Source organism: Orbicella faveolata, unplaced genomic scaffold (assembly GCF_042242905.1).
Source record: "Orbicella faveolata isolate gen_17 unplaced genomic scaffold, um_ofav_v1 contig_34, whole genome shotgun sequence".
Taxonomy (NCBI): Eukaryota; Metazoa; Cnidaria; class Anthozoa; order Scleractinia; family Merulinidae; genus Orbicella; species Orbicella faveolata.
The window spans coordinates 23193071-23265159 of record NW_028301563.1 but is presented as its reverse complement, the minus strand read 5'-3'; the positions used below and the strand labels follow the sequence as shown (position 1 = coordinate 23265159).

Here is a 72089-nt window from a genome sequence, read left to right as displayed (position 1 = left end):
AGGCGTTCCAGACTCACGACGATTCGAGGAATCAATCAAATAGTAATGACTTATGTAAGCGTATCGAGTGAGACGTGACTGCCTAAAGTGTGCGGTGTTGTATTACACTTTGGGCCGTTAAGAATTTGAGCGCTCTGCAAGGCATTGTATGGAGTTTAAAATAACGAAGGATAAAATCACACGGTGAAATAAAATGTTACTTTTTTGTAATAAAATAAAGAAAATATACTCACCTTTCCTGGTTTCTGTTGTCCATTGGGCCTATTTCATCATTTTGGGACGGTTTTGAGGCGTTTGACAAAAGCCTCAAAATTGGGTACGATTAACTATGCCGAGACGTTCTCATTGTAGATTCTAAATTCGCGGTCTGATTAACACATTTCAGATTTCTTGCCCTTGCAAATGTGACCCGAGTTGCGTTTCTATTTCATTCCTGGCCCTGAAAAACTTCAAATGCTCTGAAATTGACCCAAAACTCGATATTTATTTGCTCTTCATGATGATCTTAAAAGCAATGTGATCGTTTCTGAAAACAACTCAAGTGTATTCGGCGCAAAAATTTAACTGCAAATTAATCTTGAAACTTCAGACCCGAGCAGAGCGTTAGTTCTCAGAGAGCTGGAATGAGGTCTAGGTGTAATTGATATAGCTGAGAATTGGTCAAGATTTGAACTGTTAGCTGACAAATGACGCTTTTTTAAACTTACATACATAGCTCAGATCTGAAACCCGCAAAGTTTATTGGTAGTTGAGAAATGGGCTGAAATTTTGAGGATACCTAATCTTCGAGTCAGAATCCGAGCCAGGATTCGAGCCAGGATTCGAGCCAGGATTCGAGCCAGTAGTCGAGCCAGGATCCGAGCCAGGATCTGAGCCAGGGTTCGAGCCAGGATTCGAGCCGGGATCTGAGCCAGGATTCGAGCTAGGATTTGAGTTAAGATCCGAGCGGGATTAGTTAGGATGAACTTTCTACGACATGTCACGTGACCTGGTTTCCTTGTTTGCGTTACCCCTTTTGTCTCGGCAAAAGTCGTGCAGAGTAACGTGTAGGAAGTGTCATATTCTGGAATGCTGTTTGTGCAAGTGTTTTGCCCCATACATTACACATATACTGAAATCTGAAAATTTGAACATTTGAACTTATATTCCAGAAAGTTTGATAGCTAGTGCAGGGCTCAAAGAAACCCCCGTCCGCACGTCCGGGAAGAGTACATTTTACTCTCGGGCAAGTAACTTTGCCCCATGGACAAGAGACGGCCGGCAAGCCATCCACCGACTAAATTTTTGATAACGATTTGTAAACAAGGAGTAAGTTTTTAGGCAAATGGGTATAATCAAGTGTTTGGACGAAGCGTGCCAAAAATAACAAATTATAGCGTTGTTTTGTTGATTGCGTTGCGTGCAGTGGTTACCTAGCAAGTGATCAAAATCTGCCCCGAACAAATTTCTTTCCACGACTAAATATAGTCGTGTTCGGCACGAAAACGAATTGTTTATTTCTTAAAATTTCAACAATTTTTGTACTGTATAAAATCAAACTCGACATCAATGTATCAAAGCTGTAGAAACTATACGCAAAAAAAAAAAAAACGTATATATTCCTACAGCAAAAACGATCGAAGCCCTTGCCAGCATTTTTAATGAACAAATCCAACTATTAGAATCCCTGTAGCAAGTCAAGTTTTCTGGTAGAAATACACTTGGGCGCCGCCAAAATGAAATGTATTAGTATTATTATAAAGAAATTCACTAGTATATCTACTAAGTTGTCAAAAAACTTTCAGTGTTCCTGGATATTCACATAAAATAGTCTTTCATTCAAAGGAAGATTTTCTCTCGCCTGAAACTATTTTTCATTTACGTAGTAAATAAAAAATGTATATTCACTCGCCGGCTTTACAAATTCGACACGGTGCCTGCGCCCAGTGTCAAAATTGACGTGTATGAGCAGAATTGGTTTTGATTCTACCTGCAAGTCAGTAGCGAACACGCTGGTTCTATATTTTGGGTTCTGATCACGTGATCAGAGTAGCAGGAAAAGCTAAAGGCGCGGAAAGGGTGAATCCTGGCTCGGATCCTAGCCCAAATCCTAGCTCGGATACTGGCTCGGATCCTAGCTCAAATCCTAGCTCGGATCCTGGCTCGGATCCTGGCTCAAATCCTAACTCGGATCCTAGCTCGAATCCTGGCTCGAACCCTGGCTCGAATCCTATCTCGGATCCTAGTTCGGATCCTGGCTCGGATCCCGTCTTTATTCTTAGTTTATCTCTGAAATTTTAACTGGTAGATGAGAAATCGCCGAAAATTTAACAGATAACTGAGATCCCAACAGAATGATGCATCCAAGGCTACATTGTAATCAGTCAAAATGGAACCGGCACAGGAAAGTCAGACGTTTTACATTTACATATGTGATGATGTGAGCTCATTCGGGGGAATCTCTCAGTTCTTGTTGATTACTGGATTATTACCTAATCACCAAAAACGAAACTTTACTTGCTAATTAAAATGGATACGGGGAAACCCCTTCTGTATGAAACAGACGAAATAATGTTTTTCAGATTTTATACAATGTGTCATATATATATGTAAAGCATATGAGCAAATCAAACTTGTTCCTAAACCGAGTAATTGTCATATGAATTACCAATGAAAACTGAAACACGAAGAAAAAGTGAAACGTGTCGACTATGCACGGAAATTGTGCACGTCATTGTAAATGTCAGTATAGCTGCTATCAGGGCTGAGAATGTTGAACAACTACTCGGTCTATCTCTTTAATTTGATACATTTTCTGTACATAATACTAAAAAAAAAATATTCTGCGGCCTGTCGAAATCGAACGCGTATCCCACGGCTCGAAAGTCTGATAACTCAGTGCGTCATTGTTATTAGCTATACCATTACATGAACACAGAAATTCTTGGCATTTGTAAATTGCAATTGCTCACTGAGAGATTCAAACTCGTCGAATTAGCAGGTTTATATGCATGTAGATATTAGGCGTGGTAAACCGTGCTTTATATTACATAGGTAAAATATGTTTATAACTGCAATACACAAGTGTTAACCTCGGTAAATTAATTGCTATAGTTTTGGGCTGAACGGAAACCTTTGTATCTGACTCTCTGTGGTAATAAAGTATAAATAAGAAACTTGGACTTCTCTCTTATCAGAAAGCTATCCGTTTTATAGTTCAGTGTCTTGCTGTTAGTCAAAACGTAGAAAACAATACATGAATTGAGTTAAGATGATTCTCCTGTTATCCTACAGACAAAGTCACTGTTGTGATTTGACAAGGTTATACATGTTACAGGCTTTTGTAGTTTTTCAGTTTCTTCACGCATCGAAAGGGAATTAGTGGTGAGTACACTTTAATTTGATTCAGGCCGCCCTCTAACATCATTCACCTCAAAGAACATGCTTTATGAGCCATTTAGATAAAGATTTTGGTCATATCTCTGATAATGGTTCCTACATTCCAGTCATCAATAAGGTATGACTCTTATTAGAAACTATCTTTATTGTTTATGCTCATCTTTTTCATTGTCGTTTTTAAAGGAAGATCTCTTTTGCTGATCGATCCAAGCTAAATTGGATGCATCATTGTCCGTTTTAGGGGAAGAGCCTTGTTGCTCATGCACAAGGGGAAGTTGGATTTCGTCCCGATGCTCACTTCTCAAGTAACAGTTAGAATAGTAAGTTTAAGCATTGCTTCTATGACTATTAATACACATTAAGTTTAAATTTATAGACTGCAGTGTAACTATGTAGGGATGATTTTAACGTTCATTGTAGAAAGTTATGCTTTAGAAAGTAATCCTGGTTACTTTCAGTTTTATGGGCGCTAATATTCGTCTGTGGTTTTTCTTTCTTTTGTTGATTTTGTTTGTGACTGTGAGTCCTACATGTCTGCTTTTTGATAGGCAGCTACATGTGTCTATCTTTGTGTGTGACCTATTGTTTTAGGCGTTTTTATAAGTGATCTTCAGATTTCCTTGTTTAATTTAGTTTTTGAATTTGACATTTTACACCTTTCTTTTCGAAGCCTTTTGTGAACTTAACTTCGAAGACAAGTTCCAGTTTTCTTGTTCGTGTTTGTCTATTAATCTGAATGAATAGTAAGCATGTTTGTCTATCTTGGTCTGTAACTTTTACGGGTTTACCTTCGTCTGTATATTTTAATTTTGTACACTTGCCGTCCCTTATATTAAATTTTAAAGTTTGTGCTTCAATGTAGTTACATGGATTAGAAGCAAAAACATAAACGTCTTGAATAAATTTGTAGTAGTGTTTTATTTTATTTTATTTTGCTTTATTTTATTTATTTATTTATTTATTTTGTTATCTCATAGACAAACAAGTCCTATTGTAAAACATAGACTGCCGTCGCTTTTGTATTCTTTCGAAATTCCAACGCGTGAAAAACGGGAAAAGGTAAGTTTACTATGCTATTTATGGTGTAATACGTTATTGGCTGTTTTTAAAACAAAAACACCGCACACTATAGGCAGTCACGTCTCACCCGATACGCCTACATAAATCATTTGATCGATTCCTGGAATCGTGAGTTTGGGACGCCTGTGGAGCAAGTGAAACGTTTTATAATGTTTACATCAAAAATCAGGTCAGTCGTCAACCAGTTACTGCCCACCAACAAATCACAGAAAACTCGGATCGCTAGCTAAGTAGGTAACGCCAAAACCTGATAAAGATCTAGAAGAAGTAAAAACTAAAACGTGGTTCTTAGCTTACTTCGTGAACATGATTTCCTTTACAAATAACAACGTCCTAGTTCGGATGTAGCTGAATTCTGTTGAACGGGAAACGTACCCTACCCAAGCACTCAAAAATTAATATATAGATTTAGCCAGGCCTAAAAGCGGAGCTCCTCAGTTATTTAATTGGATGTTGTTAATAGTTAAAATCATTATACATTGTAGTCACCATCTGTCTTCTCATTGGCTAAAAAAAAAAACTACAGTTAATTCTGGGAAACAGCACAACCTACAGATTATTCACTAATCTGCTAGCAGATTAGTGAATAATCTGTAGGTTGCGCGCGCCATGCATGATTTTCAAGAGTAACGTCAAGTTCACGGACAGCGAAGTAAGAACATCGCTTGTAGAAAATAAACTGTGTTCGGTGCGATAATGCGTTTGTCGTTATTTTCTTTAAATCAATGTATAAGAAAACAATTATTAGATTCGGTTTTTGTGATATCCGAAATAATCAAGGGCTCGGTTAGTGTTATCAGCTTCACTTACCTCCACCTTGATTATTCCGGATATCACAAAAACCTCAGCCAATAAATTGTTTATAATCCAACTTGCATGGCATCCGCGTTGGATTACATTGTAATGCAAATAAAAAAAAGCTAAGCATTAAACTTAAAGGGCTATTGGGCTGAATTGTATGCACCAAATAAATCAACGTTTGGGAAGAACAGAGAAAGGGTTTTTCTGTATTGAACACATTCCTCGTGTGTGTGGCCCCACGCATGCTATACCGAAAACCGTGGTAAAAAACGCAAAACAAGTAAGCGTGCGAGCGTGACTGTGAGCGTGACGTGCGAGCGTGACTGTGAGCGTGACGTGGGAGCGACGAATGGCAATGCCGCGAGCCGCTAGCAGCCGTCTTCCGATGTCCGCGCTACTAGCGGCTCGCGGCATCGTTGCTCGCGCGTCACGCTCACAGTCATGAGTCACGCTCGCGCGCTTACTTGTTTTGCGTTCTTCCCCATGGATTTTCGAGGAAGAGAGAGACTGCTCGCAGTCTAGGTGATGTGATAATGAAAACGCAAATTGAGCCTTAATTCATGGGCAGATTTCAGGGGAACTTAAGAGGCCACCCCTTCCCCCTCCCCCACGACTTTTTCTATCTAGATCTCTTCGAACGTTCGTTACACAAATCGTCCCATGGTAGCCGTTCCCGTAGCCCTGCGCCTGCACTCAGCGGATTTTCCCCTTTCGAGAGGGGCCGAGGAACACTGGGAACAAGACATTAATTCGCCGCTCGTGGCAAATATAACCCTGCAAAACACGTTGGATTTAACCATTTTGATCAGAGTTTTTAGGTTTCAAGTGATTTTTCCTCTTTATTAGTTATCGGAAAAATTAATGCTCAGTTATAAACATGTCAGATCATGAGCAACGTGTTCACGAAAGGTCTAACAAGATCCGCAACAGAAAAATTCGAAGTTGAACGCCATGAAATGTTGACACAAGAATAGGTACTTTCTTGAAAAGATTAAGAGGTAAGCCATCTGACATTTTTCATTGTTGATAGTGGTAGGCTTTAGGGTTGATTACAGTGTTACAGTGTAAGTAAGCTTATTTTACACTAGATTTTTGATTCGGTCAGAGTAAAACGCAGACTGCGGACCGCAAACTACAGACTAAAATGTAGACTGACCATTGAGTCCTAAGCGAAAACAGGCTAACTGGAGGCTAACCTAAGTGATATCCAGGCCAACTGGAGTGATATTCAGTCTAACCGGAGCGCGACTCAGCTGACCGGAGTACAGTCTTTCACTGCAATTAGCCTGAATAATCATGTTTAAGACCAGCGCCTGATACTATTATTATAAAACGATATGTACTTATGAAGTCTGTAGTCTGCAGTCTGCATTTTACTCTCAGTCTGCATTTTACCCCGGTTTGTAGTCCGCAGTCTGCGTTTTACACTGACCATTTTCAATTTGATTGCCAGCAAAGTGGAAGTGAAATCGGAACATCTTTGTACATTACTAAACCAGGGTATCTAAAAGATAATAATGCTGCGGCACACTCTATTGATAGTGACATATTTTACGCAGTGATTCATCTACAACTTCATGCATGATGACACATGGATGGCGAGGTGTGACAAGGGATCGTGACAAAAAAGCGCATAGTGATCTGACCCATGTTTGAACATAAAAAGATACACATCAATCTCCCCTTTACCAGATCGCGGAAATCGAAAGATGTGGAAGTTGTAGGAGCAGAAATCTAACTTATAAATTCTGTATTGATACGTATTAAATGTCTCAAGAATGTTGACAGACTGTGTCGAGGACGCGTCCATCGCGATGTGTGAAAATGCTAAAGCTTCAGCTTAAATTCATGTTTGAATGAAAAGGAATAGATCGCAGCATATGTGAAATTAGCGTGTTCTACGGTTTTCGTTTGTTTCACTTATTCTGCAAGCTTTAGGAGCGACGATTTCTCTTCATTTAAGAATTCGGCCAAGTAGGCGAGACTGCTAAGAAATGACATACTAAGTTTAAAGTTAAGATGTCACAATTAATCGTCCAGATTTACAAACTGTCACATACTGCATGCATTAAGAACAAAAGCAAGAGTTGTGAAAGCAGGCACAATCTCCTTCACATCGTTTTACAGGTAAATCAGAGCAAAACACAACCACTTATCTTTCTCACTGGAATCCACGCAAAAAGGCATCCTCCTGTAGTTCGTGGCGCAACGCACTCTGGTAAAAAGTGGCGCAGTGCTTCCTGGTTAAATGCGATGCATTCTGGTAAAAAGTGGTGAATTCGAGAATGTGGATCCCCTTTTATATATTCTTCTTAAATCCTGTTTATGTTGCTGCTCGCTCGCTACGCTTGCTCCACAGCAATTACATAGGCCATCAAAGAATATTTTACAGTACAGACCCTTTCAAAATAACCACAGAATCGTTTTAATATATAGAACAGCTAAACTGTTGGAATTTTGTAAGCAGTATCATCTGTACAGAGTAAATGATGCAGTGCATAAATTAGTATCTTTAGAACGTAAAGGAAAAAGAGTCTACTCCCATATACAATGTACTTAATTGTTGGGAGTTAAAGTTCAAAATACCATAGGTAATCAAATTTCTGTAGGTCCCGGGTTAGAATCTAGTTGTAGTTTATAACAAATTAGGTGGCTATCATGTTAGTTACAGTAATTTAATGAAATAATTTTGAATAATTAATTTGTTTATTTATTTATGTCCACTCTTATTCTGTTTGCAGAATGCTAAAATGGATACAATTTATTGGCTCTATTTGATAAACAAATCATACAAGAGGCATGCAGGTTGTGGTTTCACTAGATAGTACAATGGTAACCAGAGTTGTGGGAATATCGTTCCAGATTCGTACTATCCTTGTCAGCAAAAGCTTATGCTAAGTATGTGTTGCTTGAATAAAACAATAACAAGGCTTAATCATTCTGTAATCATTGCAGGCTTTGTTAAATTTACTTTCTAGACTGTTCTTCGTTTTTGGACTATTTGTATTTTGGCCAATGTACTATAATGTGTAGTCCCTAAAATGGCCAATCACTGTTATAAGACTGTACAATTGAAGTGCATGGTACCTATGCAGTTATTGGAGAGCCTTACAGTCAAACTCACAAGACCGTGAACACCTAAAATATGTCTGGAATGTTTATTGTGTTATAACCAATCATGAGCGAGATCTACAACCACAGAAACCACAGAAACAGATAAGTTTCTGTCGGTCATGGAACAAATTTGTTTTGTGACCGGTCTCAAAATAAATCCTCTATTTCGGTTATACAAGAAATTAGATAATTGCTCTTACAGGCTATTTAAACACTAGCGAAGAGGGTTTGGGATATTTTTAACGTGAGAAAACTTTTTACAAACCAATGTGCTGGGCTGACACGACTAGTTGCCGTTGAATCACTCAAGCACAAACGATCCAAATCAGTACTTTCATTATTTTGTTTCATTACAATAATTTTGACAATGACGAAAAGCGACGAATGATATTGATGAAAATAGAAGTCTTCCATTATATTTTGTAATATGTGAATCAAGTGCAAATTTATTTGAGAAGGAACAGCGGAAAATTTGAGGTGTTTACTGTTTGCCACAACTAATTGCAAAATTAGCTAGCAAACATTTGCATTTATTATGGTCAATCTTTCCAAGGTGTTTTGATCATTGAACCACTGGGCCCAAGGGATTGTAACTGTTTGCTAAAATAAATTGAGTTGCTAGTTCAACCAAAGATGATACCAAGGTTAGCAAAACCACCAAAATTCGATCTAGGACTCAAATCTTACCCAATCTGACCTCAAGGATAATCTTCATTTGCACATGACATGATCATTTTCTAAAATCCAACACTAAAGAGCCACCAATTAAAGTTTTTACCCTCATCAGGCATAAGAGGGGTATAAATTTATTCCTTAGCTTGTTTTGTCTGGAAACAAGCACATTTTGCTTCTTTATTTATCTCCTATAACATCACAATGTCTTGAATTTATCCACTGAATGGTCAATTCGAATTAATTTTTGTGTGACAATGCAAACCAAAAATACCAGCTCTAGAACTCTATGTCTACTTTTTTCCTAATTCAATTAATTAAAAGTCATTTGCTTTTTTGTTTATTTAAAGTTTTCATCAGCAATGCATATGCTTTCATGAAAGGTCAGTGCAGGCATCATGTTTGTCAGTACCATAGTTGCATCTTGTGTTATTAATTGTTGAGTACTGTTTGAGAAGGATCAAGAACCATTCATTTGATGTATTTCATGTGATCTGAAGAGTTTATGCAAGTCTTCTGAGTTGTCTTGCAGGTAGGATTGTCAAAGTTTAATTAGCAGGTCTGGGGAATGTAAATTTGGTATCTTTCTTACTTAATTTGTATAATTGCAATCAACAAATGACACTGGAAAATCTTCCTGTCTTTGCTGAGGCGATGTCGTCCACTACTGCAATAGGCTTATTAGGAAAATTATTTCAAATATGATCCTTGTAACCTTTTCATGAAATATATGATCTTGAACATGATGACACTTCAGTCTGGACTGAAAAGAAAAGAGTAACACTTTTGCAGTGTCTATAAATTGTTTGCATTCCATCTAGTGGCTTCAACTTTCTTCTCAGTTAATGTTTATTGTCCTGGTCCAAATAATAAAAGAAATCTTGATCTTCCATTTAGGTCTTAAAACTGTTTGCATTCCAGTTAGTGGCTTCTCTTTTGTTGTCCTTAATCTGTATTGAATGTGCTGGTTAAAAAAAATAAAATAAACAAATTGGGATGTCAAGTCATCTTAGCAAACATGCATATCTGGGGTTATGCAATCCCAAGCTTCCTCTTTTTGAAAACATCAGTAGATCTGATCTTGTCCTTGCCTTTAGATCATGAAGGTTATGCAGTCTTGAGTGACAGTGATATAATTGTGTAGTCTAGATCTAGAATAAGGATATAGTTTAGAATCACTCTGTCGTAAATGCTGTGTCTTTAGGGTTACCATATGCCTTTTGAAGTTTCATGCATCTACGTGATATAGCTAATTTGACATGTAAACAACAAAAACATGTCAGGGGATATTTTATTTTGAATTTTTTTTTCCCAAAAGTGATTTTTGTACAATCACTTCGTATATTTTTTTTAATCCTATTTCAAAATTGTTCTGTAACTTTTATTTTCACTGAAATTGAATATGGCAAAATGCAGACAAATTGTTTAAGCACTTTGGGTCTAGAACCTGAGTAACATAGTAAATTAGCAAAAAAATTGCACTGACCTGTAGCTTTCTAAAGGTGATTTGGACACTCCCATTAGGGGGCCTGGATAATTGGATAATTTATTTTATTTCAAAATTCTTGGGCTCATTTGATAACCAGCTCTATAAGCTTTAATTTGATATAGGGGTTTAGGTATCTACAGTACAGTGCAAAAGGGGAGCATTACTTCTCTTGGATGCAAAACACCTCTCAAAGGTATACAGTAACCTTTAACCATGAACTAATTGCTTCCTTCCATTTTTTGTGAAACAATTATTTATGACACAGCCACCTTTACAGCAGAGCTTGGCCAGTGGCTGTTGCCAAGCGGAGCCCCATAACTACAGAAACAGAACCACATGCACGTGTACAAATAGAAAACCATAGAACTAGTTTTTCATGGTCGACATGTCTAGCAGTGTGGATCATGGCGGGTGCACCCAACAAAGCCAACGCCGCAGAACATGGTGGCCATAGTTTAATCGTACATGTATGATATTGGACATCCATGTCATGGTCAATTGACAGCTGTCAAAACAAGGTATCTGCTGACCAGTAGTATGTGACCATATCATGGGCTCAGGTTAAGAGCTCATCAAGGTCACATGTTTTTTAAAAAGTTGACCGCTGACAAAGTACTGGTTTTCTATTGGATCATGGGCTCAAGCTAGGTGAACTTGTTGATCAGAGCCAGGTTGTTCAGAAGGTGTACTAATGTTTTTCACTGCTTATGTTTTATGTAGTTTGAGATTACTGAAACTCAAAACAGAAGGCCAGACATTATAAACAGAAAACCTCAACGCAAAGTTACAAAACTCACCTCAAAATCCTGGGTTAGCTTACTCGGGCTTTGAGCAACCCGGCCCAGGAGCTCCACTTTTAGGCTTGGCTAAATCTAAATATTACAATGTTTACAATTGACTCAGTGGTGGCGTGAATTTGTACATGTATTTTGTAACATAATCGTGCATTGCTATTTTCCTTCATGCTGTACATCCATCAATAGTTCAGTTTTTTTTTTCATAAAATATGCTATTAATACTGTCTACCTTTTAAAAAATACTGGAATTCTACATAGCCTTAAGACACTTCCCAAAAGTGACTGTAAAAAGATACAGTTAAAGGTATGACAGCTGTACAGTATTAAGAACAGCATACAGGAATATAATGAGATCCATTGCAACATTGCAACATTCACAATGAACCCCCCCCCCCCCCTGGCATTAATGGTAAAAATAACACTTTGTGGATGAATACTTACATGTGGGCTACCATTAATAATTTTATAATTCATCTTCAATAATTGATGTGTTTTTTTTTTCTCCACGAAGATTGTGGACTACAGGGAATGTTAACTACTGGGTGACCCCATCAAATATATAATTTTGTAATTAAATTATGTCAAAAATTAATCAGTAAGCTATAAGTAAGTTACACCATCTACACATATTTTGCCTTCACTACATGTAGACAATTGAACACACTCGGAGGTTTTGATGCATATGTGCATTTGGTCAACCAAATCCAAGATATGTTTAATTAAGACATCAGTAAAATTACAGCTAAATGGATAAAAAATATATCCTAGTCATGCACCAAAGTTGAACACGAAAAGCCCCCAAAAAATTAAAAAATAGGGACCGTGTATCCCCAAATGCAGTGGCACCAATGATCGTCTCCGTGTAGAGCTTTCTCTGCATGCAGGGTCACTGATTGATGTAGAAAAAATAGTTCATGTTCATGTGCAAAAGGGGAATATGGAGGTGCTGTTAGCAATTTACCACGTTTCAGAAGAGTATATGGATTTACTATTTTGGAAAATTATATTCCATACTTGCTGCACCAGCAAGCCTAGTGTAATACTAATCATCCACTCGACATTTCAACAACAACAACAAAACCGAGGAAAACTACATAAACACAATATGGAGTCAATATGGGTATCACTACACCTGAATCAAACGAAGGATACCAGAAATGTTACAGAAAATTCGTTTAAGATTGATTATCATTCCAGTTAAAGCCAACAAATGCATTTAGAAGCCGGAAAACGTCCAAAATCTCAAAGACTTGCGGTGTTCAAGTTTAATAATTATTCGCGCCAAAGCGTAATTTGAATATTATTTTCGCCGACGGCTTTGCAGTCCTTTTTTCGGCCGTGGCTTTACTAGTCTTTTACCAACAACCTTGAAAGAAATTCAGCCAAACATTTCACTAAACCCAATAAATTAACCAAACAAAACGAGGAAGTCCTCATAATTTGTAAACGCAGTATGCATGACAACATACGAGCGTCAAAAGCTGTCAAGGGTAGCAAATCGATGGTTTTCCTTCTTCCAAAGGTAAACAGAAGAAGAAATTATAGCAGTCTACAAAGCGGCTGTCCTTACTAACACAAAGAAAACTTCAAAACTCGCCTGGCAGTATTTACAAATACAGTTTTATTACTTTTAGACGTGAGGTTATCGGTATACGGCGAAAAACAACAGAAAACTAAGCTTGTTTGTTTACAGTATGCAACTTTATATTCAACAACGACTCTAGTCTTATTGTTTGAAATTTATCAAATTTCTCCCAGTATGGTTCCAAATCAGATAATCAGGGAGACTTTAAAACTCCTATTGAAGATATAAGCTTAACTTCTAAGCTTATCTCGCCGAAGCAACTACATAATTTTTATGGAAAACGCGAAAGTTTCTATGTAAAAAAGTCGCTTACCACAATTTGGCAGTTCACTTCAGTTTGAATCCTATGGGCAGAAACTTCCAGCAAAAGTTGCGAAGACTGAACTGAACTAATCTTTTCGATAGATCAACGAATCAACTACTCTTTTCCCGCTGTGTCTTTTCCTCTAAACACAAGAAACACGTTCGATTTCTCTTGTTGATCACCTGATGAAATCTTGTGACTTCTTGCACGGCGCACATCACATCTAGCTCGACGCGCGAAGTTGTGTAGTCTTCTGAGTAAATTTTTCGGGTATTCCAGCTCTTTTCTATAGCCGTCGTTCGCTCTGTCTCACGGCATTGTTCGGTATTATTTCATATCCTTTCTCTAGCCCTAACTCGATCTAATTCACAGCACTGTTCAGTACTATCTCGCCTCCTTTCTAGCCTTGGCCCGCTCTTTCGCGATCTTCTTCGCCACTTCTTTGGCTGTCAATCCTTGCTCTCTGCCGTTCTCTTTCACGTTCTGCTTCAGTTAAACCCTATCTTGAAAACGTTAGATCAACCCCTCCGATCGTTTGTTAACATAACAAATAGAAATAAGTTTTTTTTTTCCCTGACTTTTCTGAAGAGTCCCGCCCAGAACAGATGGCATTCCCTAGCTTCCCCGTGAGGGCTACCGCGAGACGCCCCTCCCCCTCCCCCAGAGTCTGTACGGACGGCGTTCGCTCGCTCGCTCGTACGCTGACGTCATAACCAAATTTTCTCGGCTTGATGGGTTACCAATTTTACTTACCCATGGTGCTTCGCTGGCGCGCTTCGCGCGCTGAAGCTCCGCTATTATATGGCAAGATAGTCTTGAGGTAAACCCGAGCGTTCTAATTGGTTCTATCTTGGTCGGGATACGGACCGTTTGCATGGAAACGGTCATAAGCTGTGTATTTTTTTGTTTTCGAAAGCCGGCAAATTCAAGATTTGCAACTAAAACTACGAAAAGAAAACTTGTAAATACTCTCATTCTTCGCAAAGAAACTACCTAAAAGATTGAGATTTTACAGAGCTTACAACATGGACGAGGAAGACGTCACGAAGACGTTACGAAGCGAATTTTATCGTCCTGGAAACGTCTAATGTAGAAACTGAAACAGGCATCGGCGAAAGTCAGGAGGCCAAAGACGATTTTATAAACAAACGAAAACGTGCAGAGACAAATATAAAGACGGCTACTGATATAAACACTCTTCTCCACCACCTGCAGCTGGAAGGTAACGGTATGACAAATGAAATAATTGAAAGCCTACCTGCGAGAGAGCTTGACCACCTTTTGTCCAAATTTTTTTATGAACACACGCCGGTAAAGTGGAGAAGAGTACGAGCCAGCAACAATTTCCAATTTTCAGCGCAGAATTGTCCAGAATGAAAAGAAGCGTCAAATTGTTATCTAGAATGACGAGGACGATTCACTTTAAGGCTGCTTCTTCGTCAGCTGTGTACAAGTTTGAACGATTTTCACAATAACCAACTTTGACTTTTCTTCATCAATATTTTGTGATGCGCAAGTTAAAATATTCTGGGATCGACAGAAACCCTTTTCCGAATTTCAACAACCTGCAGCTGTTGAGACTTCTGTCAAATTCCGTCAAGAACGTCAACACGATTTACCTTCGATAAACTTGTTTCCAAATTAAACTCATGGTAGCTCGTTCTTTCTGAGTTGCTCGCGTCATCAAAAACATGTTACGGCGGAAGCCCTTTGAATTCAAGTGACCGGAAGTACGTTTTAAACAAGCATGGCCCGAGTGCCATATAATTAACTACTTACTAACCTAGCTAGCTCGAGCCGTACAGGAGAATATTGGCCCTCCGTCGTTTTTGTACAGACCTCGCTGCGCTCGGTCCGTACTACCACGACCTCGGGCCAATATTCCCCTGCACGGCCTTCGCGCTCGGTTGGTAAGAGGTTAGTATAACAAAACGTACTAAAACAAAGAACTACAAACACAATTATTTGTTTGTTTTTTCATATACAGCCGTAGTAAGCTTAAATGCGAATCAATTTACTCATTGAGTTAGCCATTAAAACAAACAAGCAAAACTCTGCGAAAAATAAATTCATTCACAGTTGTACACACCGTCTAAACAAGAGTAGCTCCAGTCTGAAGAATAATAAATTTCGGTCACTCGATCTGACCTGCTGGCGACCAACGAAACACTGCGCTGTCTGCGTTTACGATTCTTAGATGCCTCGAATACGAGTTTTTGAAAACATTTTTTGTCTAAGGGCAATAAGAGTCACTTTAGAAATTCTCCATCCTTTCAAATATTCTGGGCTTGGAGTGATGTCTTTCGAGTAAACGAAAATTTCATTCAGCAACTGTCCGCCATGTTTACTCGCCAAGATGACAAAGATGGCGAGCTTACTAACCAAGCTTCAGAAATGTTATATGCATCGCCTAGCGTGGTGAATTTAGCGCTCAATTCTTATTTTCACCTATGAAAATTATGTTAATAATCGATACATGCTTATGTTTGGCTGTCGCTAATTTCAATTACGTTGACTACTGCGAGCCTCAATGTCGACCCACACATGTTTGATGTAGATAGTTGAAAATTGTGATACTTGGACTGGCGTGCAGTGGCGTGGCGTGGCCTGACGTAACGTGGCGTGGCGTTGCGTGGAGTGGCGTTGCGTGGCGTTGGTGTGGTATGGCGTAACCTGGCGTGGCGTGGCGTGGCGTGGCGTGGCGTAGCGTAGCGTGGCGTGGCTTGGAGTGAAGTGGAGTGAAGTTGAGTGTTGTGCTCTAGACGGGAGGGGGGATATTGTGGGGGGGGGGGGTGGGGGGATACAGTTTAGTGAAGTGGATGAAAAGGGGCAGAGTAGACTGGAAAACTGTTGATTACAAGAAATGTTTTTAATTAAACGTCACTGGCTGGTAGAGAACATATTCGATGTTGTAAGAATGGAGAATGATGTCACGGTATTGGGGCTCCAGGAGCTCTAAAGGGAAAACGGACACCTATAACTGTTAACTTATAATATCAGTAATCCGTGGCTTTAAACTTATTAATTTTACTGAAAATCACCAAAATCAACAAGGATGTCAATACCTCAACATTGAATCTGCGTGATTAACTTTGGAGCGGAAGCAAAGTTTCAAATTATGATGTCATATTATTGACAAAAGAGGAAATTAAAACATTTACACTTTTAATTTCAATCTTTGGCACTGATCCATTCGCTTGCATAACCATTGCAAATAATGTAACAATAGTCTGAGATAAGAAACAAACACTGTTAGTTACATGAACCAACCAAAACGCTGGATTCTTATGGTACCGCCTGCATGTGGTCTAGGAAAAAAGCCAATTGCAAACTTTTACAATTTCATCAGTTAATTTCATCAGCCTTACCTGGCACTGTGGAGGAGTAAAATTGTCTATCTGTCATGTGGAAAAAGAGCAACGTGCCTAAACGTGGGAAACGTACGTAGAGCAAAGATTTAAGGGTATTGCTGTTGTAGTGGTTGTTGTTGTTGTTTTTATTTATTATTATTCTGTAGAGGCAGGGAACACTAGAAATTTGTGCTATTAATAGAACGATGAATTCTCATCATAATCCATGGCATTACAAGTGATTTTCTGAGGGGACAAGAATATTGCTCATCGATGCTGTTCAAAACTGCATAATTGTAAAAACAAGAAAAAAATGCGATAAAATCTTGATAAACGAAATTATAAGCACAGTCCATTGTCAAGGGGTTTGTTACGCAAGAATTTAGCCGAACTCTGTAAATGTAGTCTTACCCAGTTAATGAATACCAGTACAAAAGCTCGATTCCTCTTTTAAGAGCATCAAGGAAATTCTTTCCATATCCAGGAATTATCCGTTTGGTTTCTGCTAGATGTGGGTGGTTAAACAACACCTATGTTGTTATATCTTTGCCACTCTTGTCAGATGTATTTATGTAAATAAGGATTCCAAACATTCTTAACGGAGAGAACTAAAAAGAACCTCTGTTGCCTTTAATGAGAAACATGTATAACAACCTTTATCATTACATAATTGCTTCTTGAAAGTTGAACGAAATATCTCTGGAATGGAAGAAGTCGAAAACATACTGACGAGCTTGATTATTATTCATGTTTTGCTATGATTGTTCTAGCACAGACACCTGAATATTTTGAGACAGTGAGAAAGAAATTGCTCTTTCGGTAATAAATGCGAAGATATCGGGGTCACCAATTAACTCTTGGGCGAAAACTATCTCATATCACTACATAAATAAATTTTCGAGAATTGTTTCCGGAAATGGTAACTGACTGATCCAATGTACAATTTTATAAAAGCTACATATGAAACAAAAGTGATACACATAAGAAGTACCGCGCCGCCTTTGTTGATTTTAATTCCATTTGTTCTGTCCATTGTTGACACGAAAAATAAACAGCGACATTGACGTCACTAATTAAATGGCCCTCGTAAAGCAGATGGTGTTTAATTTCTTTCGATTTTCAATTTTGAATTTTAAAGGAATTGATTTTCTGATAAATGAGAATTTCTTGTGAGTTGCCACTTTACTTCAGAAAATGAAAGTATATTGCTATTACCTTATTTAAATATCTACGAGAAAATTATACAAAAGATTTGGAAACTCTTTATTTAATATACGTTTTGTTGTTTAATTTCAGTTACACAACATTATGCTTTTTCTAATTTTTATAGGCTTTATGTTTTAAAAGGGACAGTGAAATTTTCGTCTTTTTCGAGCAGAATTTCACCTCATTTAGTGCAGGTTTATTGTTTGAACAAAAGTTGAAAAGTTCTTATTTTTGCCATCATATTACGAGATGGGAAACAAAACGTTTAACACCAACCAAACAAAAAGCAGGATGCGAGGATTGAGTTACGTCAAAGTGACAAGCCATAACAGAGGATCTGCTCTGAAAGCTGTCAAGCCGCATTATTAATAATTTCCTGCCAGCTCTACTTTAGACGAATTGTTTGCACTGACCAAATTTTGAATCCTGTTAAGCTTCCGTCCTTAAATGATGCAGTTTTCTCACGTACGACAATTCTGGTATTGCCATTTAGAAGAAGAACGTATTCGTTTTTAATCATAGCCAAAGACTAGCGTCTCTCAGGTACAGATTTAAACTGATTCATGTCATGACCTATCTCACGTATAAAAATAAAGCTGGAAATGTTGTTTTTTGATGTCTACATTTATTGCTTTGTTTCAGAATCACAATGAGGAAGACTTTTATCACCGACTTGCTGATTATTATTGGTGTTATCTTGGTATTTTTATACGGTTTGTATGAAAATAATTAATTCCCTACCTTTTTATGCCTAAACAAAGCGCAGGTCCCTTCAGTTTTAAAATATTTCAATCGCAGCAATATCTATAATTGTTTACTCAGGTTGGTCCTCTCGCCATTACGCCTTTATGTTGCAGAGAGTAGTGGAAGAAACTACATTTGCACAGTAAATGAACTCTTTCTGGTGCCATTTCAGTCGAACTAGTGACTGGTTGATGTCGATTAAAATGCGACTATACTGAAAACAAACGTTGAAGAGAATAAGCAGAAAGGAATTAAATTACTTATAATTCGTGTGTTGCTAAAGCAAAACATCAGATTCAAGTATTTATAAAGAGAAAAATCATAAACATCAGTAGTGATGGATTCACAAAAGAGGCTCCAACACTTTCGTTTTTTTAATTTTTTTTTTTTTAATTTAATTTAAGCATCTTTTATTTTTTGTCATTACTTAGATTACTTTGTGAAGATTATCTTGTACTTGTGAGCACGCCGGAACAACGTTTCTAGATATCAGTTATATGTCTATCAACTAATGGCAGAATACTGCATGGCATGGCCTAAATCATGCAGCAGGGAAACATTTTATCGCTTCATGTTTATTTTAAAATCGTTGATGCTATTAAAAAAAAAAAGTCAAAAAAACAAGGACAAAAAGCCATGTCTTTTTTTTTATTAAATATTTTTTGGTACTTTTACTTATATGGTTGATATTGAGTTTTATATGAAGTATGTCTTAGTTAACGTGCTTCTTAAGTACACATTATCACTTTCGACCGAGCTTGGTGCCAAATTAACAATAACTAGACGCTTTGCTGCGTGTAATTGAGCTAAATGCTCTGGATTTGGAGTCCTACGAAATTCAATCGAATCGATGTGCTCAAGTTATTCTGCCTTTGATTGAATCTCTTGGAATCGATTAATAGCTTATTACTCGTTTGCAGGCCTTTGGGCGTGAAATTAGTCAAGGTCTTTATATCAACCTGTACACGTTTCAGTCTATTTTCCTTAGCCTTTATCGTTGTTGTTGTTGTTGTTTTTGTTGTTGTTGTTTGCGTTTCTCAAGCAAGCGAGACATTTTGAATTTCAGAGTTATGGCGGTGCGTGACATAGACCTACGAACGCGTTTGTTGAAAAACATATACTTATCTTGTGATTTTCAGCCCATCCAGAAGTTAGAGTATTAGGGAAAGTGCTTATGTAAATGCATTTTTGTTCAGTACAGATAATCAGTCGCCTAGATACCCAAAGTAAGTCACAGATGTTTACACTATTTTCCGGCCGCCATGTTGGTGTACCGCGGAGGTACACCAACATGGCGGCTTCATACTGGGCTCTGTAAGTTGGTGCAAAATATTTCGACGAATATCTAAGGTTTGGGAAAACGCACAGACTTAAAAATTAGAGAAGTGTCATCTTTATTAATCTCCTCACAATTCTTTGACTTTATCTACTAAATGGTTTTCGAATAGTTTTTTTATTGCGTCAGGATTGCGTGACAGTGCAAGCCAAGAATTGTTTTGCTGGGGTCAACATACATCAGTTCCTTTAAGCTTAAATGTACAATAATTCGCTACATGGGTTTCATTCTTGTAAAGACACATAGCTCTGTTACAAGAAAATAACGAGAGAATATCGTTTAGTTCGAGATTTTAACTTTATTATACTTTACGAAGTTTCTCAGAGCGTTTTAATTAGGCGTACACGAACAGATACATTCGTAAACAAATTCTCTAACCTTTCTGCTCTTGCTACTCAGACTTCCTTGAGTTCGTGCTGGGATTCTACTTTGTTCGCGATCACGTCTAAAAATACCATGACGCTTCTGAAGATGCTTTTTATCGAGTTGAAGAGTTGATAGCCTCAGTTGATAGCTCCTCTGGTACATGATTCTTGATAAATTCACTCAAAATGTTCACTCGCAAATTGATCTCTCGTAAGGCTTGCAGACCGACCCGTTCCGAAAACGCTTAACGTCCTTCTGTGTTGGTATACCGCGATCGGTACGTTCGTTTGTATGTGATTTCATCCTCTAGAAATCATGGAATCCGTGTTAACTTTTCACGACGACAACCTTTGTTAATTTCAAGTGTTGTACGCCTCATTCTCGTCCGCAGAGCCTCCGTTTTTTTTGGTCACGTGGTCGGAGAAATGGAGGGCTCTGGTAGCAGCCATCACCGGATGTCCGTAAATCACGGACATCCGGTAGCGCATGCGTAATTTTGGTCCGCACATCTGCTCATGCTAAGAAACTAATCCTGAGGGAGGGGAGAGAGGAATAGAGTCTATCCTTCAGGTAAACAAATCGAAGAAGCGTTGACATGTGTTTTCACTTCGCTGAAGATAGGTGATTTAGAGTTAAAAAGAGAATACAACGCGGTATAAAGCGGCCTTGAATGCCGTCGCCGCTTCAAACACGATTGCAAGCTTGTCTAATATTTTACCAACGGGTTTCGTTGTGCATTTTGTGGTGGACCGTCCAGAAAAAGTCAGGGATCGATAGTTGTGTTCTTGTTGTCTCTTTACTTATTCGCTTTCAAGCAAAGTAATCAGGATACTACATGTATTACGTCTATTGATGACAAGGTAAAACAAGAAGATCTTTTAGATCTCATAACCGCGCTTTTAAAATTTAACTGTTTGCTTAGCACTACCGTCGGAACGTAGTGCACATTTCAAAGCAGTCATTGATGATTCTTTTGTTACTGTAGACATCACATAACTTGATCAACACAAACTGTATTATTGCACCATCAGTGGTAGCCGTTGACAAATCTCCGATGACGTAATGGTCCTAATCTAGAACTTTCTTCGGGATATGTATGGGCATGAACGATATGAACCACACGATAATAACACTATTAACAACAGCTTTCTTTCTTTAAAGACATGATTAAATTTGATTGGTGTTTTCCACGAGTAAAGGGCTAGCAAAGTAGTCACACAAGTCATGTAATTTAATAATGAAACTCTATCCCGACCGATGTATCGATTTTGGTCACTCCAGTGGCTACAGATTGAAAACGTGACAGAAAATTGGCGTTACTTTCGATTCTCACCAAATTTGGACAGTGGGAAGATCTCATCATTAGCCAATTACAGGGCATTTCTCAGCTCTTTTCGTCACATCGTCCCCCCTCGGGAGAATTTTGTCAAGTTAGCTAATTTAGTATGCAAGCCACTGTAATGGCGGTCGCTGTCGGCGAAATGTTTATTTGCTCAAAATTGGGGCAAAATCTTTCGGAGATGGAAGTCAGGACATTTGTAAGGATACAGAAAGTAATATGGGACCAGTTGGTGGCTTCTAAGGCTGAATTTACCCAGAAGTAAGCTGTATTTTCGTTTTCGTGCCGAAAGCCACGCGGTGAAATATTATCGGTTTGTTCCGCTGTCTTGTTCTATTTTTTCTCTTGGTCATTTTTGTAGCCCGCCGAGGCCATTCTTTCGTCTAAATGAGTTGAAAAAAGTTCGAAAAAGATGTTCCCATTCAAGTTTAAGCTCTCAGGCGATAATTCTGGAGTTTTTTGGCCGAAACGTCGGCTTTGTTATGTTCGTGTTTTTCGGTTGCTATGGGCGACCGTGGCTCCCTATGTTAGGTCAAGTCTGGGGAGTGAGGTCACAAAAAAAATTCTAATTAATTCTGGTTTTGTTCGATTTCGCTGAAATTTTAGCACGATAAAGCTGGATTGTTAAGGAATAGATTTACCTTCTGCCGATGTGTGGTAGCTATTAACGCTAAAGTGATATATCGCTTCGATGTCAGGGTTTTGAAGAGATTTTTTTGCAACGTGAAGGTTCGGCGTGATTTTGCAATCTGAGATTTTTGTTGACCCTGAAGAAACAAGGTTTGGCGAGTAAACATTACAAATTGCGTAATTCAAAGTTGGCCGAGTGGAGATCTGCGTCTGGTTTCCGACAAAAAATAAATAAAAATAAATAAATAAACCAAGGGTAGAACATGAACCGCGCTCGGCCCATGGCCGCGCGGTTAATTAGTTTATGCACACACACAAGCGTTTATGGAAATCAGCCGTGGAAATTTCACTGACCAGAGAATTTAAATATAAGCCGTGCTGATAGATGAAGGGAAAATCTCCTATAGTGGTAAGTACTATTTACGCTTACTTCCTGGTTATTTACATAGGTTTGTAAAGAGCAGCAGAATAAAAATCTGTTGAACTCTGGAAAGTTTTGTTGTGTTGGAGGTTTGCTCATCTTTCCTTGCAAGGATGTAATAAAGGTGCTCACTTTCATATGATCTTTTGTGTCCTCCATAATTCGAATTTTTCAAATAACACCATTCTGTTCTTTTTTTACAAAAAAGGGTCTTACACAATCAACAGATCATTAAACTGTCAAGTTAAATCAATCAATCAACTTTTATTGTGCACTATTTACCAGTGGTAACCAGGGTAAAGGGTAGCAATTGGCTTTTGAATTGGTTACCACCGGTAAATGCGGAGAATAAAACTAACAGTCCTTTGCCAGTTGTTATCGAGTGGTTATATATGTGTGCTGGAGGCTTCAATACTGGCTCTGTAGCAATTTTAATTAGCTTATTTGGAACATCTGATGATGATTTTTGTACATTCAGGCTTAAGAAGAGCCTGCTCCCTTGAGCTTCTGTGATTGGAGACATTACAAAACTAGATATTAGGGTATTCCCACAATCTTGTCACCCAACCCCCCCCCCCTGCTTTTGTTAATATAATTTGTTTGGTTCATTTTATACCTTTCAACCAGCTCATATAAAGCTTAACCTTTTGCAGGGTGCTTTCAACAACAACAATTTATTTCTAATCAGTATTCCCATATGAGTACATGGTATTACCTAAACTATAATACAGCTAAAATAATGTAACTATAAAATTAGTATTTGGCATTGGTATACATGTAGAGGTGCCTGATGTGAAGATCGAGAGTGATTCATATTGGTATGCCATGGATTATGGAAGATTTTTTTTTAGAAAACTGGATGAATAGGATGAATGGGAAATAATGCAACGTCATTGCTTTTTTACAATTCGTGTTACATCAGGGTAAAAAGGCTCTTTAGCCTGCCATACAACCATGTACAACAACACATCTTGAACACACACTTTCTACTTCTCATGGTTGATCAGAACATCAACCACATAGCTTTACTATTAACGATGGTTCTATCTCCATCTCCTTTTTTTTCAGTATTATTTATTGAACTGCAAGAGCAACATTTCTATTTGAATTATCCATATATGGTCATCCTTCCAGGAATTAAGTAACACTGTTTTGGTCTGAAAATTAACAAAGAATAGTAAATAATGGTAGGAAATAAATAATCTCTCAAAGGCTAATAAAACGATTATGATATTTTTGTTATGACGGTATTAATGTAACTCTATACACCTCTTATGTCTGATTTGTTTTAAGTAGAGATTCCACATTGCATTTGGAAACCCACTAGTATAATTAATTCATTCATCAGTTATATAAATAACTGTCTCTTTATTTGTTCACAGTTATTTGCATGGATGATAAATTATTATTATTTACTGATTTATGTTATTGTGATGGAATAAAGTTTCGCTAGTTGCAGTCGCTTCCTTTACTAAAGTGGGAAGAGGTAAGGGCCTCAAATTCAGCCATGGTTATTTTCCCTTACACATTTCGACAGGTAAATTATTATAAAAAAAAATAAATTTGGGATGAGGATCTCTGAAGCAAACTAAACTCTTGCCTAACCATAAAAGGTTTGTTCATGTTTTTTTGGGGGGGAACACTATAGGAGAGGTCTCAATAATTAAAGAGAGGGGAGCTAAAAAAGAGATATTATATATATCTATAACAGCAGAATCTTCTGTAGAGCTAATAACAGATAATATCTGTGGAAGAAACAAACCAAATTTGAAGTTGACATGTTCATACCATTTGCTACATCATCCATATACATACCAGAGTATTACAACATGACCCGACCCTTGCCTCATTTTGGCAATTTAATATCAATACATTTTGGACTACTAGAATCTGATCTGCTTGATCTTTCACTGAACTGAAAAACCACACTCACCTTCGGATTTCCAGTGTCACATTTGCTTAGCAAGAGTGGTATTTCTTCGTCTTTTCACCTGGCTCAAAGTTTCCTCGAGCTTTTCCTGTTCCTTGAAACCCACTGCCGATTCGAACTTAATTTTATGATTTCTTGGGGCATGGTCAGCGACAAAGTAACTGTTGTATCAGCTGGTTGAATTCTCAGAATTTTAAGAGTCACTGACAGAAAATATCGAGAATGGCTGGCCAGGTTAGAAAAATCGAAAATCCTGAAACTTTGCCTAAAGAACGCTTTTAGGGAGCCACTTTCCAAAATATTATTTCGATTTTCTTAGAATTTAAAGTCTTCAAGAAATTCGCAAAAAACGAAAATATAGCTTTTTGCCTCATTAAATATGCAAAAAATATCTGGAAAACTGACAAAGTTCTCGGTATTCGCATTGAAACAATTTGCAAAACTAGAACTCGGGGTAAACTAAGCATAAGTGCTTTACTTTTCTTCTATCTAACGATAGAAAGTTTTAAATTTTTCAAGCATTTTGAAGGATTCCGTCGTCCGTTGAAGAATTGCCTTCTTATAAGCCTCTATGAAAACGGCAAAAATTGCGTAGTTTTACGGGCTTAAAACGCATCTTGGTATGTCCGATATGGAACTAAAACAAGTACTGTGCGAAAGAGTGTCGTTTCTACTATAACAATATGGAAAAACATTTCTGGGTAATCGAGGTTCACACAGGTAAAATGCAAAAGTTCGCGACAGTCTCTTCTCAAATTTGCATAATGCGGTATGTTCAAAGAACTCTATTGTTGAGCACTCTAGTCTGTTTTTTGTTCCATTTGTAGGCCTTGCTTTGTGGGAAATATACAAAAAGAGAGTTGATCCATGTCGTTATTACAACATTGTTTCATTATTTCACGCAAGGTACATAAAACAAGAGACAAAGCCCAAAATATAAGTTCAAATTCACATAGACTAAACACCCTACATGTATTACGTGACTGGTGTCACGTAATATTTATTTTCACTTAGCTCCAATTGGAATTACTAGATTATTGAGGTTTAGACACTTGCTTATAATAAAGAAATAGCAGGGTTTGTCTTTCCCGTTTATATACACTCGATTAGTCTGCAAATATTCGAAAGGAGACTGGTCTTTTAAAGTAAATTTTAGCATGTATCTCGATTTTCATCTTGATGGAAAACGAATCAATTAAACACACGAAATGTGATCCAGCCAGACCAAGGAAGCAACTCTTCTTCAAAAATAGAGTAAGACTGTTTGAAATCGAGACTCATATAAAAATAACGGGGGTGCTCGTCGTACATTTTAGGGGTTAATATTCAAAAGGTCCACCGCGAGAGCTTTTGCGGTACCTTTTACGCGGATTGAGCCGAAAAATATGACAGTGTAATGTCGTGTCCTCTTAGTAGATAAATTAGAGGAGGTTTAACTAGTTGGAGAAGGGAAACTAGTTCGGAAAGAAGCACACAACAAGTCCACCATGTGCTCTCTTTATTCTTCTCTCCCATACTGCTCCTTGTCTACTTCATGACATAAATGCACGAAATGTGACATACACGACATCTCTCCTTTTCTCTGAGGAAAGGAAGTCTAACAATCCTTCGAACATGACCGTAAACATAGCGAAAACAAATTCAACTCTAAAGGTAGACGCCTTTATGCGATAAACATGTCAACAAAGTTAAAAGTTTAAATTGTCTCCGAATGAGCGTCCTCAACAACACTTTTAAAAACAAAATCACAAAGTTCTTTGATTTGTCCATCAGTAAACATCTCACAGGAGATCAGTTCACAATTTCAAAACATAGTCTTTGTATCTCTCTGGTGGTCTCCTCTGCCTCTGAGGTCTCTGAGTCAACCTTGGTGTTGCTGACGTGCTAGGTACTGTTGCTTGGTCAATTGCCATATCACTATGGGCGGTAACTGACTCGTTTCCATTCTCTGCACTTGTTTGTGCTGACAGTGTACTCCTGGTTGGAGGTTCACTCTGTGGTGTGGTAGGTGCTGCCGGTGTCAATTCACTTAACACTTGGCTTGGAATTGTGGAAGGTATGACGAATTCGTCTGGGCCAGCAGATGGTGCCCCAGGTGTCGATACAGGATCGTCCGCTATAAACCTTTTCGCATGTGAGGTGTTTCTCAAGTATTGGGTCCCACCTGGAGCCTCCACAATGACACTGTTGCCAGTCTTGCTTACCACACGGTATGGCGTTGGATTGAATGGTGTCGAGAATTTGTCTTTTCTCTCTTGTCTTACAAGTACTTGATCACCCACTGTAATTGTCTGATGGTTTCGCATTTGCTGCTTTGTCGGCATATGCTTTGGTCTTTGCCTTCACTTCTGTGTCTCTATCCCGAGTTTCTAGGTCTAGACGGCAATCAGCATGCAGCTCTGGCAGCTTCCCTCTCATCTTTCTATTGAACAACAATTCGGCAGGGCTTTTACCGGTGGTGGTGTGATCAATACTACGGTATTTCGTCACATATCTTCTTAACTCCTTCTTCCAGTCGACCCCTTCAGCTTGGGCAATGCGAATTCTCTTCATCAGGGAGGCGTTCTGCTGTTCAACTTCCCCATTGGCCTGGGGCCATTTCGGTGTTGTCTTGAGATGGACGATTCCATTCTGCACACAGTATTCCTGGAATTCTCCAGAGATGAATTGAGGTCCATTGTCTGACTTGATAGTTATGGGAAGACCATGGCGGCTAAATATCTCTTCTAGATTGTCAATTACTTTCACAGTGGTGGTTGATGTCATGATGGCATACTCATAGTAGCGACTATAATAGTCAACAACAACCAGTATGGAGTGTCCGGATGGAAGTGGTCCTAGTAGGTCTACAACCAGGTCTTGCCAAGGACCCTCCGGCAATGTCGTTGACGTCAACGGCTCAGGTGGATTTGGACGTGCAACCAGTTGACATCCATAACAAGATTTGCAGAACTTCTCTGTTGCCTTATCAATACCAGGCCACCATACCTTGCTTCTCAAATTCTGCTTTGTTCCAACAATTCCCAAGTGTCTCATATGTGCTAAGGATATTGCCTGGGGCCTTAGCTTGCTTGGCAGTACGATACGAGTACCTCTTAGGACTAGCTGCCCGATCACACTCAGTTCCCCTGCAGCTAGTGCATAAACTTTACATTTCTCAAATCGACCGGTTTTAATTGCTTCTCTCAGGGCTTTCAACTCTTCATCCACTGCTGATGCTTCTTCAACTTCTCTCGTGGTTAGGGGTGCGGGTGTGGCGATGACGGTTGCAAATCGAACATACTCTTCAGCACCATGTTGATGATTTGTTGGTTTGTTCTGACTGAGCAAGCGTGAGAGAGGATCAGCCACATTGCTCTGTCCTGGAGCATACACGATTCTGAAATCATAGGGCTGTAGGCGGATTACCCAGCGTTCGATGCGGGCACAAGGTTTGGAACGAGGTCCATAGATCACTTCCAACGGCTTGTGATCGGTCACCAGATCAAATCGCATTCCATAAACGTATGCGTGGTACCTCTCGCAAGCCCAAACGAGGGCAAGGGCCTCTTTCTCCGTCTGGGAGTATTTCCGTTCACACTCTGTGAGGCTGCGGCTTGCAATTGGTACCCATGCCCCATTCTGGTTTTGCATTAGTACAGCTCCAAGACCAACTGGGCTTGCATCTGCAACGACTTTGGTTGATGCTCTCTTGTCAAAGTATGCCAATGTGCCTGCTTCAGCCATGCTTTGCTTAAGTGACTCAAAGGAAGCTTTTTGCTCGGGACCAAAGTGGAACGGAACATCTTTCCTGGTTAGTTTCCCCAATGGCTCTGTGATGGTTGCAAAATGGGGAATAAATCTGCTGCTGTAATTAGCCAATCCTAAGAAGCTTCGAACTTCACTGACGGTTTCAGGCTCTCTTGTTTCTTGCAGGGCTCTAACTCTTTCCTCCTGTCGGGCCGATTCCTTTTTCAGACAGAAGAATTCCCATGAAAACCAGTCTGTCCACATTGAACAAGCATTTGTGAGCATTGAGAGTCAAACCATGTTGTCTGAGGCGCTCCATGGTTTTGAGAAGGCGTTGGTCATGTGTCTTCTGGTCTGGGCCGTGTACAATGATGTCATCAGAGATATTGTCAACGCCCTCTATTCCAGCCAGAGCGGTGGATATCTCATGTTGGTACAGTTCACTTGCTGAGCTCACACCAAACAATAGGCGCTTATATCTGTATAAGCCCTTGTGTGTCACGAAGGTGGTGATTTGGCGTGACTCTTGACTAAGCTCCAGCTGGTGGTATCCCCACTTTAAATCTAGCTTGTTGAAAACCCTTGAGCCGTTCATGCTGTGTAGCAGCTCATCGACAGTTGGTATGGGGTGTCGACCACGTAGAATGGCCTCGTTTGCTCGCCTCATATCGATGCAGAGACGAATGTCACCATCCGCTTTCGGGATAATTACTACTGGGTTCACCCATGGTGTAGGCCCATCAACTTCTTCTATGATGTCACAGTCCAATAGTTCTTGAATCTTCTTTTCTACTTTTTCTTGTAAATTGAAGGGGGTTCGCCTTAACGGCTGAGCAACTGGTTTCACTTCTGGGTCTACGTGTAATGTCACTTGCTTAGACTTCAACTTTCCAATCCCGCTAAATACTTCTGGGAATTGTTACTGCAGTGTCTGCCTGGTTCCCGGAACTGTTGCGATGTCGACACCTATTCTCAGCACCCCTAACTTCATTGCAGTATCTTTGCAGAGGAGTGGCACTCGTTTTCCCTTGATGACTAGGAATTCGGCTTGAGTTTTCCCTTTACTAATCAACACTTCACAAATAAAACGACCTTTTACTGGGAGGAGTTTGCTGGATGCATAGGCATATAGCTTCCTGTCAATAGGAGCAGCTTCTGATTTACATTTGATCTTCTTAACTTTCAAATCTTCCCAGGTTTCTTCATCAACAATGTTATTGGTGGCTCCAGAATCCACCAACATTTCAAGTTTTACCCCACCAACAGACAATTTGAGCAGATTTGAGTGAGCTTCATTAGTAACTCTGAAGGCATAATCAACTTGGTCCCCATCAGCTTTTAGCTCTTCTTGCACTTGATTAACTCCTGGTCTCTTTGGTTTGGTTTTGCAAACGCTCGCAAAATGATCTTTCTTTTTACATTTCCTACAGGTCTGACCCCTAGCAGGACATTTTGGATCTCTACCCAGGTGCCCACTCGACCCACAACGATAGCACTGAATTCCATTTTTCTTTCGGTTTTGGTTACCATCGGGTCGCTCGGGTCTTTCGTAAACCCTGTTTGCATCTTCTTTATTTGGCTCACTCACACTGAGATGAGACATTTGGTGGGCTACACTTTCACACTGTTCTGGGATTTCTAATGTGCGAGCGAGCGTTAGTTCCACTCTTTCCTCAAGCAGTTTGCGCTTTACATAGTCTGACCTACATTTACACAGGACAGCGTCTCTTATCTGGTTGTCAAAGTCTGCACCAAAATTGCAATCCTTTCCTTCTTTTCTTAATCGAGTAACAAACTGCAAAACAGTCTCACCTTCCTTTTGTTGGAGTCTGAAATTTCTGGCGGGCGAAAGCTGTATTGACTTTGGGAAGAAAATATCCATTCAATGCTGTTACAGCCGCGGCGTAATCGGTTGCTTCTCCGGTATCCGCAAGAGTAGAGAAGATTTCTTGTACATCTGGGCCTGCTAAATGGAGTAGCATCGCTCTTCTTCGCAGCCTCGTGTTTGCATTTGTAGTCTCAGTGATAATGAGACCTTTGCCATCCGCAAATAACTCAAAAGATGTCAACCAACGCGTCCAGCGCGGTCCCAACGTGGCGGGATCCGATTGACAATCGAACTTAGGAATCGCATTTGAAGCGCCATTTTCGCTGAAAGACATCTTGTGCCGTGCTTGTCCTCGTCGCCAATGTCGTGTCCTCTTAGTACATAAATTAGAGGAGGTTTAACTAGTTGGAGAAGGGAAACTAGTTCGGAAAGAAGCACACAACAAGTCCACCGTGTGCTCTCTTTATTCTTCTCTCCCATACTGCTCCTTGTCTACTTCATGACATAAATGCACGAAATGTGACATACACGACAGGTAATGTGTTATGTAAAGGGTTGTCAGTTTAACCATCGATTTTCCCTCTTTCTTTATTATTTGGAGACTATTAAGGCCAAGTAATTGAAGGCACCAACAACGACAAAACAACACTGTTAGAAATATATCGAGTAGTCATTCTATGAAGAGACTCTTCAATTTTCGTCAGTTATGCAAAAAAGTTAACCTAGCCTTAAAAACGTTTGTGTTTGCTTGCGCGCGTTCTTACTGCCCAGATTTTTTGTTCCAAATACTGATCGAAGAAGACCAAAAGTTAATCAAAGTATTTATTTCGACCCGATATTGGGCAAACTAAAACGCCTTTTAAGGCCGTAAAATTACGCAATTTTGCCGTTTCCATAGGGGCTTGAATTCTTCGACAGTCGACGGAACCCTCAAAATTTAATTTAATATAAAGTTTTCAATATGCTTAGTTTATCCGGTGTTCTAGTCTTGTAAACTGTTTCAATGCGAATACCGAGAACTTCGACTCAAGCGCGGCAGTAGCACGACGTTTGAAACCATGCATTCACTCAGTTCGGCAGGCTGAATTAAAGTCGGCGCGACTAGTTATAGCACGGCAGGCCTAATACCGTTCCGCACGGCAGGCCTAATACCGTTCCGCACGGCAGTAGGGCGACTTGGCTTCGAACGGCGTGCTCTTGCCATGCACGTGCCGAACTGAACCAGGGATGGCGGAGCCGGGGTGGGGGCTTAAGCTCCCCCCTCCCCTCCACTTTTTACCACGATGACAGTTTATTTTGTTTTAGTGTGAGGTAGAAATGAAGAAATAAAGAAGAAGGAAAAGAAAACGAAAAAAGTCTGGTTGCCTACAGACTTACCAAGAATTTCACTGGAAAAGTTGAAAATTTACAGAGTATGTAAATAACATGTAATTAGCATGTAAATAATCAAAGAGACTGTAAAGAATAATTTACATGATTTTTCCCCTTTTACATGTTTTGGTGGTTTCATGTAAAAAACATGTAAATATTTCAAGTGAAACATGTAAATGAGGAAGAAAACACTGTAAATGTTTCAAAGCCAAGGGCTAAGATCATGTAAATAACATGTAAACTGTTCCTGCAAATACTGTAAATAGCCTGAAAATTTCTTGTGATTCAACCTGGAAACGCGTAAATAACATGTAAATAAAAAAGGGGAGGCTGTAAACAACATGTAAATAGAAAAAGGGAGGCTGGAAATAACATGTAAATCGGAAAAGGGAGCCTGTAAATAACGTGTAAATTGAAAAAGGGAGCCTGTATAGAATGCATAGAATGTACGGTTTTATTGTAATCAAATCTGTTGACCTTAATTATAATAGTAGAAAATATGCAAATTTATACAGAATCAGAAATTTATTGCAATCCGTACAAACTCAGTAAAATTCAAATAGTTTGTATATGCCATGAATAAGGTTTATAATGTATACATTACAACAAATAAAACATGTTTTCTTTTCTTTCTATCCATAACAAGACGACTTAAACGTAATTTTGTGCATGGCCAAAATATTTCAAAATACCATGACTGAGCTCCTTTAACCGAATTCAAGTACTTTTCAAGAAGACTACTAAAATTCAAGACCTTTTCAAGATTGTGCAAAACCATGTCATATTCAGCTCTATTTAATTCATAAATAATAAAGTGATGAAGAACTATACTGTTGGCAGTTACAACTAGTAAAAATTTTGCAATTTAGGTGTATTACTAAATTAAAATTGTTTGCAAATGGATACCTGTCTTAAATTTATACTAAATACACAAAGTCAAATGTAACAATGATAATACCTTTGTCATAAAATGAATGAATAAACTGTTTTTTCTTACTAAGTAATTAATGTAGGATTAAATTAGCTTTAATAATTATCATGAAAAATGTGGGAGGCACGATGGCCTCCTAGTTACATGTAGTGCACTCAACTCCTGATCACGTGGTCCGGGTTCAAGCCTTAGGTGGGTACATTCTGTTGTGTTGTCGGGCAACACACTTTACTCTCAGTGCCTCTCCACCCAGGTGTATAAGTGGGTATCAGCAAATTTAATGGTGGGGTAACCCTGCAATGGACTGGCATCTCATCCAGGGGGAGTAGAAATAGTCCTACTCACTTCCTGTTACAGAAAGCGGGATAAGCTCCAGCCTGTTGGGCCACGTGGGTCATATGCAGACTTTACCTTTACTGCATTATGAAAATTACTGCAATGTAAGTGTCAAGTATTGAGCAACTTTTTTCGTAGAGTGAATTGTTCCGGGTTCAAGCCTTAGGTGGGTACATTCTGTTGTGTTGTCGGGCAACACACTTTACTCTCAGTGCCTCTCCACCCAGGTGTATAAGTGGGTATCAGCAAATTTAATGGTGGGGTAACCCTGCAATGGACTGGCATCTCATCCAGGGGGAGTAGAAATAGTCCTACTCGCTTCCTGTTACAGAAAGCGGGATAAGCTCCAGCCTGTTGGGCCACGTGGGTCGTATGCAGACTTTACCTTTACTGCATTATGAAAATTACTGCAATGTAAGTGTCAAGTATTGAGCAACTTTTTTCGTAGAGTGAATTGTTCTTTTGAAATAACAGAAAATGGGAAGAAAAAAACCACAAGATAGAGATTGACATTTTAAATTCATCATAAAAACATTCATGCCAAAGGAATACTACATTGCATAACATAAAACAAGGCTTCTGACATCTTTTAGGCTATGTTTACAAAGTCACAGTTTCCTTCTTTTTCCAAAACTGTACGGAATCCAAACAGTACAAACATTTTGCATCCCTGACAAAACATTCCCTGTAAACAATATTCAGACTGGTAAAGATCCAAAATTTTACTTTTTTTTGTGATAAAACACTGTACTTAAAAAACAAAAAAACAAAACAAAAAACAATTCATAGTTCCCATAACACAACATAAGTTAATAAATTGCTGTTCTGGTACTACACGTATGTAAACATAGCCTTTTCTTTTTACGATGAAATCTTGTAGCTGCTGTATTGAACAATAAGTATCAACCTAGCAATCTAAAATATTTAAATTTAATGCTAATTAACTAACACAGGTAGGTGATACTTCAAAGCATTAAAAATGTTTAAGGTGGTTGAATTTATGCCAAAAAGCTTCCAGAGCATATCAAAGTGTTGAAGGTCACCATGTTAGACTGTAGTGCACCAGGGGCCCATTTCTCAAAGGTCCCAAAAAGTTTTTGCACCCAGAAAGCCATACCAAAATCTGAAATCTTATACTCACAGAGCTGTTTTATTTGCTTATTCTCAATATGAACAGAGGTTTCCTTCACACAAGAAGTTCCAGGCATATACAGCTCTTAGTTTTTAGACACAGCTCAATTAAAGATGGCTTTGTGGGCCCAAAAAGTTTCCGGGACCTTCAAGAAATGGGCCTTGGACCCCTTATAGGGTCATAAGTACTGTAGACTTCTCAGTTGCTGCTTTTTTCCTGATCAAGCATCAATGCCAAGGAGTATGCATGTATTGACCACTCTCAATTTTACTTCATCCTACAAGTAACATAAAACATTTCGTTAAATAACATAAGTTTGCCTCTGTATGAATTAGCAAATTCTGTGTATGATATCAATCAGCGAATTTTACACTGGAGTTATTATTTTGTTTCTTATCATTCCAATTTATACTGTAGCCTTTGAAATCGGACTGTAGCCGGTCATGTTGACCGGCCAAAGTAATTTTAGCTCAGTCACATCTCGTTTCTGACTGGACAAGATATTTACGAAAAAATCAAGTACATGTGATGTTAGACTAATTAAACCCACAAATATCATTTGTTTGTTCCAGTCACTGCTAGACCGTTTAAAAATTGGCTTAATATTTTTCTGAACGGATTTAACCCCAGTTGTTCGAATGGCATTCCTATCGATCTTGAATGCATGACAAACAGCAAGCGAATGGTCTTTAGCCGTTCGAACAGATATGCGTTGGTGTATATTTTCGTGAGAGGTCATAATAAAAAAGAGATTAAAACTCTCAGATTTACAGTTGGGGAATTCATTGTTTATTCAAGAATGAACGTGACCGTCTCAACATGACATGACTGGTCAACATGACCGGCGAGTGAAGTTTTTGGCCGGTCAAGTCACCATTCTGGCCAGACATTGCCCGTTGACCGGCCATTATTTTGAGCCCTGAATATTCATCGATCAAACAGATCTTACATCTACATCTGTAGCTGCTGTGTGACAAAAACTTTGCACCTCTGATTGGAAGGCACTGAATGTCAGAGGATGTAGAAGAACTAAACTCAAAATCTGTGGCAGTAAATATTCAACGTTCACTATCTTCTACACTGTAATATTCATGCACAATAAATCAAACTCCTATCAAACAATGTTTAAATAATAAGTCAAGTTATTTGCAGGCACAATTTGATTGTTTCTTACATGTACTTATGCTCTATTGGTGGACAAAGGTACAGATGATGTCATAAACATTTGTTTTTGTTTCTTTGTTATGTATTACAAAGCAGATAGATTCCATGTTGTTGTGCATCTGTTCAGTAATAGATCACAGAAGACAACAAAATGTGGTAAGAACATCAGTGACACACTTGGCTAAAAAATTCACAGATTCTGTGACACACTCTGGCAATGGCTTATGTGAATATTTCTTGTTTTTACCACATTTTGATGTTATCTGTCATCTACTCAAGACAGGAAAAAACCCAGGCCTGATTTCCTCAGCCAAGTAAATTTTGCTCTTGGGCAAGTGAAAATAGAAGTTCAGTGGCCCAGTGGGCAAGTGAAATTACAATGTAGCCTCAGTAGTCTTGTGAGTCTGACTAAAAATGCCAGCTTGATAAATGATAATTTCCAGTCATTCCATTTCAAAACTTAAGACCTAAAGATTAGTTAATTATTAGGCTGAAAGCAAGAATTAGTTAGGAATCTGAGCGTACTTTGCTCGCATTAAATTTGTGTCCTTTGATTTCCTTACTGGCCACCACATTGGCAACTAATATTTAAGTAGGGGCAAATGAAAACTAAAATTGACTGGCCCACTGGGCAAGTGACTTACAATTTTTTTTTCCTGCCCTGCTACTACTGAACAGATGCATGACACATGAAACCTACATGTATTATTTTGGTAAGAGCCCAATTTCATACAAGTAAAAGGTACAGCTGTAACAGGGCTCTAAAATGCTGTCTGGTCATCCCAGGGTAAGGCAATTGATTGAAATCGATCCATAAATTGATATAAATCAATAAATTGAAATTAATGTAAGTGTTATCAGTGTCATCAATCAATTGAAAGAAATCCATACTCACATGCTAGAGAAGTTTCAAGTTATCAATTTGATTTGACTAGATTTATCAGTCGTTAGCGAATCAATTGAAAGTTGGTCTCTCTTTGTTTGTTCACATAAACTGTAGAAAAACTGTGTCCCTCAACACAATGCTTGATTGTAACTTTTTTATGTAGATTTCAAAGGCACTACCAAAGACCCCCAAAACATAGTCCCGATACATGTATGCCAGCAAAATATTCTGTTTACAAGATACAATGTTATGTTTTTCTGCAACTGTATTCACGATTTCATATTTCACTTTATATCTTTTGTTCATTTCTTTCTTATTAAATGTTGCTTAAATGATAAGCTAGTATCAGCAAAATCGATAATGCTTATTGAAAATTTGATCACAATCGATTACTCATGATGAATCCTTTTATTGATTTCTGATATCATTGACTAATCTCTATTGATTGTTATCGAATAATCGATTGACTATACTGTGTCATACAAGACAAGTAGATTTTCCTGCCTAGGCAAGTTACTCCTCCTTTTTTTTCAAGTCCTGTGTAGTTTTCATGACAGTTTGAGGTACATGTATACCTCTTTATAAAGTATCTTAGATTTTTTTTTTTTTTTTTTTTTTTTTTGTGAAAGGAAATTCCACAACATGTAACTTACTATCAGTACCAGTGAGCGCAATGTCCATGTACAGTTGTGTATAACAGCATATTGTAACTTGCATGTAGGTACAACTGTAGACACTTGAGTAACTTCAGAATACTTACACTAGCATAAGAGAAATTTCTCTGCTGAAAATGGCACATTACATTTTAGCTTACTAGCATTCACATCAGAGGGCAACATAACCTTACAAGAGCATGCATCAGAAGGAATCATAAGGTGCATATAAGCCAATAACAAATGTGGCATGCTCTTCCTCTTTTATCGAGAACAGATAATAACAGATCATAAAGCTCTTTATGCACGGCAGGTAAACATCACCAAAGTCGATTACACAAGCAATGTAACTTCTCGTTGATAATGACACATTCACAACCAAAGGCAAAACGAAATGTATCTTGACGTTACTTTACTCTACTCGTTCAATTTATGCAAAACTTGCTTACCTGTTGTTGTTGTTGCCTGTAATCGCTATCTTCAGCTTCTGGGTAACGGAAAACCTTGCCTTGAAACCGTGCACGGTGACGAAGCGAAGGTAGAGTGGATTTTGGCCCGCTAAAACAGAGCTCGAGTTCGATGCAAATTCCAACGAACTGCCCAACATGGCGGGAGAACCGAGACAACCTGGTACCTAACATGAAGACCGCTGATTCCCGCTTGTTGGAGATCGGGCACTCACAAGGCTGCCATATTTAACGCTCTATTAAAATCGATGATATTTCGTTCATTCTCAACGGTTCAGGGGCACAATTGTGACCTCGAACTTTCGTGATATGAGAAATTTAATGTCTGTTGTTTTCGGATTGTTAGAAAATGTCATTTTGGGTACAGAAAAAAAGTCAGCTATCATTTTCGGAAAGGCGATAAGACCTAATGTTTTCGGGAAATGGACAAAAAAGCCCTAATAAGTTCGAGAATACTCAAGTTCCTCTAGAATAACCGAACAAATAAATCTTTTTTAGTGGAACCTAAAATTAACCTACAGAGCTTTGAAAGTACTCCAGATAGCCTAAAACAGCGTTCAAAAGCATTCGAGAGAAAACGGTCGTTGGGTGTCCCTGTCGGTTCCCTGCTTAACCTGACTCCGCGTCAGTTCAAACTCGGTCACCAGGGCTCTTTCCGTCTTGAACTCACACAACACGTGACGCTTTCATGGACCTTCATGAATAAACACGTACGTGTCCGAGAACTAATTTTTCTCTTTTCTAGAGACGCAAGCTTGGGACGCCTGCATGTGCAGTAACAATTCTAATTTTATTTTGTCGTTGTGGGTGCGCGGAAAGTTCACAAGAAGACAGCTTAATGCGGTGTCGATCAATGCAGCGATTTAGTTCGGTGCATACCTTGTAACCCAACATCAATTTAAAGCACACTATTGCACACACTTGGACTTTAGAGAAGTTCAAATGCTTCAACGTAAAAGGTTTACGGAGCTTTACGGCGGTGTTACACTTTAACTTTACGCTCCTTCAAAAGGTCCCATTTATATGTTCTCGGTTACCCCCCCCCCCCCTCCTCCCCCCAAGTTTACCCTGGGCGAGGTAACTTTTCACTTATTTCTTTGCAAAATCCAACCAACCGTTTACAAGAGGATCGCGAACCTCTCGGTAACTTGGAATTTACATCATTTGAACAGTCTCCGTTGGTTGAACCGTTACACCAGAGTTATATTAAATAAGCCCACTTTTCCATTACATGGTTTTTGCAGGGTTTAAGCAGGCCTTCTCTTAAATTTAGATCTTTTTTTCTAAGGGTCTCCATTTTACATTTACAGGTTTTCGAAAAGCCCCCATTATCTCATTTAAATTGTTTTCACAGCCTTTGCAAGGTCTCCTTTTTAATTTACATGTTTTAACAGGCTATTTAGAGCCCCCCACCGCACCCGTGCAACTTCTAGGTTTTCCATTTACATGGTTTTTACATGTTTCTTACAGGCTCCCCTTTTTCATTTACATGGTTTTTACATGTTTCTTACAGGCCCCCTTTTTTCATTTACATGGTTTTTACATGTTTCTTACAGGCCCCCTTTTTTCATTTACATGGTTTTTACATGTTTCTTACAGGCCCCCTTTTTTCATTTACATGATTTTTACAGGGTTACAAACATAACATTTCCAGACTTTTTACAGCATTCGGTTGAATTATTTACACGTTTCTCACATGGTTTAGCAAAGCAATTTACATGTTTTTTACAAAGGCAGATACTGTAAAAGTGCGTAAAATATTTTACAGGTTTTTACATGTTCTTCAAATGATCATTGTCGACAAAGACAATGTAAATCACTATTTACAGAACATTTACATGCTGTACTAAAAGCTGTAAATTTCCTGTAATTTTATTTTACAAAACCCTAACATGTAAATTGTAATTTACAAAGAATGTAAATCAAGATTTACATACTGTAAATTAAAATTGACATGTACATGGAAATTTCCAACTTTTCCAGTGTTTACAAAGCTACAGCCTCGTACCAAATCTGTGAGAAGCTTTTCATGCTTACATAGTTTTAACCTTTCCGCAGCGTGCACTTCCCTCCCACACACGGGGAGGCTTGTGTAAAAGCGCGGGTCAGACAGTACCCTAAGGCCGTGATATATCATGGAGGGCTGAGAAAGATGTATCAAGCTCACAATACCTTCAAAATATATTGCTCTAAATGCACTAAAAGTACCTGTCATTTTAAAGTTCATCCACTCGGTTGATTTTGTTAAGAACTACACCATGCAGAATGTCAAAAATACTATTTCCGAGCCCCTAGACTTAAAAAGGTTTTTTTGGGGAGGATGCCCCTAGACCCCTTTACAAACTTGCGCCGGCACCGCTCGTTTTCAAGCCCCCACCTCGCCCCCCCCCCCCCCCTCCCTCCCCTTTCTTTCACTTGAAAAAAGACTCCGCCGTCCCTGTGAATTCATACTACGATTATCAGTTGAGTAAGGCGGGACGAAAGTTTGGTCACCAAGTTTTAACGTAAACATCATGTTGTTGTCACGGGCAACTTACCTCGTTTCCGTTGGTAACAATATCAACAGCCGTTGGTCGCCTGTCGCGTCGCCTACAATTTCGCGCGCTTTGCTGCCAATTGACGTCAAAGGCGGACAAGTTGCCAACGGATACGGAGCCAGTTGCTCATGACAACAACACAATTTTTACGTTAAAACTTGGTGACCAAACTTTCGTCCCGCCTTACTCAACTGATAATCGTAGTATCCTGCTGCATCAGCTGCAGTTGTTTTTTTAGCATTTAAAAAGGTCTTCAGTAAAGCAAACTTATTCCGATCTTCTGCACGATTGAATTAAATTCGACGTTTGAATCTTTCATAGCTTTTTGTCATGCGACTGCCGGGCCAAATTTATTTAATGTTTAATCTATGTAACTTTGAACTTATATTTTGGGCTTTTTCTATAGCTTTTTTGTATCTTGCGTGAAATAATGAAACAATGTTGTAATAACGACATGGATCAACTCTCTTTTTGTATATTTCCCACAAAGCAAGGCCTACAAATGGAACAAAAAACAGACTAGAGTGCTCAACAATAGAGTTCTTTGAACATACCGCATTATGCAAATTTGAGAAGAGACTGTCGCGAACTTTTGCATTTTACCTCTGTGAACCTCGATTACCCAGAAATGTTTTCCATATTATTATAGTAGAAACGACACTCTTTCGCACAGTACTTGTTTTAGTTCCATATCGGACATACCAAGATGCGTTTTAAGCCCGTAAAACTACGCAATTTTTGCCGTTTTCATAGAGGCTTATAAGAAGGCAATTCTTCAACGGACGACGGAATCCTTCAAAATGCTTGAAAAATTTAAAACTTCCTATTGTTAGATAGAAGAAAAGTAAAGCACTTATGCTAAGTTTACCCCGAGTTCTAGTTTTGCAAATTGTTTCAATGCGAACACCGAGAACTTTGTCAATTTTCCAGATATTTTTTGCATATTTAATGAGGCAAAAAGCTATATTTTCGTTTTTTGCGAATTTCTTGAAGACTTTAAATTCTAAGAAAATCGAAATAATATTTTGGAAAGTGGCTCCCTAAAAGCGTTCTTTAGGCAAAGTTTCAGGATTTTCGATTTTCCTAACCTGGATACTTTCAGTCAGTGACTCGTAAACGTTTTCTCTCATCTTCTCACCTTCTCGGCTGCTACAACAAAAGACGATGATTACGATCGAGAATGACATTGTTGCAGGCGATGTACCTCTTTGGCGGGTTACGTGGAAACTTTTACGATTCCTTCGGATCGATCGGGAATAGTCACCATTTGTTTTGCGTTTTTTTTTCGTAAAGCGCGCCACCGAGCTGTCAACTGAGCGAAGGTGCGGACCGGAAGTAAAATGAAGTGCGTAGAGCTTTGTAATTTTCATTTCTGCTGCGCATTCACTTTTTGTCAGCCTATGAAAAAATTCGAATTTTTTTGGTGCGGCCAGAGCTACTCGTCAACGACATTTTAAGACGAGTAGCACTGAATACAAGAATGTGTACGATTTGTGACTGAACGAGGGAAAAAAAAGAGAGACCCGAAATTTAAATCCAGGCCTCACTGCCTGGGTAAAAAAAAACATCAACAGCACCGTGTTCTTTCTTTTCTTCTTTCGTTTTCCATTGCGCTCATCGTTTGCTTTGTTCAAACAAAATAAATGGCATTTATACAAAGTGCCAGTAACTGTTGAGTTTTCTAATTTCTGGTGACCAGTGAAACGATGAATGACTGGTTACCCAATAACGAAAATACGTAAACATCCGTTTAAGAGTATGTGTAGATGCTTTTCCGGACTGCCCTATAATTCGCTATTTTGAGGGACATCTCCAAGCTACTTACCGCAAAAGGCAACTAACCGTAAAACTATTCAATGTCACTATTTTAAATTTTTATTACTGTTATCCTATAGAAATAAATAAAATAGAATAGAAGCACTTTAGAAGCACTTGAGTAGATATATACATACAATAAATTAAAGTACGAAAACTTTTTTCAGATGTAAGTCCAAATAGAAGCACTTTATGGCTTTCTTACTTAAATTAAATACGCGCCATGTTCGAGTGGATGTTATGATGCCAAGCGTCGCTTCGCATTCTTCACGCAGGTCTGTCAGGCAGCGTGGAGTACCAGGCATTTTCAGACTGGAAAAATTACAGTGAAGCTCAAACAGCATGTCAAGGATATAACTCCAAACATCTTGCAAAGATAAACGAGCCGGATGAACTAACTCAGGCGAAAAAGGCTTCTAATTATAGCAGCATAAAGAAGTACTGGACGGCTCTACAAGTGTTGTAAGTAATACGTATCCACTGTTACCGTTAATTTTTGGTTAAAAGAACTAGGGTGCATCAAAACAAATCTCGTTGAACCTGTGGGAGAATTGTTCCGCTTTAAATCAGACGGCAACTAATTTCAAGCAGAACAATTCTTTTATTATTTTTTTTCTACCCTAGGTCCGGTACCTTGAAGGCTGACAAACTAACTGAACATTAAACTCGCAATAACAAAAAAATTAAACAGTATGCGCATTGAAGTTATCAGAGTAAGCTTATAACTCAAGCATGTTAAATAGTTGGCAGTTGTAAACCAATTGTTTTGTGTTGGTTAAGCCCATGAATTTCACGGCATTGAAAAATAAGGCAATACTTGTTAATACTGCAAAGCCGATTTTTGTAGTTTTCTTTGTGTTAAACAGCTACCTCATTGACTACTAACATGTCCTCTTCTTCTGGTAGCAAATGGGGGATCGATTTTGCTCACTACTTTCGCAAACCTGGGAGGTGGATAGCAAACACTAGCCCTAGTTTGAGTAGCCAGTCGGAATGCGCAAGAAACAATGTCCACTGGTTTGGTAAAAACAGTTAAGGGCGTGTCTGTGTAAGACCCGGCCACTAAATTTGTTTTTATGGAGAATGGATTGCCTTCTACACAAGTCAAGCAACATATGATATGAACGAAAATGGTCTTTAACTCAGCACATTTACTTTCTTCATTTTTTGAAGATATTTTGGAACCACCTCTAAAACCACACAAAATCGAAAATTAAAATTTAAAATTTTGGGCATTACGTCATATAATTATGCTGCTTATATAAAACTCGAACATTTCACAAAACATTCTAATTCTTTCAGAATTACTGCACATTCCTTTCTTTTTTCCACACAACTTAAAACTACCGCTTATCTTAAACACAAGCAAAGTCAATTATGACGTTTTTTCCTTATCCTCTAAAAATGGTCTTTAGCATCTTTACTGACATTGAGTCCAAGCAAACATGTTTTTTTCAAAAGTGGGACCTCTACAGGAATGATTGACTGTTATTAGCCTAATTCACTCAGTTTTTAAGTCCAAGCTACAAATATCTGTATTAAAAGTTGTGGGCACTCTTAATTTTGAAGCGCAAAAAATTCAAGCAAGTAATGAAAGTTCAACATTTCATGTGCAAATGGCGATTCAATCGATCAATCAACTTTATTTAGAGAGAGTGACACGTGACAGTATAAACTGATAAGCTAGTGGCCCTCTGTGCCAAATATATACGAGTTACTATAAAATAACTAAGTTTAGTACAAAGTATGAACAATAAAAAGTTACAATTTGTAAAAAGTTACAATACAACGTTACAAAAAGTCCCGTCCTTTAACAATTCTTTGACATTACCCGGTTAGATTTATTGACTTTGAACGTTTAGAGAACTCAATAAGACTTACATTACGACAAAATATCAGGAAATATTTCAAGTCTTCTAGTACTGCCTGATCGTCTACTTTCCGTCACACATTACGCACTCTTGGTTGAAGCAGGCGAGCAGCCTTAAAAGGTTATTTCGCCCCCCCCCCCCCCCCCCCTCTCTCTCTCTCTCTCTCTCTCTCTCTCTCTCTCTCTCTCTCATAATCACATTTGACTATTCGTGAGACTCTTTTTCGCCAATTACGGTTGGTAATAAATAAGGAGAGCTTATAGAGAGGTCTTTTTACCCAAATTAATGTCCGAAATGGACCTTTTTACCGATTTCATGCTTTTCGATGTTTTTTCAAACAAAAAATATGCCTAACCGCTCGACTGTATAATAAAGTAAGTATGAGTAAATATCGGTAAATACGCGATGTTTCATAAGCCAACTCATTAAAATATGGGATCCCAAAATTTCCAACTTTTACAAAGAAACATATGCCTAGGGGCAAGCGTAGCCCCCTGGCATAAAAAATAATTACATAACTTCCTCATATTTTTAAAGTACCAAATTTTGGTGGCTTGCTACAAAGCGTTTTCGAACCTGAATAACCCAGATATGCTAAATAGATTTTACGTATAGCTTTGTGCAATTCGCTGGATTCCTTGGAAAGGCACTGCCCAGTGACACTAGATTCTTAACATTTCATTATTATTGTTATCTTTATCGTTATCGTTGTCGTTGCCGCTATCGCTATCGATATCGCTATCATTATCGTTATCGTTATCGCTATCGCTATCGCTATCGTTATCGTTATCGTTATCGTTATCGTTATCGTTATTGTTATTGTTATTGTTGGCACACTCTTAAAACGCCCCGAAAAGATAATATTTACAATACATAGACGCCCCCATAAAATTACGCCTTTGCTCGTGCAAAACGAATTACTCAATTTTCAAAACTGTGGGCGTTGGAAACTGAAAAATATTCGAAGTATAATAAACACAATAGCCTCCGTTTCACTTTTAAAATAGGCTCGGATATTTGTCTTTGAACATTATCTGTTCCTCGGAGCTCGAAGTTTTCCTCGAGCTTCGCTCTCGGAAAACGGTACCCTTCTCGGAACATAAAATGTCCGCAGGCAAATATTCGAGCACATTTTCGCGCCAAATGGAGGTTATTGTTTGTAGGTAACCAGTGATCCAGCTAAGCATGCGATATTTTGCTATGGCGTGGAAAGAATTGCCAGTTACGCAGATGTAAATAGCATTATGCTAAAGAAGTTTAACTTTCTCAGTCGTACAGCACGGCCTGAAAGGTGGAGATGGAGTGATACTGGAGCGTCATTTTCAGCGAAAGCGAAGGTGTACGACGTCGTAGGTGTAAACGACGCCACAAAATTAGTAGAGACTGGCCCTATCAGAGTTTACTGCTTCTTGATCACTAGCGACAATTTTCTGGAAATTGAAAACTGCAGCGAAAAACATGCTTATATTTGCGAAGGATCTGAAGGTAAAGAGTTGATTTACTATAAGACGAATGATATCTGACAACTCAAAACTATCATACTCAGTTAGTACTCTTGACTAGTCTAGATTAAAAGATAACTGTGAGAATGTTATCTGACGATTTTAGAAAGTAGACGGTTATTGTTAGCATACAGGTACATGGTTAAAACATCACACGTGACGCTTGCGTTAATGGTAAACAGAATTTTTATAAACCATGCTTTCGTTTTCGACATTCATTTTCTAATGTACGGAAGCAAGCCGAGAGTCCACGATATCCTAAAATTGACTTAAGGATTTAACCACTGAGAAAAGATAAAGTGATAATTTTTTTGCATTGCATGTTTGCATCACAATCTTCTTTGACCATTCATTATACAAACCGATCTCAATCTTTGTAGTTTTATCAACAAGCATAACAGAGTCAAAGTCAACACAAATGCAACCCACGGCAGTGGCTACAACGTTGATGACAAAAGTAACAGCAATATTCCCAAGTAAAGCAACAGATACGACTAAGATATTGCCTTCAAGAACAATTAGTACTTTCACATTTGTGTCAGCCAGTATCTCACCAACACTATCAACAAGTGCAAAGGAACAGGTGATTGTGTTTTTATTTTTCCTAAAGAGTACAATCATAGCAGTATGTGTGTATGTATAGTTTTTTTTTCCTTGACAGCTCACAACCCTCAAATCTATAGCTTTGAATAAAGATTCTTTAAATATAATTCTCCGCGCTCAATGTGTCGGTGGAAACAGATTTCTTTCCTTTTCCATTACAACAGAAATGCATTCATCCTCTTGCCTTCCCTGGGCACATAAAAAGTACACGACCTTTTAGTTTGTTTGTTTGCTTTTTTACACTTCCCACCAAACTTTAAAACAAATTCTACAACATATTCGAATACAATGGAAACTCGGCCAAAACCATCGCACTTTTTTTCCTGTCTTAGGTTTTCCTGTTTAAACCAGTTTTCTTGTTAGACTTAGTGCTGTAGGTACATGGTAGTATATATCGTATATAAGTGCATAGACTGCAATTTTCAAGTCGAGCTTAAGAACCACCAGGCAAAAATGCAAAAAAGTTACTTAATATACCTAACGTAATGATGTTGTGTTTCTCTTTCGGTACAAAAAGATTACAGATTATCTCATCAAATTGAAGCAGCTCAATGTTGACGATGACGATTCTCTGCAGGTAAGAAACTATTATTGCGCTTTAAAATCTTCGGGATTGTTTCCATTATTGGTCGTATTGTTGACCAGTCACACCATTTTGCGTTCCAAACCCTGATATTACAACACGGATAAGGTTTATTACGTCAAAAACAAAGATGTTTCATCAAGTGATGACGAGTTTCGGTGAATTCAAGGGCGTGGGGTAACGCTGTGAAGCACAAACATGTTATTTAGGGGTGGGTGATATCTTTGTCTATTCGTAATTTAAGGGAGCTGCAGCAAACCACGACGGCATCGGCAACGAGAACCTTTATATAAAAAAATATTTATCGAACAGAACAATTTGCATGTACTTTACCCGGGTATACTAGATGTTTAATACCAAACAATGCGAAATGACCAAATTTTGCCCGTTTTGGACAAAGTAATGTTTTACAACGTTGAACAACTGTTAATCAATCTCCGACGGTTACATTCGAATAAAGTAAAAGAATAACAGAATAAACTATTTATACGTAAATTTAAGCGAAAACAGAGTGGTTTGAATAACAAAGGAAAAAAACTACCACCAATGCTTAGCTTAATTAACTATTCCTGTGAAGAACTGTGCATTCATTAAAGTTCAAATGGCAACCATATGGACTTTCATAACAACAACACAAAGTGTATCTCAGCGCTGGCTTATTATCCGTATTCCTTTCAGGAACGGAACTCGATCATTACATATTAACCAAGTTATCAAAGCGATAGGCGCAGTTAATAGGTCTAGCTAACTGTGAAACTCGAAGGTGAAATTTCAATTCAAGTTTTATTAGGTGTCGTCCTTGCCGTCACCGTCGCCATTGCTAAGCTCCCTGATATTTAAATCGGGGAAAAACTTAGTCTAATGGCCTACTAGGTTAAACTGATTTTTAATCTACCTTAATATTGGGTTCTATGCATTTAGATTGCCGTGAATGAAACTTCAAGGCTACTTGCACATTCCAATAACAGTTCCTATCACGAAACGGCGACAAATCTGTTGGTAGCCACTCGGCAGCTTGAGGAATTTGCCATGAAATACGCGATGGAACATCTAACGACAAATGGAACCTCGAATGCCAACATAACTAGCACTGAAGAGCACTTTGGTGAGTTATTGTTTAAGCCAACTTTGAAATTAAACGCTAAATTAAATACCCCATACGCTAAATTAAATACCTGACGACGTACTGAGTTTCTATTAGATCGCGGACTCAAGCCAGGTTAGCTTGTTGTAATCAGGGCCGGGTTGCTTGGAAGCTAACCCAGGTTCAAAAATCATTGGAAGTATAAATTTTTTGTGTTTCTCACTCTTTATGTCTTTGTAGTTTGAATTTATACAAACTCAAAAAAGAGAGCCACAATATGAACAGAAAACTTTACCGTAAAGTTACAAAAACTCAAATCAAAATTTTCGCCTACTCCTGGGTTAGCTTAATCGGGCTTTGAACAACCCGGCCAAGGAGTTCCTCTTTTAGTCTTGGCTAAATCTATTTATAACATAGCGCGCGCGCTACTCCTACCTAATTCCTATCATGGACCAAATCACATCATAACATAGCGCGCGCGCTATTCCTACCTAATTCCTATTGAGCCATCATGAACAAAATCTTTATGTACGTCCGGCCGTGCTCAATAAAATGACGTGTGCAGTTTCATTTCAGTTGCAAAATTTCCGTCGAGTTCAGTGCGAGTCCCTTTTGTTCAAGTCTGGTCAACGTGAAGATTATTCTGAACAATCCAAACCCTACTTCGAGCCTTTTGCCGAGCTAAGATGTTTACTTAGACTTAAGTACTTTGACTTTGTTTGTTTACATTTTCACTGAGTATTTTTGCCTTTGTTTGCCTACATTTTTATTATAATTAAATCGAAGAAGCGAATTTTTCGTTGACAATTTTAGAAACCAAGGTAAGCGTTTTCGTTCAACTGATTGTGGCGTGTTAGGATCCTAATGACCTTTATTTTCCTTCACCGTGCATTATGAGAACTTCGTAGTTAATCACAAATAAAACATTTTTTAGCGCCCAATATGTTGTCGCCATGTTATAAAAGAATTGCTTCATGCTTTTAGCTGTGCGTATATCGAGTTATGGATGCACTTGGAGAGTTTGGAGAGCACTCAAGAAGCTAGAGTTGCTCTCGGCTATCGCTTCGAGCAACTCTTACGCTTCTTTCGTGTTCTCCAAACATCCCGCGTGCATCCATAACTCGATATACACACGCTAAGCATAAACCAATTCTTTATTGTATAATAACCCAGGTTATTCTCGCATTTTGATTGGTTCTCGCCTATTATCTATAAGAGGACAGCCGCACGATTGACGTCATCAGTTCAAAGTTCTTCCCTCTGTGTTTAAAATGGCGGAAAGTTTTAAGAAGGTACAAAAAGTCATGACGAGGCACTGGACAGGTACGAGAGTCTGGAAGAAGAAAGAAAAAGTCGTTTCGTTTCTAAAAAATGACTGAAAAAAAAAATTCTTGAGCAATCTCAGTCGGCAGTCGAGCGAGACTAAACCAAACACAAAATTGATCTTGAAAGTACTTTAAGGTAAGAAAACATTGCTAAACGTCTCGAATTTAACAAAACCACTAAGCAAAACGTTTATGTCATTAATTTATTTAAAAAATTGAACTTTTCTCAGTCTTAAAATTATTGTTGACACAGTTTGAATCTAGGAATTAAACATCAAAACATCATCAGTTTAAATAAACACATGAGCTTAAGTTGTTTTCCGACGCGAACGTTCCAGTCCGATTCAGGGCATAATAGCGAGAAGAGAAGAGCGCACTACAGCTCACGGCCGACTGTATCCCAGCTATAAGGTGTCTCCGACACTATATCAAACTGATTTGACAATCACCAACCACAGAGGACACAAATTTCCACCGTCACTGACGCTCCTTTCATCCAAAACTCGAAGCAAATGGCCCGCAACCGCAAGTTTTCCTAGCGTATATTTTCATTTCCTGCAACATTCAAGACACCATCCCAGCTTTTCGGCTCACAGGGTTGCTCTGATGATAAAAACTGACTTGCCTTTTCAACATTTTCTTTAGATTTGTAGACTTCGCAGTTCAATTCTGCTTCCGATGTAAGTTTTCAATCCACGAGAAGCGATTTTCGACTCAAGTTTGACAGTGGCGTGATTTGTTTGGACCAATCACAATTCTTTGTTACACATAGCAACCAATGAAATTGCTTCATTTTGTATAGACAATAGATAACATCACACGGCGTTTTTTCGCGTTTGCCAAAGTGACCGAAGGCCGGCTTTCGAGTTATGTTGAAAGATTTTAAAATAAAATAAAGTTTTTTTCGTCGTTTTTTTATTATATAAAACAAATAGACTCCATGTTGCCGTCCGTCTGTTCGGTAATAGATCACAGAAGATGTTTAAATGTGGTAAGAACATCAGTGACCCACTCGGCTATTGCCTCGTGTGCCACTTATTTTGATCTTACCAAATAAGTGGCACACGATGATGATTTTGACGTCATCTGTGATCTACTACTGAACAGACGTACGGCAACATGGAATTTGTTTGCTAAATATACGCAAGGCCGTGCGTATATAACATGACGTGTGCATTTTCAAATTAGCTGCAAAATAATAGTTTAAGTTTTGGCAATGTGAAGATTATTCTGATCAATCCAAACCCTACTTCGAGCCTTTTACTTTTGTCAAGCAAAGATATGTTTACTTAAACTTGAGTATTTGGACTTTGTTTGTTTTGACTTTGTTTGCCTACATTTTCTGTATAGTTAATTCGAAGAAGCGAGTGTTTCAATGACAATTTAAGGAACCAAGTTAAGCGTTTTCGTTCAACTGTTGCTCAAATGATTGTGCCGTGTTAGGATCCTAATGATCTTTGTCTCTGCGAGAACTTTGTAGTCAATCACAAATGAGACAGCTTTTAGCGCCCATTATGTTATCACAATGTTATAAAAGAATTGGTTCATGCTTTTACTTACTTACTTAATCCTCTTCCTGCGTGTCCGCACATAAGGTCGTGGTTCATGCTGTGCGTACATCGAGAAGAAGCTAGAGTTGCTAAAAGAAGCTAGAGTTGCTAGAAAAAGCTAGAGTTGCTCTCGGCTGCGCCTCGAGCAACTCTTGCGCTTCTTTCGTGCTCTCCAAACTCCATAACTCGATATACGCGCGCTAATTGTAAGCAGGAACCAATTCTTAACTATTATGGGTGGTTGGCTAACCATGCAGCCTTCTGATGAAGTTAGAAAGCTGTATAAATAATGGTAATTGAACTGAGTGGAGTGCAATTTGGTCTGAAATCACAAGTATGATTTCAGACCAAAATTGTATGACACGAAGTTCAATTACCACTTTATTAAATCCATTTTGAAATCGCACAATTTTATCGCCTTAAATTTTAGATGTTTGGTGTAATGTTCCAGTAGCTGGTTTGTTAAAAAAAAGCGGAACCGGAAACACCTTTACGTCTCATTTAGTATGCAAAACGATGTCATGTGACGAAAGCTCATTCGAGCATGACAAAGAAACAAGCAGTTCTGAAGTCAGAACGAGAATAGTGTACTTCAGGTGTAAAAGTTCAGTTCTCGTCGCCTGAATCAATTATGGAAGGCCTTCCTTTCTTCTGTGGTTGAGACTGAGACTTTTCATTGTCTTTGGAGAAGGAATTTGAAGGTGCATATCCTGTGTAATTCTGCGATCGATTTCTTTTGAGTTGTGAAACTCCCTCGAGTGCACGTTTAAATACCGTTCAATGGCATGATTTTAAGGGATTCCAGCTCGTTATCATTTTCGTTTTCTTTTGTGACCTCGGCGTAGGACTTAATACTCAGGACCTTGTCAAGTTCTTGGGGCGACATTTGTTTTAACTTTTAAGATTTTTCCAAGATGGCGGGACTGGCACCGGCTTCATAACACGTTCGTTCATTCACTATTTTGTGCAGTGTGGTGTATTTTGACTATGTTTATTCACAGCGACAGAGTTGAGCTCTTTTTTTGCTTCGTTTGAAACTACCGGAAACCTGGAAACATCTACCTTCTTGAGATGGTTCAGAATTTGTTGTTGTGTGGTTTTCATTTGTTTATGTTTTACTGGACTCGGTATCATACGGATCTTGAGCAGATGTTGAAGAAAAATCGCCAAAATATTCGTCAAAATGGACATGAACGCTAGAAACTTCCATCAAAGTAGGTCTTAAGCCTGATGGAGCTCTTAATCGTCATTCAGAAACTCTAATTAATTGAATTCTTCAATTTTTTTTGGAAAAAAACTACAATGACAACAAAGTTTTGGCAATAGTAGTTGCAAAATTCTCCACACAATGGCTTTTTGCCTTTCATTTTCCTGAAATTTTATTGATTACTTTAAACTAATCTTCAAATCTGATTGGTTGTTTTGTTTTACTGTCCCATTTTCATTGGCTGAGAAAAAGATGCGATTTAGAGCAAAAAATAGTGCGATTCGTGAATAAATCGCACCACTGAGAGCCAATCAGATTGCAAGGATTACCACTGATTTCAAAATGGATTTAATAAAAGTGTTAATTCCTCATGGTATGTCCAGACCTCAGACAAATCGAATGATGATATATTTATAAAGTGAAGTATCAACAAAAAAAAAAAACGTTTACATTTTGAGAAAGGAGTTTTGTCCGAGCTTTGTCTCTTCCAATGATTATTTACTCGAGGCTTCACCCACCCCAGACAGTTTCTGAGTTTTCTGAATTGGCCCCCTAAACATGACGTCTGCGATATTTTAACTAACTTTTCTCCTTAGCCAATTTATAACATTTCCTGATGTTTACAGTGATGGAGGTTCGAAGTGTAAGCGTTGGTCATGAAAAAGACGTATGGTTTCCCTCTGAGGACGACAGAGAACACCTTGGTGATGGAAGTGAAAAGATCTTTCTACCAGCAGAACTCTTTGGAAAACAAGGTACGAAATCATATGAGCAAAGCTTTGCTTATTATTAAATGAACCGCTCCGTGGCCCTTTCATAGGAGTAAAATGAAGAATGGTGAATGACGTTTGTGCTCGTGGAGTAGGAAGTGAAGGCAGGCAGATTGATCTTTAATTTAGTTTGCCCTGAAATCTTTGAAAGGAAATGTGCCACAAAGACAACGAAATCCTTACCCTAAACTGGAACATACTCAACTTGATTTTGCAACCAATGCAGAAACTTTAGCACTATCGTCATCAATCATAAGCTTACCAAACCAATACGTGACTTAGGGTGCAGGGCGTACGTCTCCAAAAAGGGATATCTAATTACGAAAAGGTGAAATGGATACCTTAATGGCTGGAGATCACGAAATCGCGCGTCAATCACGTGACAAAAACGCCTGCGGAGAACCAATCAGAATCGATAACTTTTTTTTATTGTCAAGGAATTGAAAAGTTGATCTGAGCGTGTCCCTTTGTTCAGGATATATAGCGAAGAAAAATAAAAGCATTATTTTTTTTATTAGTATTTCTCTTTAGACAGGACAATGGAGAACTTAAGCGTTGTTTATTCCTTCCTACCTTCAACAGCTTGAATCAACACTTGATAATGATTATAGACATTGTAATGTTCATGGTTGGACCCAGCGCGCAGTGCGTCTTGTTTTTAATAATTAGTAATAAGTCTCCGTACGATCGTCTTATTCTGTTAACGAGAAGTCGTGACATAAAATTTGTTATATTTCGTTCATAGAAACTTTTCTGGTTGGAATATTATATAAGGACATGCACGAGTTACTCCCAGATGAAAGTCAGTCCTTTCTTGATGGGTAGGTATTCGACAGTATAGAAATCAAACATATATGAACAAATTATCTTAAGTTTAGTTTATTTAGTCTCCAACGTAATGGAAATATCAAGAAATAAAAGTTTGTTTCATTATTTGCTAATATATATATTTTCTCTTTTATCAGGAAGAAAATGAAAACTACAAGACTTCAAACACGAGTCATCGCATGTTCTATATTCCCTAACTTGTCTACTCTGCTGCCAAAAAACGTTACCATATCATTCACTTTGGAGGAGGTGAGAAGACATTTTATTGTGTTTTATTGTGTTTTCCGTTGACTACATATAATACTTCGGCTCTATGACGAAAGCCTTTGTGTTATTCTTAGCTGTTGGAATCTGGCATAAGTGCTGGAATTAGAATTGACAATCTACAATTAGAAACAGCCTAGGTATCAGAGTTTTGAAATGCAGGGTAAACATGACAGCTTGAGAAAGAGCCCTGACGTAAGGCATAAGCACATTGATCTAGACATGAAAAAAGTAGCAACATTCCAAATGTGAAGTAGTCAAAGTTGCGTTAACAGTGTTAGACCACAGGTTAAAGGCCGATACACACGAGGGATTTTGCTCCAGGAGCATGCTCCAGGGTAAACTTGCACGACTAGTCCACACTGTGGAGCATAGTGTGGGAGCTTACTCCATATTATGTTACACACGAGAGAGCGTTTTTACTTTCTTCAATTTGTCCAAGGATCTTGCTCCCAAATATTTAACCGCTTTAAATTAATGTTCTGAAACATTTTGCAGGTTGGAAATCCTGCTCCCGAGAATGAAGTGCGCCCAGAAAATCTTTGGTACACACTGAGGAGCTTTGCTTCCGGAGCGTGCCCCTGGAGCTAAACCAAGGAGCAAAACCCTCGTGTGTATCGGCCTTAAAACTCCCTAAATCCATACAAAGTAGGCTATACTAATTTAACCCTTTCCCATTCCCTCTATTAAGTGTGTTTTCGTTTTCTTTCTTTAAGCCTTCTAAACTTGATGATCAATCAATCTGTGTATTTTGGGACTTTGACATCAGGTACATTTTAATATCCACACCAGCTATTTTTTTGTTCCAATTTATGTATATGTCTAAGTTAAATAAATGATCATCCTGATTTAATTTCTCCAGGTCCAAAACTTAAAATCTACTTTTTAATCATTTATTTGCATGTTTCTTGGGCAGGAGTCGGTTCAACGGTTCCTGGTCAAACAGGGGATGTACGTTGGTCAACAAAACTAACAATAACGTTGTGTGTAGTTGTAATCATCTCACGAACTTTGCCGTTCTTTTGCAAGTGGGAGAAACAAAAGTGAGTAAATCCTTCTTTATTTCTCCGTTGTTTTCTTTGTTTGTTTGTTTTTGTTTTTGTTTGTTTTTTGTTTTGTTTTTGTTTTGTTTTGTTTTGTTTTGTTTTGTTGTTTTTTTCCTGTAAAGTTAACTTGGACAAACTAACAGCGTAAGTGTTCATCAAGAAAGGCCATTTTAATTATGATAATCTAACCCACTGAGAGAGCTTACATCATTTCGTACAGCCAGGATCCTGGTCAGTATATTCAGCTTTATTTATTTCTTTATTTCTTTATTTCTTTCTTTCTTTCTTTCTTTCTTTCTTTCTTTATTTATTTATTGGTTACTGTGATAGGAAATTGGTTGTTATATTACCTATTTATGTATGAATCACATATGGTCTATCTACCTCTTTTTCCTCACCTAGATTCCTGACAGACATCAAATGGCCTTGGAAGTCATCACTTATATTGGCTGCGGGCTGTCGCTAGTGGGCGAGACTTTAACTGTTCTCACCTATCTGGTTTTGATGTAAGTAACCCCTCCGTAGCATAGTCACACCACCAACAAAGCAGCTCATTTCTCTGGCTTTTCCGTGTTAATTAATGTTCTTTGTCCTGAATTTCACGACAGGAACCTCAAGCAGGAGCAGTGTCAGATACGACTCAATCTAGTCATAGCAATAGCCGTGGCACAAATCATTTTCCTCGCAGGAATTGATGCTACATCAAAACAGGTAGTTTCATTTAGATAACCAATCACCATCTGACACGGTTGTTCTGAAACTGACGAAGAGTTTTGGCAACGATCAACCCTTGTTCGAAAAACCTGAAGAACAAAAGTCAGACGTTTCTTAATTTAATAGCTCTACAAAGTTATTTGACAGGAGTTGGATTGGGACTCATGATTGTTTTTAGTTAGTTTGTTTGTTTGTTTCTTTAGCTCTCAGCTTGTTTTGCTTTGATTCTTTTGTTTGTTTCTTTGTTTGTTTGTTTTGCTGTTGTTGTTGTTGTTGTTGTTGTTGTTGCTGTTTTTAACTAATGTGGAAGACTTTAACTGATTCTCTAATAATATCGTTCTTTCACAGGGAGCCTGTATTGTTGTAGCAGTGTCTATCCATTATTTTTATCTAGTCGGGTTTGCCTGGATGCTTATGGAGGGAATCTACTTGTACCTCATGGTTGTCAAAGTTTTCAACACCCTAGTAAAAATGAAGCTATTTTATGCATTCTCTTGGGGTATGCACAAACCTTTGGTAAATTACGTAACTACCCTTCATGATTGAGCTTAGTATCAATGGAAAACAAGAAGTGATTCGTCAATCAATGTAGCTAAATAAACCTGAACAGCAGTCCATCAAAACCATCTTCCGTATAAAGGATACAGATTAGATGGCAGGGTAGTCGGTAGCAATAAGGATGTCAAAAGATTTTATACAGTTAGGGACTGCAACAGCATCATTCAACTAATATCTAGATTTAGCCAAGCCTAAAAGCGGAGCTCCTGGGCCGAGTTGTGCAAAGCCCGATAAGCTAACCCAGGATGAGCGAGAATTTGAGTATTGTAATTTTGTAGGTTTTCTGTATATTGTTTGGCCTTCTGTTTTGAGTTTGAATAATCTCAAAATACACAAAGCAAAAGCAGTGAAAAACATTTGTATATAAGAAATATTTATGCTTTGGTTAACTTTTAATCCTGGGTTAGTGTTAACCAGCTTCCTAACAACCCGGCCCTGATTACAGCAAGTTAACATGACATGAGCCCATGATCCCATTGTAAACCAGTACTTTGTCAGCAACGATAAACTTGAGCCCCCCCCCCCCCCAATATGGTCACGTGATACTGATCAGTGCATATCTAGTTTTGACAGACGTCAATTTACCATAACAGGGATGCCCAATAACAAAGAGGTGCGCTATAAACGAAGGCTGCATGTCTCCGTCAAGCTATTAGCTGGGGTATGGCCGCTATCTTGCGCGACTCCGCCGTCGTCGTAGTGCGCACGCGCCCACTAGCAATACTGATAACCATGATAACCATAAGAAAATCATTTCCTGGCTTTTCTTTTCTTTTCTTTCCCATATGAGTATGTCAGTTTGATTTCTCTTGTAGGCTTCCCATTGCTTATGGTGGTGTGTTCGATTGTGATCGCATCCGGTGCAGAACACGGAGTTACAAGCTATGTACATAGTGACTAGTAAGTATCTGACAATTTAAATTACGAGAAAAAGCTTTTTACTGGCTTTCATGCTGGAGCTAGTTTAACGAGGCCGAAAGTTAGGATGTTTCTAAGTATTTGTTTCAAATACAGTTGTCTTACTGTTAAGAAGCAATTGCTGACATTTATCTTATCGTAGGACTCCATTTGCCTTTGAAAATCTAGCCCCTAGACTGGACCCAAGCCTATAAACCGATGTTTTGACGTTGAAAACTACATGTACACAATAAAGATTATTTTTGGAGGTGCATAACTAAACCGGAGATAATTTTTTTCCACACATAGCTAAGGACATAGCTAAGGACATGTCCATAGCTAAAGACAAACGTAAAAGAAAATTCCTTTTTTCCAATCGTAAAAACAGAAATCTGACTGTTTTCTTTCTTTCTTTATTGATTGATTAATTGATTGATTGATTGATTGATTTGTGTGTGTGTGTGTGTGTGTGTGTGTGTGTTTTTTTATAACGTATAGGATGTATCTTGTTTTTGCAGCTGTTGGATTTCATTCTCAAATAATTTGGTTTGGACCTTTGCCGCCCCAGTCGTCCTGGTCTGCCTGGTAAAATTGTAGTTGTTACATTTTTTTTTTTCTGCGAACCTAGTTAGCATATAGTTATTCACGCAAATGTCGGCCCTTGAAAAATCATCATTTTCTTAATACCAAACACCTCATCGATGATTCTTGTAATGCTTGTATCAGCCATTTTAAATGCCATCACTTGCAACTGCCGGTAGTGTCCCATTGGAAAAAAAAAACATTTGTTGTTGTTTAGAGGATTAATAAAAGTTGATGAGCCATTTCGTCGAACTAACAGAATAAGCTAAACCTGCTCTTGTTAAAACATTGTTGAAGTGGTACTGTGATCAAGTTTTAACCCCTTGAATTTGTAGGTGTTTCGCATAGAATTCCTCGAAAGATTATAAAGTCCGTTTACTGTTTGTTAGTATCTGCATTAGTTCCGGAGATATTGAAATTTGAAAAACCTATAAAGTGTGCAAATGAGAGGACTGATAATGGGACTGATGATGTCTTACACTCAAATGGATATTACTTCAAGTATATAAATAAGGCTCTCAGTCAATTTGCAGCGGAGACCATTGAAACTTAGTAGGCTAATAGTACACACAGACAACACACCTACGGCTAATAATAATTATGTTCTCATGGCAGTTCACTCTTTCTATTCCCTGCCAAACTCAATTCAATATTTCAGTAATTTCTAGCTCGAAAAACATATTTATATGTTTGCTGGATCATAGACATGGGACAACCTTGGCAAATATCAAACTGCAGCGTTAAAGGTCTGGACCTCCGTATGTTGCCATGGTAACCAAATTGTTAAGCTCATATGGTGAAGCTCATCAAATAAAATCTTACTGCAGATAATCAAACATTTCTTCATCATACTTCAAAAAAATTTAGTTCAGTTAATGACGTCATCACTTGGCTAATTTGCATATTTTAAAACCTTGAATATCTCTGGAACGGAAAGAGATATTTGAAAATAGTAAAAGGCATTTTTCTCCTCGTCCACGTAAAATCTGCATACGAGCCAAGTAGCTCACAAGGCGGGAGCTTACAACGGTTTCTGTAGCATGAAGTGACTAGGAGCATTTCTAGTCCCCCCTGGATGGGATGCTAGTCCATCGCAGGGTTATTCCCAGCATTAAATTTACCATAACCAGTTATAAATCTGGGTGGAGAGAGGCACTGTGAGAGTAAAATTTCGTGACCAAAAGCATAATGCAATGTCTCCGGCGAGGGTTCCAACCCGGGCCGCTCGATCTGGAGAGGAGCGCACCAACCATGAGGCTATCGCGTTCTTAGAGACTATTTCACGTTTATGTTTGAAAATGGCGTAGATAGGAAAGATGCGAACTTTATCATGTACCACTTTAAAATTTAATATTGATCTCTATAAGTGTTGAGCATTATCCTTGACATTGCCTCTGTTTTTTTCTTAATTCTTCAGATAAACTCTTTTATTCTTTGTCGCGTGGTGTACGAGATGACAAAAATGCAGGGTACAAAAGATACCTCCAACGTGAGGTATGTTGCTTAAAAACTTCAATCCTCATTTCTTCTTAGCTTATCTTTGTGGCTTTTAGCAGGCTGGACTATATTTTTCTTGTTTGAAAAAAAACTCAAAATCTACATGTTGACGCTTTCTTTCATTGTGTTTAAAGACAAGGTTTAAAGGCATGTGCAGTTCTGTTTCCTCTACTGGGAATGACCTGGGTGTTTGGTATTTTAAGCGTGACGGATGCTGGACTTGTCTTTCAGTACATCTTCACCATTCTCAACTCGCTTCAGGTAGGTAAACAACTAATTAATTTAATGTCAACAACACGGGGAGTGCTTGTGGAATCCTCCCAGACAGAGGTGTATTTAAGAGTGCTTGACATGTAGCGAAGAAATGATTTTCTTCAGTGTTTCTTGGACAGGAATAGAAAAGACTTGATCCTTGGCAATTTCACGGTCCAGAAATATTTCTATAGAGCTCCATGTTAATCCTTTGTCGTTCCCTAGAGTCTTAAGTCTCAGTTCCAGTAACTGAGTCTCGTATCTCTATTATGAACAAAAGAAGAAAGACAGAAGGCCTGTTAGCGAAAATGTCTACCAGTTCTTATCTATTTAGCGTGCGTTTGACTGAACTAACAATGTATAAGACAAGGCCATACTTCTGCCAGAATAAAGTCCAACAATTAGTAGCGATCACCTCAGTTCCTTGTTATGAAGCGCTGAACGTATTTGCTTAAAAAGTTATCAACAGGTAAAAAAAACGAGAACGATTTTATTAATGCTTTTAACAAGGCTGCGTTCACACTTTGCTTAAACGAAGCACATTTCCTTGCAGGGATTCTTCATCTTCATAATGCATGTTCTCCGAAGCACAGATGTTCGCACCGCGTATCTTCGAAAGAAGCAGAAATGGGAAAGCACAAAGAATAGCAACTTTCCGGGCTCTCACTCAGTGGTAGAAAACTCAAGCGCCTGGTCAGAAAAGCATGCCATGAGTAACCTGTGTACCAACACAGAGAGTCCCGATCCAATGTTCAGACGACATCAGATCTCGCCAATCAACTCCGATCGAATGGACACCAGAGAAAGCTGCCTCACCCCAGTGAACTAATAAGTTCTGTAAATTTACACAAATGTGACGAGCACTGAAAACGTTTTCTATAATTGGAGCTTGTCAATCACTGCTCAGTAGTCATTGGTTAAATCGTAATATTTTAAGACAAACCAACCTAGGCTAAAGCATGAGAAACACAGGCGGCCGCAAAGAAATGTTGAACATTGGTGCACTTCGTTAGGAATATTAATTTCCCCAACAGCACAGCACTTTTTTTTCGGTTCGACTTATGTTGCTCCTGTTCATTTTCACGCTTATGCGCAACCGAGTAAAAACCATTGTCAAGCTGGGATTAGTAAAAAAGTCCAGCTTGCACACTTAAATAGTGTTTCGCGATTTTTTTTTTCTTTTCTTTTCTTTTTCTTTTTTTTTTTTTTTTTTTTTTGTTCTCTGATTATTGTTTCCTCAAGTATTTAACCATATTATTACGACAGTTGAGCAAAGCAAAGGTTAACAAATAACCAAAATGAACGACCAAGCACTAAGGAAGAGACGGGGCACTAGTAGTTTTCATAAGGTGTTCCTCAAAATGAACCCGTGGAACCCCGCCCCAAAATTTTAGCCGTTAGAAATTGACTATGATTTAGCATTGGAGAAAAATGAAATGTAAATCTACTCGGCATTTTTTGTAAATTAATAGCATGAAAGACGGTATTAGGAAGGCTAAAAAAAAAAATGAAATGGATAACGCATTAGTTCCCTTTAAAAAGGGTAGCATTTTGTTCAGGGACGGATTGTTCAAAGCCCGATCAAGCTAAGTCAGAATTAGCAAGATATTTGCTTTAAACTTTTCGATGAGGTTTTCCGTTTATATTTTATTGTCCTTCACTTTTGAGCTTGAGTAATCTCAAACTACTCAAAACATAAGCGTGAAAAACATTTTTAAACAAGGAAAAATTTAACTTCCCCTAACTTTTAATCCTGAGTCAGCGTAAACCGGCTTTTGGAACAACCCAACCCGTAAAGCCAAAACAAACCGATTACTTATTTACACTGCGGTTGGAAAATTTGCATTTATCGAATTCGTCAATTCAAATTAAGATGATTTTTGGACGCTAAAACTGTTGAAAGGTTCATAAGCTTCATCACTTTGAACTGACCGATCCTTATTCGCAAGTTAACTTCAGAAAATTTAAATGATGAGCTAACTATTAAATTCGTGTTTTATTATAATACTCCGTTTTTATAGCCTGCTTACCAAACTTGAACAAACCAAAGCCATGTAACGTATCATTGCTGCCATTAAACACGACGAGTATTTGAAAACACGACATATTTGTTTCCTATATTTATTTAGGATTGTATATTGGATTTCGTGTCATAAAGGTTTCTAGATAAATAGGAAAGCCCTTTCGCCGTTTATCTGTCGTTTCGTGAGTGTAATCTTAGTGAAAACTGCTTGACAGGGATAAACGGATAGGAAAAATTCTTTGCCGCATCTGATGAAAAAAAAAATGTTCCCAAGCCACAGCCCACTGTTCAGGGCATACTTTTAGTGTTAAAGTACGCATGCACTGCACGTCATGTTGAAGGAAATGACACGTGACTGCAAACAAACACAGCTCTACATCTCCGCGCTCTTCAACAGAAATATGTCTTGTACTCTTCTCTCTTACCTTAACACCTACTGAAGTTTCCTTGGAGACCATAATATGTGCCCATCAAGCTTAAAGTAGAGCGTTCATATCCCCTTTTCAATAAAAAAAAAATGAAATGACCACTGAACATCATTTTAATTTTATGTGTTTCATTGAATATATACACGAGTTTAATATTTTAATTTATTTAAGAAAAAGCCTCCGACAAAGTTAATGCCACACTATTTTGTAGCATTTCCCAACCCTGCCATAAGCACAAAATAATTTCGCTTGGATAATACTTTTAAAAGGTGTTTCGATTCATACCAAGCATTTTCAATCAGCTTTTAAAGAGTCTCTCCTCACTCGAATAAAGTATTTAGAAATGAATTGAAGTTTGGTGTAATGTATTTCCTAAAGGAGAAGGTCAACGCCAAAACAAAATCTCGCACTATAAGATGAGCTACTCACTGCAGTTTCAGCCTCTACAGTATTCGTTGTTATTGCTGCCATTTTGAACAGCATTCAGCAGCCAGGCCGCGTTTTCGTGACGTCATTTGGTGCAAGGGATTTTGCCCATGGCTTCCGACAAGCCTTTTAACTATCCTCTAGGTTATGACTGCTCTTAAGCCGTATTATTTTGAGCCAAACGTGCTTCAAACCACGAAAATGCTAGCAGTAAAGATGGTGAAGTGGATTATCGGGTGGGGAAAAAAAAAAGTACATTTTGCTGACCTTGTGAAGGATGCCAGGTCAGTCGCAGGTTTTTCTGCTTCTCGCCAATTTTGAGTTGGACGGAATGACGTCACAGAAACACGGCCCGGCTGCTAAGTACAGTTTTAAAATGATGGAGTCCAAAGTCGAAGTTTGGGTTTTTTTCAAGCTGAATTTCTTCAGGGTAGCAGATACTTTAGAGGCTGATAGTCTTCTGAGTGGAAAAAAAACCCATGGTTACTTGCTATAGGTGGAGACAAAAAAGTAAGTTTTTTGGAGCGACCTTCTCTTTTAAGGATGGTACCTACATTTGTTAGTGCGCATACTTTCTGCGAATCACGCAAGGCATCACAGGGAGCCGTCGCATCCGTTTAGAATATGAATAAAAGATTAACCATCCTTTATCGCGCGTGTTTTGTGTTTTGTGGCGGCCATTTTGAATTTTTAATACGCGCGCGGTCTGCTAGTGCGAGGTCTGGAACTGAAATTACGGAAATCGCTCGGAGCCTGCTCGGAACTCTAAGAAAATAACAAGGGATGAATCTGAAATGATAGCGTTCCGAATTTTGCATTAGTTCAAGGAGAAATTTACTTCGTAATTTGCCGAAAATTACTCTGTGGGAAGAAGAAGCATTAAACTAAATATATCTACGCTCACTTAACCCTCTGCGATATTTTGGCGTTGTTTTAAACTACTCGCTTTCGCACTATGTCTCTCCCAGTTGGGGGCCACGGAAGTGAGAAATGCGGAACGTTGATTGACAGAATCGAAGCGGAAGTGATAGTGTTGCTTGTTGTGATTGGTCAGTTTTAATTCCGGAAGTTTGATGATTTTATTCCGGAAATAGAATGCTGTCACAAGGCCGAAAGAGTTGTCATTTCGTATTTGGAAGAATTCAGAAATTTTATGACCGTTATGTCAAGAAATTTTGTTTCTCCTGACAATAAGAGGTAAGTATAGTAGGAGAAAATTTTGCCGATGTTAATGCTAAGGTAAGTTTGTGACTTGAGACGACGAGTTTCTCGTTAATTGGGGAGCTTTTAAGTCATGCGATTCAGGAAAAGCTTGAAAATTAGATTGATGTTCGTTTGCCACAAGTGGTTTAACTTCGACTGTCAGAAGCAAGTGCTGGATGTCGTTTTGGCTGGCCACAATACTCTTATTGTTGGAACCACCCGTAGTGGAAAGTCCTTTCTCCTAAAGCAAATTTCTGAGCGCACAAAGAAAGCGGTAAGTGTAACGAGTTAACGAGGAATCTTATGCCGGTCTGTCGTCTTTCGCAATGACCAAACATTTTCATACAATGTCATGATGGATGAAACTCGCTAAACCATCAAAGCTTCTTTTTTAGCAATACACATTTGTTGTTGAATTTTGTAACTCAATCATTTTCATTTTCATTTAGCTTCTTGCTTTAGCGACTTGAATTGCCGAGGATGATGGATGAAAATGTTGATCGCTTAAAAGTGGCTGGCGGTTCCACGGAGTTTTTCAAATTTTCACGAAGTAGGTTTGAAAAAAGAGTAAATGTACACAAATGCATTCATCACAAACGATAAATCTATCGCTCTTTTACTCAAAACCCGTTTTATTCCTCTCTGGTTTGGAAAATGAGAAGCTTGAAGTTTGACTAGTGTTAAACTTGGAAGTGGAGCATGTCTGTCCCAAAAGAATGCTGGTGATGGTGGTGCCATACTGACAGTAGGCAAAGGGTTGCTATTTTTTGCCCGTTGCCTCCCCTAACCTGGCAAAAAATGTATTCTACTGGGCCACTGTTTACAAACATTGACTTAATGATGCAACTGGGATTCAGCTGAAATGAAATGCTTCAAATCTGTTCAAAGCCAATAATCAAGTGGACCTCAAATCAAATAAGAGCTTGTCAGACAAAAAAAAAAAATATTTGTTTTTGTCTGATGCACTTAGGTCTCCTCTTCTACTGACTTCTTAACCTCCCAATCTTCAATCCACTTCAGAAGCCTCCTGTTTTCAGTGAACCTCTCATGGCTTTGGTGCTTGCATACAGCAGTGGACTTACACTAAAATGCTGAAAGTGTTTCTGGAGAGGTAAGCCATTGTTACCTCTCCAGAAACACTAAGAAAGTGTTTCTGGAGGGGTAAGCCATTGTTTATGTCGATCGCCATCTGACAATATGACTTAGTAGGGTTTTGGAGATAACATAATATAGTAGGGTTTTGGAGATTCAAGGACATATTACGAAGAATCGTTTACTAAAAACGTGCTCTGTTTACTTAATCTTTTGGTCAAAAAATACTTCCTGTTCGTGTAAATGGACGTGTTCAACAAAACGGGCAGGTAATACGCCACGTTCGATATATCAACATTCTAGCATGTCTCCGAGGATTTCACGACAAAATTTTCAAGAACTCTACGGACGCGCTGGTACAAAATTTTCAGTCCAGTTATAGTTATAGTTGTATACTAGCTTAGGTGTTAAGAAGGAATCCACCAAAAGTTCGAGTAACAAGTGGACAAAAACTTTTTACCGAGATTATTTACATTATACTGGAAACTTCTGTGCGGTGATGGACAAAAAACTGACCCCTAGTCCATGGACTACCCTAATGGACTACCCAAATGGACTACCCTAAAATGGACTACCCCTAAAAAATACTATTTCAGATGAGTGGTATGTTAAGAAGCTGCGATTATATACTTACACTGCACGGAGGATGCTTTTCTTTTCGTTCCGCATCGCCTTCAGCCGTCATTATGAATAACTGTACAGAAAAAAAACAACCGCTGTACACAAATCAAATCAAATCAAATATTCTGTGGACAACTCAATCTTGCTCCCGTGCGATTCAGTAGCTCAGTCTTTCTCGAACAGACGAAATGATCTTCAGGATGTTACTCATGATTTGTTTTGGTTGTTTTGTACCGAAAATTACGGCACAGAAGCAGCTAGTCTTCTGGTTTTTTCCTGAGTGTATCGAAATGAAATAGAAATGGGAATGAGGATAAAGCTATGGGACAGCAAGAAATTCCAACGACTACGTTACAAAAATTCAAAGTGGAGTGGAAGCAGTAGTATTCTTGACTGGCCTGGATTATAATTATGTGGAAATTTTTGTGGTTTTGCGAGACTCAGTATATGGTGCCTATCGAAGCTTCCTCCTCCTTTGTTACTGGAGTATGGACCAATTTTGAAACAGTACACCTGGACAAATCATTAACAAAGTCGCTATTAAGCCCACTATGCCACAACATCCAAGAGACTGTCCCTTTAGCAACAACAACAACATCTTTATTTTCTAAATAATTCAGTACAGTTATTCAAAATGGCGGCTGAAGCTAAAGGCGATGCGGAATGAAAAGAAGAGCATCCTCCGTGCAGTGTAAGTATATAATCGCAGCTTCTTAACATACCACTCATCTGAAATAGTATTTTTTTAGGGGTAGTCCATTTTAGGGTAGTCCATTAGGGTAGTCCATTAGGGTAGTCCATGGACTAGGGGTCAGTGTTTTGTCCATCACCCTTCTGTGCGACTCTTTTAAATAACTTCTCAAAAGAAATCATTTCTAACAACACCAAATGTAGAAAATAAATTTTGAAGTAATATATGAAACACTTGAAAGTACTGGAGAAATGAACCTGATGATGAAATTTTACCTGTGTTTTACCTGACAATTTCTCTGAACTTTGAAATTTACTTGCTCGAGTTCCCATGAGAAAGTGTTTTTGGTGTTATTTCAGACAACTGTTTATATCTTTAGCTTTTAGAAAATGCAAAAAGGACTGTAGAATACTTAAAGTTATTCTGGTACATGGTTTGTGTCCATTAAAAATCTGAATTGCTCGATTTCCTATCGGGATGGAGTCAAGAAGAATGTGACGAACAATGTCAGGTAATAAAACACTTGTGTGTTTAAGTTTTTTTTTTGTCCCTTTTTCTTTTTCTGCTTCTCGGTTAGTCTAGTACACCTTGTATTTTGTATCAATTGTTGAAACCTATTACGTTTTTAGCAACATGTGTTAGGATATATATAATAGTATTTCAATTCTTCGAAATATGGCATTGCATGATACGACTTACAAAAAACACCAGGTGCCTACCGAGGAGTACTGTTATTTTATCAAGTTTCAACTATACTTTAAAATCAAATTACAAATAAAAATTAGGCAAAGTTGATATTTGTTACAATGGCCCAGTACTGGAATATATTCCTAACAACCAACATAAACAAGTCTAACACTTGAACAAAAAATGCGTAAAGAGATTTAGTTCAGAATTGCTATGAAAAAAAGATATTTCATGCAATTCGCAATTCTGAATCGTTTGTTAATTCTCTATCAATAATTTTTCGACTCGGCTTGCTTCGTTATTCGCCTGACGATATCCTTATAATAAAGATGGCATATTGCGTTACAGCATTTATGTTCTCTCCTGCATCTTAATTATCTATATCTTAGATCTATGATGCATGTTTTTCAAATTAGCATTTCTCCCGTATTATTCCAGCTTTAAGATGGCAAACGTTTTCAAATTGCTTGTCTGACTATGTACGCATTGTGTATCTATTCTATACGACTTGTAACGTCCAGCGCATGAGTATAGGCTACTTGGAGCCTCTTGTTTTAAATTTGTTTGTCGACTCAATGTTGATTCTTTCACATATCACTTCCTCTGCAGCGGCGACAGCTGAATTATTCTTCAATACATTTTTAACAATCGTCTTTTCGAGAGGACGCCATTGGATCCGCCATGTTGCAGCACTTTCAGTTGAACGCGCGACACGAAACTCGCATTTTTGACTTCCGGTCTCTTTTTCACATCTTATTTCCGTTCCCCCCAACTGGCAGAGACATACGACGAAAGCTAGTCAGAAGTTTCATCCCTTGTCACTTTATTATCCTCGGTGAGCGATCGGATCCTCCGAGAATTTGCGAATTTTCCCGCCCGTCCCAGAACTTCCGTAATTTCGGTTCCAGACTTCGCATTAGCAGACCGCGTAATTAAAAAATTCAAAATGGCCGCCACAAACACAAAACACGCACGATAAAGGTAGGTTAATCTTTTATTCATTTTCTAATAATACAAATGAAAAAATTACTCGATTGTGATTGGCTAAGAGCAGTGTAGTTCAAGTGTAACATCAGTGCAAAAAGTGTAACACCAGTGCAAATTACACATGGAAATTCTGGACTATGATTGACTGAAAAACAATAGGAACTTTTCTAAGAAATGAGATCACGTAAAGTGATGACGAAGTGCAATTCCAGCTTTTTGAAAAACTCACCCGTGCAAATTAATTCCAAATTGAACTCGAAACCGTATGATTACCTATACTAAACGGATGTGAGGGCTCCCTGTGAGGCATGGTTTAAGCGCCACGCGCGCGCTGGGGTTGACATCGACGCAATCAACTACGCTACCAAGGTACACGACTAAAAGAAAGCAAAATATTCATACTGTGGCCAAATCAAGTTTAATGAACCCGTACTTAAACCACGAACACCAAAATTGCAGCATACCGCCAACCACTAAATGTTAACCTCTTCCAGCTGAAAACCTATCTGTTATCTGTCAAAAATTACACTAAAATCCAACTGTAAACATGTACCTCCAGATGGCGTAGTGCGCGCGCAAAACAAGTGCGAAATACGCAAATGTTTTACTTACAGGGGAGGTGACAAGAAAAAATGTAGCTGACACCGTAAAGGTTTTCAAAAAAGATCAATAACTTAAAAAACGCGCGGTTACCCCCACATTTTATGTTATGAAATGGAAGTGGCAAGCCTATTCAACACGGGATTAGTTTCTGGTTGTGGGCAAAAGGTATTTAGACTGTATTTTGGCTGAACCAGAGGAAGGCTGTCAAAGATGCTAAAAGCGCTGTTGCAACGATTTTGTTATTTAAAACATACCAAAAATGGTTTTTATGTTACCAGTTACCATACAGTTTTAAGATCTTGAAAAACGTGTTTGCTTTTCTGTTTGTAAAGGCGAATTTGAAGGAAATCTGCGAAGAAATATACTTTCCATCTTTTTTTCGGAAAATGATGATGTCAGCATTTTTGTTGAGATTCAAGGCTAATTATCTCGAAAAAATGCGTGGCTACCCCCTTTTTTCTTTGTGGATTCCAATAGCCCTTGCAAAGATCTACTTTTCTCGCGTGGTCCTAACCTGGCGCAAAAAACCTTTGTATTTAGTAGGCACCGTCCTTAAGGCAATCGATATTTCCATGAAAACTTTAAACAAAAAATTGAAAGACTTTGTGCTCATAGCACGTGACTTTTTTTTTCCTAGTTTAACTCAAGCGACAACCGAGTGACAATCTGTTGACAGCTATGAACTACATCATGAGCCCATTGCTAGGTGTAATTAACAGGCAGAATCTCTTTTCCTTCATAACTTCGTTTATAATCAATTTTTCTGTTTTTTTCTTTTTTTTTTCAAATAAAAGGCATCAAAAAGATCTATCTAAAAATAAATTGTCAATTTTTTGGTAAACTGATAAACAAAATAATTTCCTGACAAACTGGAATCGCTTGTGAACTGGCACTTTACTTCAGAAAACGAAAGTATAGTGCTAGCATATTATGTAAATAGCTATGAAGAAATTATGCAAGACAGTTGGAAACTCTTCATGAAATATAGTTTTTGTTTCATTTTAGTAACACTGACATCATAACTCGCCTTCCAATTTGTAAGCCATTTCGTCTTTTCGAACAGAATTTCTCCTCATTAAGTCACGACAGGGTTACTGTTTGAACAAAAGTTCAAACGTCCTTCTTTTGCCGTCCTATTACAAGATGGGAAACGAAACTTTTAACATCAACCAAACAAAAAATAGAATGCGAAACAAAATAAAACTTTTTATGCCCACCATTGTACTGAACTGAATTCGGGAGCTCTCTGTGGGGTCGAACTAGTTTGCTGAAGATCATATGATGTACAACAAAATGATCAACTCGTTAATTGGCATTTCTTAGCCACTTATACTGTGGCGGTTTTAATTGAAACTCAAATAAAAGTTAATTGTTAACAATGTACATGGTAATGGATCCTCATTTTACAGCAAAGGTGGGGCAAAAAAGGCGCCCCACGACTGTTTAGCGAAAATACATAGCATAAATGCGACCAGTCTTTTATACTGCCGAACGGATAACACTCTTCAACATGAATGCCTGTTATGTCATATGACAGGCCACCATCGGATCAACAAATGTGCCTTGACTACAATAGGTCAATTTATCCACATATATAACATCATGCCTTGGCTTGATGTTTGTTTTTTCACTCTAATACATTTTACATTATGTCGATCGGAAGAAAAGTACCGAATGAATGTGGATCCGGAAATTACTCGAAAGTTTTAAAGTCAGTCTTCCGTTTTTGTAATTTTTTTGATAGATATTTAGAATTTATTGAGGATTGAATTAGGCCAAGGTGATATTAATATAACAGAGGATCTACTCTGATAGCTGTCAAGCCGTATTTTCAATAATTTCCTCTCAGTTCTACTTTAGACAAATTGTTTGCACTGGCTAAATTGCGAATCCTATTAATTCGTCGTCAACTGATGCAGTTTTCTGACATACAACAATTCTGGTATTGCCATTTACAAGAAGAACGTATTCGTTTTCAAGCATAACCAAGTTCAAGCGTCTCTCAGGTACTTATTTGACCTGATTCATGACATGACCCATCTCAAGTATGTTAAGCTGGAAATGTTGTTTTATATATATATATATATATATATATATATATAAATCTTCACAAACACCAGCCACACATAAACGATCTTCATGAACTCATATATACTATCACAAATGAAGACAAACTGACCGGATTCGCAAAAACATATCCATAGAATTTGACTTGTCACTGATAATCTAACTTGCCACAATTCTGTCCTAGAGGTAGCTTTCCACGAGGCTTATCGTAGCTCAAATAGCAGCAAATAACTCTCCTGTATGCCGTTTGAGGCCAGGAAGACTAAATTCACCGTCTCTTCGTTGAATCATGAATTGTACAATTTAATTAAGAGTGCTTTTAACATGAAATTGGAGTCTAAATCAACACGAACGTACAGATATCAAAACCGCGGCGGAGAGCCAATCTATTGCTTTCTAAAGGCCTGTATCGTCATAACTGGACTGAACAAGAGCTTCCTACATCGAGAATCGATTGAAATTCAAACAAACTAGGCCATAGTTAGCAGTAAGCGAACACTCAACATGTTGTCGTTACGTCAATTATCGCCCCGAAGCCACGCAAATAAATTTCTTCCGCGCTAGCGAATCACAGACAGTTCTGATACTTAGCTAAGCCGAGAACGCCTAAAATTGATAAAACAAGGAAATTCTACTCACGATCAGCGCTTGAACTCATGTTCTTCTCTCTCCTCGTGGCCATGTTTTCTTCGCAAATAGCAATGTCCCGGATGTACTTCAATTTTGTCGAGCGCGGAATGGCACATCCAGATTTCAACAGATTTTTAGCTACATCAAAGTTCGGAGCAAATGATGCCAACAGCAGCTAGAGATGTCTAGTTCATTGCACGTCTAAGCCCTAAATCGATGTGGCTAAAGAGTTTTGCCGTCTAAAGCAAGCACAACATTATCGCCACAGGGCAAACGGCCTACTGTTAGGGGACTAAATGTGACCCGTACAGTTTACACATCACCTCAGGCCCGCCTCACGTACGATAATGGACGACGCTTACTAGCAAATCGTTAGACTTGGGCCTTCATTGGACTTAATGATGTCCTCGGGCAGACTTCCTTTAGACAGTAAATACAGAACGCTAATCGGTCGCTCCTTGCGAGAGTCACCACGCGAACTGAATTCAGACGAGTGTAGCCTGGGCTAAACTTAACGCAAATTGAAAAGGGGGGGGGGGGGGGTGGGTCGATAAATAATGAAAAAAATACCTAAATAAATGAAACATACGGCAAGGAGTTTCTACATTTCGTGCTAGGTAAGATTTACAAGCTGCTGTCATAGCGAAAGCAGAAAAAAAACAACAAAGCAAAAAAACAAAGAAAGAAATGAAAAAAACAAATAAATCAAAAAACACCTGATTCAGTCTTTAACACCGTTTTCATAAATCCAGACATATATTTCAAGGGAACAAGACTGCATGACCCAGAAAGGTCGAAAAACGACCGTCTCTAATTTCTGTCGATCTTTCTAAAGCATTTAGAGTCAAAGTAGGGAATTCCCTGAGCAGTTTAGGACATTCTGTGCCAATATATGTCTGAATTTATGAAAACCGTGTTAAAGACTTTGCACCAAAATAGCGGGCATGTTTTTGGAAAATCGGTTAGAAAATGTACATAAATATGGCCATGTCGTACCGAGAGTGCTATCTACCTCGTGTACTCTTAATAGAGTCCATACCATGCCTATACAAGCCTTTGAAGTCGCTGCAAATGAGTCGAACGAGCCAAACAAAGCTAAATTAGAGCTTACATTGATCATTTGGTTCGCCGCGGCACTAATTTAGACAGGCTTAACCTCTGCGATTTCACCTAAATGACCTCACTATGTCTTTACTGTGGGTTAAATTAGCCAGTCACGCTAACAAGAGCATGGTAAGCAGTGGAATTGGTTATTTACCTCTATATTTCAGCCAAAAAGTAGCCGTTACGTGACATTTCATCTCAATAATTATATATGTATATGTATATGTATATGTATATGTATATGTATATGTATATGTATATGTATATGTATATGTATATGTATATGTATATGTATATGTATATGTATATGTATATGTATATGTATATGTATATGTATATGTATATGTATATGTATATGTATATGTATATGTATATGTATATGTATATGTATATGTATATGTATATATATATTCATTAAATGTAGTTCAGGACTTCAGGAGTGATTCATCGTTTTATTGCTACAGACCTGTTTCGTATGGTCAACAAGTGACCACACTCATCAGGCAACATCAACGAATGACCGGTTAATTTAAATGCTGGCGGTTAAATACAAATTCAAATAGTTGCTATGGTGCTGATTATTGCGTTACGTTATCTTAAGGTTTTTGAGTACATATCTGTTTCTGTGAGGGCACGAAGTTGCTAATTCATTACGTTTGTTGAGGCTACATAGGTCTTTCCTGCAGATTATTAGAGATTTTTCGTAAAGACATAAACTGCATTTTTTTAGTTACGTTGTTGTAAGGCTTGGATTTTCTGAGGACTTTCCATGCTATATTGAATGGTTTCTTGGCGTCTTTCAGTTTCCATACATGTTTTGACAGTTCGGTGCTGTTTCTTTTGTTGACGTGTCGGAAGGATGTTGTATGATTTCTGAAACGTTCTTTGAAGTTTGTTGCGAGTCCTACGTATGATTCTGTTTCTGTGTCGGTTGTTACGGTTGCTTGGTATACCACGTTCGTTTCAAGGCATTTACCTTGAAGGGGGCATTCGTCTTTTGTTC

At 38.3% G+C, this 72089-nt stretch overlaps 1 protein-coding gene and 1 long non-coding RNA gene across 3 annotated transcripts; one reads left to right on the top strand and one right to left on the bottom strand.

Annotated features, from left to right (window-relative positions):
* Positions 1-16542: 16542 nt before the first annotated feature.
* On the top strand, positions 16543-60627 carry LOC110059178 (adhesion G protein-coupled receptor L3-like). Of its 2 annotated transcripts, none has more exons than XM_089272425.1 (20): positions 16543-16660; positions 18419-18489; positions 41667-41853; positions 44533-44747; positions 45145-45347; positions 45885-45944; positions 46872-47055; positions 51743-51871; positions 52632-52707; positions 52852-52963; positions 53695-53747; positions 53895-54021; positions 54427-54530; positions 54633-54735; positions 55087-55237; positions 56112-56196; positions 56712-56778; positions 58193-58269; positions 58407-58533; positions 59078-60627. In XM_089272425.1, the coding sequence occupies exons 2-20, from the start codon at positions 18426-18428 to the stop codon at positions 59351-59353; spliced, it is 2400 nt and encodes a 799-aa protein (XP_089128551.1). In that variant the 5' UTR covers positions 16543-16660; positions 18419-18425; the 3' UTR covers positions 59354-60627. The 2 variants fall into 2 exon arrangements, with proteins under 2 accessions (XP_089128551.1, XP_089128550.1); XM_089272424.1 differs by lacking the exon at positions 16543-16660 and adding an exon at positions 18173-18319.
* Positions 31902-37190, bottom strand: LOC149105333 (uncharacterized). The gene is made up of 2 exons (XR_016201725.1): positions 37022-37190; positions 31902-34146 (listed from the first exon to the last, which is right to left on the bottom strand). It is a non-coding gene; the product is annotated as an uncharacterized LOC149105333 (long non-coding RNA).
* Positions 60628-72089: the final 11462 nt, after the last annotated feature.

What these genes read in the sequence shown, in the direction of transcription:
- LOC110059178 (XM_089272425.1), top strand. Translation starts at nt 18,426, where the DNA reads ATGAGGAAGACTTTTATCACCGACTTGCTGATTATTATTGGTGTTATC. An exon ending in TTGATGCTACATCAAAACAG is followed by an intron (nt 54,736 to 55,086) that starts GTAGTTTCATTT and finishes GTTCTTTCACAG; the next exon opens with GGAGCCTGTATTGTTGTAGC. An exon ending in AAAGATACCTCCAACGTGAG is followed by an intron (nt 58,270 to 58,406) that starts GTATGTTGCTTA and finishes TTGTGTTTAAAG; the next exon opens with ACAAGGTTTAAAGGCATGTG.